This window comes from Glycine max, chromosome 7 (assembly GCF_000004515.6).
Source record: "Glycine max cultivar Williams 82 chromosome 7, Glycine_max_v4.0, whole genome shotgun sequence".
In the NCBI taxonomy this organism is placed as follows: Eukaryota; Viridiplantae; Streptophyta; class Magnoliopsida; order Fabales; family Fabaceae; genus Glycine; species Glycine max.
Window position 1 is genome coordinate 7,214,715 of NC_038243.2, and position 72,089 is coordinate 7,286,803.

Consider the following 72,089-nt stretch of genomic DNA (forward strand, 5'->3'; position numbering starts at 1 on the left):
AAGACAAGAAAAGATTAGGAATCAATTTATACACATGACAAAGTTGGAGTAGCACCTATTTAAGGGAACGATTAAAACTTGTCTAAGATTTTGTAAACATCACGTGCTTTTGCCCCTTTTTTTAATCTTTTTTATCATTGTCTTTTGTTACGAAGAAATAAACTGTATGTTTTGTTGAATATAATCTTTCCTTGTGTCAATAGTAACCATTCAAGAATTAATATGTGGATAAATGCAGACTAGCCGTGCTATCGCAACTGCACTAAATGCTGTCCAGACAGGACATTCTTATGGAGACATAATGCTTCATATGAAAGCACAAGAAGCAAAACAGGTGCTTTATTATTATTATTATTGGTTTCAGTTATAACTTCATCCTAGTTACGTGATTGCTCTTTTGCATTTTAAATTTCTTTGCCTTTTATTATATAAAATGGTCAAATTCAAACTTGCAAATCAAAAATCAGGATGGTTTGCATTTATAGATTATTTTCATGTAGAACTAACATTAATTGTGACATTGAATATCCATGGAGTTTCTCGTATTTAAACACTTTTCTGATATCTCAGTTACTGTTGTCTAATGTATGTAAGCTCTACTAAAGTGAAAACATGGCATATAAGATGTAATGTAAAAATAATGTGATAAACCACTGTCTTGTAGGGGGAACAAGACATCATAACAAGATTTTTATTTATTTATTTTGATTTTTTTTGCTTTTATCAATCCAAAAAGTATGCCTCTAATCACTTATATATGTGTCTACCTATATAACTATATTAAAGAAAGCCAACCAAAAATGGAAGAAAACCAATAATTAAGCTACGAATGGAATTTTAGTAGAAGAAGATTCATGTATTAGAAAAACAGAGACAAGTAAACAAATTTAGAGTTGTGTTTCTTTTATTTACTGCTTTCTTCTTGGAGATTGATGATTTCAATGCGTTGTGATCAGGGTGAAGCACTCTGCTCTCTTGCTATTTTTCTTTTGATGAACAAAACTATGTATATATTATATAATATTATAATTAGTACCAGAGGTACTTTCGTATTAACATCCCAACCTCACTGTCCACAAACCTGCTAAGGTAATTAAATATATATCAGTCGTCGTGATATATATTGACATTACCAAAGCTGTTTGCAACTTAGCACAGAGTGGGTAAGCCCTCAACAAAAAATCATCCATATCCCCCCCATACATGAGTCCAGCTCTCTTGCTATTGAATGACAATCTGGGTTAAACTAAAAATTTCATGTTTTATACCAAAAATATTTGTTTGCTAAATCTTAGAAAATCATTCTTGACTATGGAGACATGGCCAAGAATCTTTGAAAATTTCAAGTCATGCTTAGCATTTAAGTTTTGTTGTTGCTGATGTTTTAACTTGTTGACTTTTTCAGGAGAACCCCTCAAGTTTTATGGTTGAAATGACCAAGGTGGAATCAGTGAGTCCCTAAAAGCAAATGACCTTACCATTTCCTTTTTTTTTCTGCCATTTTCAAGTCCCTTGTAAATTATCTTTTTCTTTAACTTTTTAAGTAGGATATTTAGGTTAAACCTTTTGAAGTACATGCAAATGCCACAGTAACCCTTTGCTTATGCCAATGGATGACAGACATAAGTGACCCAGGGTGGCTGCATAATGTTTGGGCCTTCTAATCTATGGGAAATATGTAGTGAAAGGGGAGAAATATTTTATATTGTGATTTGTGGTATATTATGGTGATAGTATGACTATTAGTGTATGACAGCCTGTATCTAACTGATCTGATCTGCCCATATGGTATACGGAAGGATAAAAGAGATTTTGTGCTTTCAGTTATTTCATATCAGCAGCACGGAAGCTGTGGACTTTCTGGATAAATTCTTGGCCATGAATCCTGATCCCAGGTACTATTATCACATTCTTGTATGTTGTATAACTAGACAAACCAGTTTTGCTAAAGTACAGTGGGAAACATCAGTTAAATTGATTTTTATATTTGGTGGTAAGCAGTTGATTGTAAATTGATAATATTGATGACAATCAATGTTGAGTTTTTACTTCAGTTGATGGTGTTACCGTGCTAGTCATATTGAAATCACCTTGTTTGTGGGAAATGATTCTTTAAATACTTGTTACTTATTGTTGCTAACCTCAAATAATTCCATGCAAGACCTCTCAAATTCTTCACAGGAAATGAACTGTTGGGGTTGAAATAAATGTTAACCCAATAATAGGTTTGATTAAGTTTTGTAATTGCCCCAGTTCTTACATTTATTTATTTTCTATAAAAGATATTTTTGTCTCTTTGGGGCAAGGACAATATGATTGAGGATATCAGCTTTAAAATTGGAAGTTACCATTTATATAACATGAATTTATTTCTTTGGTTGGGCATTTATTGGGGCACTTGGTGCTGAGACATTTTCACTCAAATTGGAGGCTTGAACAAGATGTATATGTTTGGTACATGGGTGTGACTTAAGAGATTACTGCATGCATCTCAACTCCCCCTATTTACCTCAGATGCCTTAGGTGTATGGGCATGTGTTGCTCTTTCTAGCATGGGAATCTTAGATGTTTGTGCCTGTAATCCTTGAAGTTAGATATTTAAGATTACCAATTGCAGTCAAACAAGGGCATCACACATGCCTAAGAATGTAAGATGATTAACAAATAACAATTGTCATACTAACTGTAGGAATCCTTAAAACCATAGTAAATGGTACATGTGCACCAAATGCCTCCTCATAGAGTTATTGAAAAAGCCTTATTGCAAGCTAATCAGTCTCCTTTCTATGAGGATTGCTGGAAATTCTCAGTGAAAAATCTATAAATCCTTGCATTCATACACATTGGGGCCAAACCATTGGAGTATCATAATGGTTTTTGAATCCATGTTTTTGTGCAAGTCTTTCTTTCTTTCTTTCTTTTTTTTTTTTGCTTTTCCTTTCTAGCAACTGTGGCCTATACATGTGATTGTATTTGGTGAACTTTACCACTTTTATGATGGAGTCTGTATCTTGCTTACAGTGGTCGTGTTCAATATCATGACTTCTTGAGGGTTTTAAGACTTAAGGCTTGCCCACTATCTGCAAAGGTTAGTTATCAAATAGCTCAAAATTTCTTTAATATTGTGGGATTAAAATCCCTCAAGATTTGATGTTCCGATCCTTATATTTTATGTTAAATTCTCTAATTCCACATGCATGACATATTTTATAATAAGTTATTATCAGAATGCTACAATATTATTTGTATACTTGTAATTTTGAAATAAAATTTTCTGCATTCTGTTTTTCTTCCCTTTTTGCTGCATTTTTTCAGCTTAGCAAAATTTATCCTACTTCCTCTTTGCCACCGGTGTTCTTTCTGTTACCAAAACCTGAACTCCTGCATGACTTGAGTTCATTTTGCTGGCTTTTTTTGCCTGTTGATTGTCATGCTTATCATATTATATTACAGATATTTTCATTCATTGATGTGGAGAAGAGTGGGACAATTACGTTCAGACAGGTAACTATTTGCAATAATTTACCCTGTTTCTGTGCTATATTGATCAGAAGTAGCAATTGATACTACAACATTTTTACTATTTTGTTTTTTGTGCCAAAAACTGCAATACAAGGTTCAAAATGTCCTTGTTGATTACAACTCTTATGTCTTGTGCACTTGTTTGTAATTGTATGTTGCTTCCAGTTCTTGTATGGATCTGCCCATGTTATGTCCCAACCTGGGTTCGATCAAACCTTTGAAGAAGCCTTTGCTGGCTGTGGCGGTGCAGTAAAGACCTATGTTGTTGAACAAGAGGTATTATAGACTTTTGTTTTCCTATTTGCCCTTACTGTGTTGGGTTATCCCTAACATGTTCTTTTCAATTCCTTTTAAAATCAGTTACGAGATTTCATCCAACCTGCTATCCTCAATTGGAGTGAGGATGAGGTAATTTATATTTAGTAAACACTTCTTCTCTCCAGTGTTTCTGTCATTAAAATTCTTAACACTCTTGTTGTAGTCTGACTGACTTAAACTGGTTACTTGTAGGTCCATGAGTTTTTTATGTTATTTGACAATGATAATGATGGAAGAATTGACAAGAATGACTTTCTTTCATGCCTTAGAAGAAATCCTCTTCTCATAGCATTTTTTACACCTCAGCCACAGCAAAAAGAATTTGAAGGTAATGGAGTGATAGAAATAGTGTGATGGATGGATTTCACATTCAGGTCTTTTGTGGACTACAAAGAAAAGAAATGGGTAGGGATTCCTGGGGAATACATACAGTATAGGATGCAGTGGCCTCATTTTTTTTTTTTCCTTTTCTCTTTTAATTTTTTTACCTTGCTCTGATTAATTACTCGTAAAGCATAACTATTTGGTGAAGATCTGTGCCATCCATCCTGCTTCATTTGATGTTTTTTGTTAGCTAGGTCAGTTTTGCACAGCTAGATGTCAGTTACCTGGATGTTGTGATCACACCGATCCAACATTTGAGTTTTGGTTCAGGGACCATGCTGACATTTAGGGTCCATGTGGTTCATGTAAAGTTTGAACCAACGTGTCAATTTGTAACAAACATTATAACTGTATTTTTTTTCAAAGATGTGAACATGAAGAAAGTAATGTAATTTATTTGGATTTTTTAGTATCATGAAGGAATGGTTTGTTGCTTTAGAGTTCGTCATGATTTCATTTATTAATTCTTTTGTTGGTAGTTCTTAGAGGTCTCAGATAAGAAGTGGGTATATGCTGCTTCTCAGCCAGCAGCATGTTCTCTCTCTCTCACACACACATTAATATAAAGTAATATACATTATTCTAAAATTAATATATTAAGAAAGTTATATTTTTTTTCTAAAATTATTCATAATTCCATCAAGACTTCGCATGATTATGAATTTATATTCATACTAGACCTCCTTCGTAGTTTATTGTTTTGGTATTTAAAAAGTAGTGATTCGTATACAAAAACAGTGGAAATTAAAAATAATATTCGATGAAAATATAGAAATTAAAAATATATTTTATCCTTGTGAATAACAGGAATGTTTAGAATTGTGCTAATTTCAAAGGTATATAACTTATGAGTTACATTTTGAAACTATGGGGAAGATGATTAAGCATAAATTAAGAAATTTAAGACAAGGATTTAAGAGAACAAATTTGGTTTATCCCTGAAAGGTATACTATTGAAGCACTTTATCTTTTGTAGAGGTTGATGGAAAGGTACCAAAGTAAAGATGGAGAGTTACATATGATTCTTATTGACTTGAAAAAAACTTATGATGGATCAAGTGTCAAGAGAATTGTTATAGAAGACTTAGGAAAAGAAAGTTGTTAGTGTGGCTCATATTCAACTATAAAGACATGTATGAGGGACTAACTTCTAATGTGAGAACATTAAAACATGGAGAGTTACATATGATTCTTATTGACTTGAAAAAAACTTATGATGGATCAAGTGTCAACAGAATTGTTATAGAAGACTTAGGAAAAGAAAGTTGTTCATGTGGCTCATATTCAACTATAAAGACATGTATGAGGGACTAACTTCTAATGTGAGAACATTAAAAGGCAAGACTAAAGGCAAGACTAAGGATTTTCCAATAGGATAGGTTTACTTCATGGTTCAGTCTTAACTCCTTGTTTAATCTAATTATGGTTATGCTTAATAGGGGCATACAAAAGTCTAACCCCTGTTGCATTTTTTCCCAGATGATATAGTTTTGATTGATGAATCAAGGGAAGAAGTTAACTCTCAACTTGAACTTTGAAGACAAACTTTAAAAAAAAAAATTAAAGGGTATCAACTTAAGTAGAAGTAAGACATTATAATTTTAGCAAGAACTAAGAAATGTCACATGGAAGTAAAAATGAGAAAAAAAACGTCATATCCTACGTTTTTAAGTTTATATATTTGGGATCAATACTAAAAGAAAATAAAGAAATTAAAGAAAATTTCACATACAAAATACAAATGAGATGACTTAAATAATAAAAAAAAGACAACAAAAATTACATATGATTGAAAAGTGTCTATCAAACTTAAATGTCAAAGTTTTACTTTACTACTGTACATATGACTATACTCTATGGTAACAAATGTTATAGAAGGACAATAAAAAACTAAAGTGAAATATGATTATTAACTTAACAACTAGCTGGATGGATTCTATATTGTACCACTTGTTTATGTTGTCCAAGGTGCACTATCTTTAATAACCATTAGATTAATTTATTATACAACCTTTTACTTTGAACTCGCAATATCTGATATCGGAGCCATTGTCCGCCATGTGTCATCAGAGGGATTTGCAGCCACGATGCCATTTTCCCCCCTCTTTCCTGCTTCTCCCTCCTTATCAAGATCCGGATCTTTCTATCTTCCACAGAAGCTATTTGATTCTCTACATGATTCCATGCATCGAGTAAAACTATGCACGCAAAACCTGAAAGTTATAAAGTGTATGCGGAAGTTAAATATCGTAAATAATAGTATAAAAATAATACACTTTTTCTTGTTGAAGGTTATAAAAATAAGACCAAATAGAAGGAAAAAAAATTAAAAACAAAAGGCACTATATGTAACAGATGGACGAGGGACCGTAGCTTTTATGAAAATAATTGAATTCATCAACGAATTCTGGTACGTGGCCGACAAACATTTGAACAGACAACCAATATATGTAAAAACTTAATCTGGTACGTGGACATTTCTCTCTCACAAACAGTGTAATAAATTGACAGGAGTTAACAGCAAACCTAGTGAAATTATTTTTCCTAACTTTTTAGTTTTATACACTTGTATGAAATTTATAAACATTGTATCAGATACAATGGAGAAATTAACAAAGATATTACACTTAAGATATGAATAAAATAGTTAAGATAAAGAAAGATACTGGAATAAGATTTTGTTGTTGTTATTTATCTTCTGTTGTTAGAAAAAAAGAGAGGATAATTTTAAGAACTAAAATAATGTACAAAATTGTAGAAAAATACACATTTGAAAATTACAAAATTGAAAAGTTGTGAAGCAAGATGTCAAACTAATAAATAAAATACCATGAATTATCTTTTTTTTTCTATGAAGATCGGAAAAGATGAACAAGTTCTTAATAAAATTAAAGATAAATTTATAAAAATATTATAATTATAAATAAATTTAATATTAACAACTAAACTAACTAACTTTTTAAATAAACAAATTAATTAATTATGTCTTATAATTAGGATTCTTATTGGATTTACTCTGGATTTGTGTATTAACAAAAAAAAAAGTAGTCTTAGACTTAAATATTAATAAATATAATTAATTTTAATGCTGTTATTCTTAAATTATTATTTATTTAATTTTATTTTTATTTTTAATGACTCTTTTTTATGAGTAATAACAAATTCTAATAAAAAAATATTCTAAAAAATGAATTTATTTTTATTTAAGATTTAAAAAAAATATTAATTAAAATTTGAAATCGGTGTTAAATTATTATAATTATTTTTAGTTATATACTAGTCTAAAAATAAATACTTTATTATGATATCAGAAGAAATATAAATAAATAAATAAAAGGTGCGCACGAAATGAAAGGCAAAGAAATCTGAGAAAAGGTGACGGCAACAGGTATATGGGGAGTGACGCGCAACATAGATTGATGCAAAAATCTGATTCAGATGAATTCTAGAGTTTTGTGGCCGTTGGATCATTAATAGATGCATTGAAGTAGGCGGTACACACACAGAGCACGCTTTGTGGTCCATTCTTATCCGGCATTTATTTTCATGTGCGTTGTCAGTGTCCACACACGTTTCGCTCCCATAAAAAACCTATGTACTTTGACATAAATGGCATATCTCATCCTATCCTGCCACACATCAGGTCGTGTCATAACAACTGTTCATCCCACCACCACACAAATAGTCCACACCATTCACATGCCTCCTCTCTCCTTGTTAATTTTTCTCAAACTAATTCTCAGTGGTTTAACTTAGTCCTCAATGAATTTTTTTATTTTAGTTTTGAAATTTTTAAAAATTAAAATTATTTTTAGTTTTGGATTTTGAGATTGGGTTTATTTTTTAAAAAAAAAAACTTATAAATTAAAGATAAATAAAATGAGGCAATCATTTTATTTTATCTTATTCTATTATAAAATAATGATGGTTACAAAGGTAACAAGATTAGTGATGTTGATAATGACGATTAGACAATAGTAGAGGGGATGAAATAATGACAATGATGATGGTGACAGTGGTGATGATAGTGAAATGGTCATAATGACAGAGTAACTGTGAAATGACAATGACAGTATTTTAAAACTCAAATCGACTCAGTCTGTTAGATTAGTTCAATCACAACATGGAGGTCTGGTCAGGTTTAGTTGTCTATCTAATCAACCATACATTAAACTTGGTGCAACATGAATGAGTTTGTAGTTAAACTAATGGTCCACTGACCTAGGTCATATCACATCCAATGGAAGAAATGTGTTGGGTCATATTGGTTAATTAAGGTTGGACATAAAATTTTAATTTTTTTTAATGAAGATCGGATAATGCGAGTCAATTAATAACCCATTGATTCAACCATTGACCTTGTTGTGCCAAGATCAGATTTCACTTCACAAAAGAATGAGTTTCTTATATGATCAAGAATAAGCAAAATGCAGAAAAAGGGATGAACAAAAACACTTCACAGAAATGTGATTTTTTCTGGAGAAAGAAAACTCTCAGCAGTCACTTTTATTCAATCTCTGCAGAATTTTTTCTCTGGTTATAGAATCTCTCTCTAAACTAGACTATGCAGTAAAAGAAATAGAAGCACTATGTTAAGCCTAACTAACTTAACCAACTTAAAACTACCTAACAATTACATGTTATAACAGAATAACAGAGAGTAGAAAAATAACTAAGTTGGTAAAGTCTAAGAGAACCTAACTAATGGTTGTTAATGAACCAACATACAACAATTCTCCACCTTGGTTCAATAACAAAACATTAACAAAAACAGTGGCTGCAAAAATAGGATTCAATCACCCTTCAGTTGAATTAAGTCCAAACAATGGAAAAATTTGCTGCTTGGAAGAGCCTTTGTGATCATATCAGAAGGATTATGATAAGTTGAAATCTTCTTGACTATAACTGATCCTTGACCAATAACTTCTCTGACAAAATGCAGCTTAATATCAATGTGCTTTGTCCTCTGATGATGCACATAATTTTTGTATAAATCAATGACACTTTGGTTGTCACAGTGTACTGTGATCACTTCATTTTGTATCTTCAGCTCCTTTGCAATGCCTTCAAGCCACATAGATTTTTTCACAGCTTCTGTAAGAGCAATATACTCAACTTCAGTGGTTGATAAAGCCACTACCTTTTGAAAGCTAGCTTTCCAACTAATTGCAGTGCCAAAAGCAGTGAATACAAATCCTGTGAGGGATTTCCTGGAATCTAAACAGCCAGCATAATCAGAATCTACAAAACCTTTAATAGCAGTTGTTCTTTGGCTATTCCTAGCTCCACCATAAACTAGAAATCTTCCAAGTGATCCTCTGATATATCTGAGTATCCATTTCAGGGCTTGCCAATGTGCTTTGCCTGGATTTTCCATGAACCTACTTACTAGGCTCACTGCATGAGCTATGTCAGGGCGAGTACATACCATAGCATACATCAGTGACCCTAAAACATTAGCATATGAAATATCTTCCATGTAAATTATATCATCATGTGTCTTAGGTGCTTGACTTGTACTGAGCTTAAATTGTTGTGACATAGGAGTAGTTACAGGTTTGGAATTTAACATTCCAAACCTTTCAAGAACTTTTCTGAGATATAACTCCTGGGACAGATATATCAATTTCCTTTTTCTGTCTCGTTTGATTTCTATTCCCAATATTCTCTTGGCTGCTCCCAAATCCTTCATTTCAAATTCCCTGCTCAGCTCAGATTTCAATTTTTCAACCTCACTCTTGCTATTACTTGCTATCAAAATATCATCAACATATAATAGCAATATCACAAACTTAGCTTTAGAAGGAAATTTGAAGTAAACACAATTATCATAGTGACTTCTATGAAACTGTATGTGAGCCATAAATTCATTAAATCTCCTATTCCATTGCCTGGGGGATTGCTTTAAACCATGCAGAGATTTGTTTAATTTGCAAACATAATCCTCTTTACCTTTGACTTCAAACCCCTCAGGTTGTTTCATCAATATCACCTCATCAAGCTTTCCATACAAAAATGTTGTCTTCACATCCATTTTTTCTAACACAAGATCAAATTCTGCCACCATAGCCATAAGAATTCTGATTGACCTGTGTTTCACTACAAGAGAGAAAACTTCATTGAAGTCAATTCCCTCCTTTTGAGTGAATCCTCGAGCAACAAGTCTAGCTTTAAATTTGTCTGGTTCAACTCCTTGGATGCCTTCTTTCTTCTTGAAGATCCATTTGCAACTGACCACTCTAGAACTAGGTGGTTTTTTAATCAATTCCCATGTATGGTTGTCATGGAGAGACTTAATCTCTTCATTCATGGCACTTAGCCATTTTTCTTTCTCCTTACTAACTAAGACAACTTTAACAGTTTTTGGATCTTCCTCCAAAACTTCACTAGCAGCTACCAGAGCAAATGCTATTAGATCAGCATATCCATACCTCTTAGGTTGTTTTATTTCCCTTCTGATTTTATCTCGAGCTAGCACATAGTCAGCTTCTTCTTGTTCCTCTTCTTCAGATTTCACTTCATCAAGAGACCAATTAACAACTTGTGTTTCCGCATGTTTATCCTTAGTCTCCACCTCAAAATTTAATTTTTTAGAATCAGTTTCCTTACTCTGATCAATGCTGGATTGAACCATGTTGGGCTTGGTCTTGGTCTTGTAGGCCATTTAAGCTTCATTGAAGACAACATCACGACTCACTAAACACCTCTTAAAACCAGCCTCCAAACACCACAACTTATACCCTTTCACTCCCTCAGGATATCCTAGAAAAATGCACTTGACAGCTTTAGGTTCCAATTTGTCTTGCCTAATATGAGCATAAGCAACACAGCCAAATACCGTTAGCTGTTTTAGACTCGGTGGATGGCCAAACCAAATCTCCTCAGGGGTTTTAAAATTCAGAGTTGTTGAAGGACACTTGTTGATGAGATATACAACAGTCATTGCTGCTTCAGCCCAAAAAATCTTGGGTAATCTTGCACTCAACAACATACATCTCACTATCTCCAAAATGGTCCTATTGAGTCTTTCAGCTAAACCATTTTGTTGAGGGGTGCCCGCAACTGTCTTGTGCCTTGCAATGTCATTCTCTTTGCAAAACTCATTGAAAGGTTCAGAGCAAAACTCAAGACCATTATCAGTACGAAGCCTCTTGATCTTTCTGCCTATTTGGTTTTCCACAAGTGTTTTCCAACTTTTGAAGTTATCAAAAGCCTCATTTTTTGTTTTCTGAATGTAGATCCACAAATTCCTTGAGTAGTCATCCACAATGCTCAAGAAATACCTTGCTCCAGAATGAGAGAGAGTCTTGGTTGGACCCCAAAGATCAACATGAACATAATCAAGGGTACCTTTTGTTCTCTGCTGTCCAACATTGAATTTGGCTCTACAGGCTTTGCCATAGACACAATGTTCACAGAACTTTAATCTTTCCATTCTGTCCCCACATAGTAGCTTCTGTTTTGCCAATTCAATCAACCCTTTCTCACTTACATGGCCCAACCTCATGTGTCATAACGCAGTTTTTGATAAAACTCTTCCGGTTGTAGTGGCTACAGAGGCAATTACAACTTCACCATCTATAGAATAGAGGTCATTCTCCATAATTCCCCTCATGAAAATCATGGAGTCTTTAAATACATTCAATATTCCTTTTTCACCCTTGAACGCATACCCTCTTTTATCAAATTCACCAAGAGAGATTAAATTTCTCTTTAGCTCAGGTACATATCTGACCTCTGTGAGAATTCTTTCAGCCCCATCATGACACTTGAATCTTATAGACCCAATTCCTTCAATTTTGCAAGGTTTGTTATCTCTAAGGAGTACTAACCCATCTACTTGATCAGAAAATTGTTCAAACCATGATCTGTTTGGTGTCATATGCCATGAACACCTTGAATCCATTATCCATTTAGTTTTTAGATTCTTTTCAGACACCATCAGTGCCTCTGCATATTCATAACCATCATCTTGAACAATTGTAGCATTTCCTGAGTCCTTCTTCCTATTGTTACTGCCACCATTTTTGTGCCTTTCAGGACAAACTTTCCTTGTATGACCCTCCTTTTTACAGTGATAACATCTGATTTTGAAGATGTTTCCTTCACCATTCTTCTGGTTTTCTAGCTTTTGTTTCTTCTTATCAAATTTAATATCTTTCTTGAAGGTCTTGCCTCTTGCTGTCAGCCCTTCACCACTTGTAGAGGACTTCTTTTCCTTTCTTTCATTCAATTCCTTTGAATTCAGAGTAGCCTACACTTCATCAAGAGAAACAGAGTCTTTCCAAACAGTAATGTCTCTTTGAAATGATAGTAACTCTTAGGCAAAGAGCACAACAATAGCAAAGCTTGATCCTCATCATCAATGGTGACATCGATATTTTCAAGATCTAGAATCAGTTTATTAAACAAGTCCAATTGTTCTCATACTGATCTATCTTCATGCATTTTAAACGAATACAAAGACTGCTTTAGGTAAAGACGATTAACTAAAGATTTGGTCATGTACAAACCTTCAAGTTTTAACCAAACCCCAACAGCAGTTGTTTTCTTAGAGACTTGCCTCAGCACCTTGTCTCCAAGACTGAGAATAATTGCACTGTGTGCCTTCTGTAGTAGTGCTTTCTTATCCCCATTAGCCATCATTTTTTCAAGTTTGGCTTCTCAATCAAGTGCTTCCACCAGGCTCTGATTGGCCGAGCCCATTTCTTGAATCAAACTCAAAATCGCTCCACGCTCACCACACCAGTTTGTTGTGCCAAGATTAGATTTTACTTCACAAAAGAATGAGTTTCTTGTATGATCAAGAATAAGTAAAATACAGAAAAAGGGATGAACAAAAACACTTCACATAAATGTGATTTTTTCTAGAGAAAGAAAACTCTCAGCAGCCACTTTTATTCAATCTCTGTAGAATTTTTTCTCTGGTTACAGAATCTCTCTCTGAACTAGACTATGCAGTAAAAGAAATAGAAATACTATGTCAAGCCTAACTAACTTAACCAACTTAAAACTACCTACCTATTACATGTTATAATAGAATATTAGAGAACAGAAAAATAACTAAGTTGCTAAAGTCTAAGAGAACCTAACTAATTGTTGTTAATGAACCAACATACAACAAACCCAATAACCTAATGCCTTGATCAGATGACATGGATGGTGGGATAAAATAGAAATAAAGGTGTTGACGACATTGATGGTGACACTCAGAATGGTGATAGTGATGATAGTTGCGGTGTGATGATGAAATGGTGGAGACAACATCAAATGACATCGTGGCAAAATGGTAATAGTGATAATAATTAATATGTTTTTTAAAACTAAAAAATCAAATTTGCATAACTTTTTTTTTTAATTTTGATAATAAATATAAAACTATTTTAAAATTAAGTTAAAAAGTAATTCAACTCTATTTTTATTAAATATATTTTATTTTTAAAATTAAAAACCAAAAACTCATAATTAGTCCAAACAATTCTTTAGTTAGTTAATTTTCCACTTATTAAAAAATTAATTAATTTCATTTAAATGCATCAATTCCTGTCATTTATAACTTTACTTTACAACATTTTTTTTATCACTTTTCTTTAACTTTAGCCTTTTACAATTTTTATTTCGTCACAAATATATTAAAAGTAGTTTAATATAGAAACTTCAGGCTCACAACAATTGCTATAATTTTTTTTTTGGAGTGGATTGCGAACCTGATCGAGGAATATAGTATATTCTCTCGTTCATTAGTCTGAAAGGGAATTATTCGTTAGCGTTTAGTCATTTCACCATTCGATAGTCTCGGTTTCCGTACCAACAAAAATAAAGTGACTGTACCGATATATTAATTGTTTGATTTAAGAGAAATAAAGATTAATTTATCCTTTCATAAAAGATTATTTTTTCAGCATCGCCACCCATATAACTAATTTTATGTACACATTTATTATTTTAAAAACTGTGTAGTAGATAAAAAAAAAAGTAGATTGAAGGAGTAGTAAGCTGAAGTGGGTGACGAGCTAAAATCACCAGCACGATTAGAAATTTCATGAAAAAAACGAGTATTTTGGGGAGTTATTTTGAGTGAACATTTCCTCATATTTTTCTCATTTTAGAGCAGAAGTTTGAATGTGTGGGTCCCTCCCTTTTTTTTTAAAAAAAAAAATTCACTCCATCTCTTGATGTAACATCGGATTACTTAGGTAATGCTCTAAATAGTATTTTAAATTATACTGGCAATCTGTTTTCAAAATTTACAAGTTTTTAAGCAATATGAGTATCGTTTAATTGTGTGACAGCTATGTCTTTTTTTTTTCCTTTCTCTTTTGTCAAGCTTAAAAGTTCCTATAAGCGAATTAAGAAGCTTAAGATAACTAACGTAATTTATTTTACTCTTGTGAAATGTTTGATTTAGGTTATATGTTGAGTAAAATTAGTTGAAAAGCAAATTAATAATTGAAAGTTGGAAATTAATATATACAAGTTCAAAAATTATTTTATTAAATTATAAATATTTGATAAAATTAATCGTTGAAGTAGTAAAAAAATATAAAATAAAAAAAATAATAAAATCATAATTTATTTAAAAATAATAACTAAAAAATTGAATAAATATATTAAGGATTAAAAATTAGAAATTAACATTTTAAAAAATATTATTTCAAATAACGTTTAAAAAACATTAGAAGTTATTAAAAAAAATTATTTACACAACTGTCAGATAAATTTTTTAATTAATAAAAAAAATTAAAAACTAATTAAAATAAATTGTCATACATTAATGATTAAGAAGAGATGAAAAGAAATAGAGCGGTACCAAAATGCTTATACATATGTAGGATCCCATCTTAATATTATGCTTCATCTAATTTTGGATGGAAAGAGAAGCATGATATTAAAATACGACTCTACATATATACAAACTTTCACATATATGCAAGCTTCCACACTTAAGAAGTCTTAAAGTCATAATACTTAAAAAAAAACTCTATTAATAGTCTTGCATTATTACTATAAATGTTTACACATCAACCAAATTAGAAATTATTATTTTTTATATAACTTTTAAAACGTGGCTTACATTATATATCACGGTATCACCTATAAGTACCCATAAGTCAGCACTCAGCAAAAAGAACACATAATTAATTTTTGCCGATCAATCGATCTACCTAGCAAATGTTGGGTTGAACATAACCCATGTTTTTTTCAATTCACCAAGTGCTTCCTTTTTCGTTTGCAGCTTAAGAAAACGTGAACAAATGTTTGCAAGACTGAAAACTAAATACGCATTTAATTCCCCTCCAAACACCTTTCCCATCCTTTCTTCACCATGAAACTTAAAAATGTTCAGTTCTAGTTATGTTGTAGTTTTATGGAATTGTGGTTTGAAATTATATCTAAAAAAAACTTGGATATTAGTACTTCTTTTATCATTGAAGCGAGATGTTTTTTTAACAAAATATTTTTTACATACGGTTAGCAAGAATTTTGATCAACAAGTTAAAAGACTTAATTATACCATAATTTGCTGATATCTAAAAAAAAAAAAATCAAATTTATAGTATACAAATAGAATAAATTAGCTCATGGAAGATGTATTTTTGCCATACTATTTCTGAAACAATAAAATTTGTATAATATATTTTCCATATTCTGAAACAATAACGTTTTTGATAAATCATATTTTTAATCTCTCATAAACTAATTTGATGTTATTAACTAATTTGAAAAGATAAAAAATTAAAAATATACTTAAACTTACATCTAGCTGTCATTTTAAATTTATTGATTATATAATAAGTTATGTGTCTATCATATCGTTAATTACTTGATCACATAGACTAAAATAAAAATAGAGAAAAAATATATATGTAAAAAATTTTAAAATTTTTGTTTACAGACTAATAATATTTTTTTAAAAAAAAAGTTTAGAGAAAAAATATAATTAATCTTTTAAAAATTAATATAGTCAGTACTATATTTATTTAAAATTAATTCATCTATATATTTATAGATTTTAAATTAATTTAACAATTTATTGTTGTAAAAATAAATATATTTTAATAATTATTTATTTGTTTAAATGCATTTAAACAGTATGGTGAAAGGAAATGTGTGAATGCAACAGAATGGTTATAATCACATTTGATGACAAGTTGCTTAGTTTTCGAGGCATTATTGGTGAGTCTATATACGATGTTGTACGGACGAAGTTGACGTGTTTTTAACATTGTACCGTTTCCTCTACTTTTAACTGTGCAGTGCTGCTGTGCCCCCACAGTTGCTGCACCTGCACTGCACATCACAGCACCACACTACTTCCCCCTATATTTTTCTCTCGCTTTTCATGCCTCTCATTCCCTAAATAATATCAAAACAATAACTATAAATATCACAAAGGGACATATTTTATGCTGGTAGCATGAAAATAGGCGGGGAGAGTGGAAATAAAGTGGGGCCTATTAATATTTTTTAATTCTATTTCTTATTTATTTTTATTCATTTCTTTCTTTTTTATTTATTTTTCATCCCTTTTCTCTCTTTTAATTTATTTTTATTTATAAATTTTAAAAGATATTTTCTCTCTCTTTTTCCCAACAATAACATTAAATTAGGCTGTGGGGGTTACAAATTTCTGATTTTCGATTTTTCGATCAACAAAATGTTTTCGGCAAAATTCCACCACTATTCTGTTACTTCCATCGTCATTGTGACCATCGTTGCCACAATTCCACCCCACCACTCCCCATAATTTTAAAAATCGAATTGGTTATTGATTGAGTCAAGGCATTGTGTTATTACATTGACCCGCATGGTCAAGTCTTTATTAAAACAAATTTAAATTCTAAATTCAACCTTAATTGATCTGCATGACTCAATGTGTTTCCTCCCTTGGACGTGATCTGACTAGGGTTAGTGGATCATCAGTTTAATCACAAACCTGACTTGATCATATCGGGTTGCATTAAGTTCAATGCATGATTGATTCGATAGGCAACTCGACTCGTCCAAACCTTTGGTCACAATCAAACTGACTAGGTTGATCCAGGTTTTAAAACACTGTCATCATCATTCCACCGCTACTACTGTCACCATCCCCATCCACCACTACTGTCACTATTGTTGTCGCCACTATTTCACCCCACTACCATCATCACCACCACCACCATTCCATCGGCATCATCACTATTGCCACACCATTATTGTTGTCACTCCCAACCCGCTACTTTTGTCAGTCCCATTATTTCACAGCAGAATAAGATAAGATAAAATGATTAACTCATTTTATTTATCTTTAGTTTGTAGCAACTTTTTAAAAACTAAAATACCATACAATAAACAAAACTCAAAATTAAAAACTAGAATTGATTTTGATTTTTAAAAATTTTAAAACTAAAAGTGAGAAACCACCCCAAATGGAGCCCTAGAGTTTAATTCCTATGAGCTATTAGTTTAAATATGAAAAATACTAAAAATATAATTTTTAATACATAATTTTATAATTAACTAAAATTTATTGATAATCATAAAATTATGCCAATCCCACTCCTATTTAATGGTCTTTCACTTATTATTTTACATTTTTTAATAAATATTAACTAACTACGTATAGTATTAGAAATAACGTGTATATTTCTAACATTTCTTTGGAAAATTTTTATACTATCAATTAATAAAAAAAATATTTAGGTATGATTTTAAAAATAAGTATTATAAAATTAATGAACTTTGTTATCTAATTAGATTGAAATTATTATTCTTTATGCATAAAAATCTGTACACATGTTTACATAAAATAAGAGTTTAATTTACATAAACCGTCTAAAGTATAACCTAAAATTATAAAAGTCACCAAATTATCATCCTAATGCGTTCTATTTTTTACGATAGGAAAGTAATTGCATTCATATTATATTAAAATGATATTATTAAACATTTCATTAATAAATAATATTAAATGAAATTTCTTCGATAACTTAATCATAATAAAATGAGTAAAAAACTTGTGAAAAAGCATAGATCACATTTTAAAGGTCGAATAATTTTTTTTCGAATACTTTTTTATTTTTATTATGCATATACAGTACGTACAAATTAGATGACCAACCAAACAATTTGAACCCTCCACTTGCGCGAGGTGATTTGGCAAAGATAATAATATATTATTATTATTATTTTTGTTTATGAACGGTTCCATATGGACTTCACTGTGGTCCTTTAAATGCATATTTTTCCCCATGTCCTTTTATAGAAAAAATCGCAGCATCATTTTCACATATTATTTTTCCATTACGTGCTCTGATGTGGAAAATTTCTTTTTTGGTCCAGTTGGCGTCTAGTTTTACCAAAACAAGCAAGGGATGAGGTTTCAATTTCTCAATAACCATATATAAAAAATATTTTTGTTTCTTAAAATGGTGTTGGAAACACAAGGTGGATGAATAAGGAAAGCTGGTGTGTGTCTTCTGTGCTTTCTTTTCTCTCTTAGCTAAAGATAGGTCAAATCCAACGCTTTCTTCAACATACATATCTCAATTATGTAGCATTAGCATACCCTTTTTTATTCTTTCTTCTATTTCTCTGCAGTGTGTGTGCGCGCGCTCTTTCTCTTTTGGGGTCCTTGCTGCTTTCTTTGGATTCTTGGTTCTTATTTTTCTCTGTTTCCTTTTCCTTTTCTAGGCTCAAGCCTTCCTAGCTCCCTTCCTTGGCTCAAAAGATTTTCCCTTGATTTTGCCAATTTGGTGCATATCTGCTTCGTTTTGGTAACTCAACCTTTTTCCTTTACTTACTGAGAGAACTGCTTGTATTTGAAGTTGCTTTTCTTGCTGGCAAGTATCTTCCAATCTAGGATAAAAAAAATTATAAATAAAAAGATCCTTTTCCTTTTTGGGGTGTTTAGATCCTTTGTTGGGAAGAAACTTGAATTTACTCCTCACACTAATTGAACAATTGGTTCTCTTTCTTTTCATTGAAATCTGTACTTATGTAAGGATTCAGGATTTTGTTTTCTTCTGCTTTTTCACTGACTTCCCATTTCTTTGTAACCTTCATCCTTCATATATATTTTACATTTTTTTTTTTGGGGGGGGGGGGGGTTAATTAGTCTTGTGATTAATAATAGTGATTCTAATCTGTTGCATTTTTCTATCTGCTTTAGCTTTCTGTGTCTTCAAGTCTTACTTGGAAGGGTCAGATTTGCTGCAAATCTCTCCATTTCCCCATCATCAGAAGGTTTAATTTCTTGGTTTACTCTATAGCTACTTGGTGAGGACTTTCTTCTTGACCCTGTACATGTGTGTGTGTAGAAGTAATTTTTCTCTTCTTGACCCTATTTATTACACATATGTTTATGTGTGTAGAAGTGATTTTGTAGTTTGATATCTATTTTTGGGTACTGATGCATGATTTGAGTCAGCAGAAAGAAGTCAAAAAAGAGATAATGGTGAGGGGAAAGACTCAGATGAAGCGTATAGAGAATGCCACAAGCAGGCAAGTAACTTTCTCAAAGCGGCGAAATGGGTTGCTGAAGAAGGCCTTTGAGCTATCAGTTCTGTGTGATGCTGAGGTTGCTCTAATCATCTTCTCTCCAAGAGGGAAGCTCTATGAATTTGCTAGCTCCAGGTGCTCGTCACCATTCTCTTCCTTAATTATTTCAACTTTCCCTTTTCTTGTTCATAAATTTAATTGTGTTGTGTGATTATTGCTTCTGCTTATGGTAATTTTAGCATCCCCTCTCTTCATACCTGGTGTTCCTATAATTTGTGTGCTAGTAAATTTCATGCACATCTATACATGTGCATATGTATGTACTTTTGCATCTTTTACTGTCATGTAGTTGTCATAAACATGAAAACACACTGGGTAGGATCTAGTTTTATTTTCGTACCGTTTCTTTTTTATTATTATTTTGGGGTGCACTATTGTAGCTAAGCAAAGGGATTTTGTGGAACTTGAAATGATCCTTGAACTCACATGTTAGCTATAGCTAGTAGAAACCTAGAGAAAGAAGATGGAGAACTACAAATATGATATGTCAAAGAAAAAGAGACAGAAAAATGATGAGTGTTAATGCGGTATTTGTATAATTGGGATGTCTAAATATAACTACCAAGGGATTCAATAGCAAAATTGATTGTAGTGTACATTGGTTTACATCTACGTACGATGCACCTAACAATCGATCCTATCCTTGTTTAGAGCATAATTAACAAATTCTTAGATTGATGGGTGGGCTAATTAAGAGGCTGTAACTTTATATGGCTTCTTCTATTAGGATGCAGGTATTTTCTAAGTTAAAATCGAACCAAAGATGAGGTTATATATATCTTAGTAATTTTAACATATTAATAAGTACCCCACACCTCCCCAACAAATTAAACATAATGGTGACAGGCAGGAATGAACAAAGGAACCTTGTTCCCTCAGTAACGGGCGAAGAAGGAGCTTGTACATGTAGGTTAGTGATGTATCATATGTACTAAACACTGACATGTACAATGTTCATGGGATGGAGAGAGAGAGAGAGATAACGAGAGAGCAAGTTTTCTTATAGCAGCACCACATAACGATGATATGATTCCTCCAGTCATATCTCCTGATCATTAAATATTTTATTTAGGATTAAGTAGGGTTGGACTCTCTATACTTCTTTCTATCACCGAATAAAGTGAGGGAAACCTTAAAAGTGTAATTAATATGGTGCTCCAAATTAAATAAAAAGGAAAATGTAACTCTATCTGCAAGGAGCTTGTGATGCTCCATAAAATAATGTGCGGTGTGAGTGTGATCACCACAGTTTTTAGTATAACAAGGGTTCACACACTAACCTCATTCCAAGGTTTATTAGTATTATTATTACTGGGGTTATGCTAGTGTCTTGACATTATTGGTCGAGGAATCCATATAGAAAGTCTTTTTTTTAAAAAAAAAACATGATGGAGGTGCATTTATAACATTAAATACTACACTTTTCTTTTAAATATGAATAATTATAAATCCTCTTATAACATATTTCCATTAATCCCACTTACTGGATAAAGAAACTATTAAATGTTCCCAAAATATTATATGTATTACTTTTTCATTTAATTATTTTTCTTATGAAGTATTAGGAAGATTTATGTATGTATGTATGCAGTTGAAATTGAAAAATGCTCAACCTAAGATCTAATCTATTTAGCAATTAATCAAGTCCTAGACAACAACTGAGAGTCATATGTGGCTTGGTGTAGCTTTCATTAGTTATAAAACCGTGCAATATAGAATAGATATACAATATGAGTGTTATAAGAGGGTTTATAATTATTCATATATATGAGTGTGTTGAGCATAACAACTTAAGTGATATAGAATTTTTCGTTTTTACCCTTAGCATAGATATACAAGTAGATTTTCTGGCTGGAGTTAGAACTTTAATTGGAGCTTCTTCTTGTAGGAGCACTTGGAATCTGTGCTGTCTGTTTTGGAGTAATATAGTTTTGTGTACGGTTTGAACATTTCTTAATAAACTATCTTTAAGTTAAATGTATGTTTATCTCAAAAAAAAAAGTTAAGTGTTTAAAAAGCATGAAGAAATGCTACATAAAATAATTGAATTGTCAGCAAACTGACTTTGGAGAAAGAGTTAACAAACAAAAGGGAAAGAACTTAAATATGAATGTAACACTTTGTTATGCTTGATCGTACATATATATATTCATGTGGTTTTTGTGAAATTTACATATTTCTTAATACTCTTCAATTATGTTTTTTTTTTTTTTCATTTTGTTGGGAGGGGGTGGTCGTCTCTCTTAACCCTTCAAATGCTAAAAAGGAAATTGAACAAAATAAAAAACTGACGTACTGAAATAGAAAATGATATGAGAAGAGATGCATATGTTCTAAATGAGTTTATATGAATATTTCTTTTGTTCCTTCATACAGGAATAATGAGATATATCAATAGAAAATGACACTTTCTTATGCCTTGAAGTTTTTTACATCTTTTGGCATCAAGAAAAATAGGACACGTTCATAGATATTTTATAATGTTAATTATTTGATCACCATTTTTTTTTCTCTCGTAGTTGCAACTTACAAGTCATCCAAGGTTATCAAACTCAAGAGTTTATGTAGATTCGTGAGAGTTTTATAGACTCAACTCGTAGACTTGTAAGAGTCTACTTCATATAAAAATAATAACAAAATATGTATAAATAACATACTAATTAAACATTTCAATAATATAATAAAGCAAAACAGTAAATCATAAAGTTCAAAATATTTAAATAACCAAATCTAGTAATAATACATCATCACTAGACAATAACTTGTAGAGGTTATAGTAGTGGTAGATCATTCTCATCGAGGATTTGATGTTATTAGAGAACAAGGATTTGATATTATTAAAGGTGAGAATTTTATATTTGAGAATAACACGCTAAATAAAGGTATGTTGAATGCTAAACAGACAAAAAACAATAAAAAATGACTTATATTTTGGTCTAATTTTTTTAACTTTCTAACTTGTTGACTCGGTTGAGAGTCTACCGAGTTTACTTAGAGTTTATAGAATTTACCTAGAGTCTACTAAAAAAAGAGTTTACTCAAGAGTCAACTTGCAGAGGACAAATTGACTTATAAACTCGTAAGAATTAACGAGTTAATTCAAGAATTTAATAACATAAAGCCATCAATCACGAACTTTTTAAAATTAGCATGCATGGTGTTAGTATCTACTAGCATGCATGGTGTTAGTATCTACTCCAAACAAAAGCTTCTAATTAATATCACCTTGCAATGCATCTTTTGTGCAAATTAAAGTCAAGAATTGATAGGATGAGTCTCCTGATCATATAACAGCTTGATGAGATTTTATCTTCACAAATTTGGAGACCTTTAGTTTTTGTTAGAAAATTGTTAATCTTCGCCCCCTCTTTCATAATCTTAAATCATAATCTTTTTAGACTTACAATTATCACTATTTCTCTTGCAATATTGATGAGCATAAGTTGAATATTTTAGGTGACATGCGGCTAAACTTTTTTGTTCTAGTTGATGGAATTTATTGCCGAGGTATAACTTTTTACCACATTCATTTGGGACTACTGAAGAATATCTTATAATGGGTTGATATGATGAAAATAATTTTGGAGATGAGCTAGCAAATACTAATTAAGACAGTCAAGAATCGTGTGTTTGTAGGGAGATCTCTGCCATTTGATTGGACGCATCAAGTACGATGTTATTTTGCTTTTAGTTGCAATTTTTAACTTTTCAGTAAACCATTTCCTTGTTTAAAGCTTACTTTCTCTTTTATGTTGTTATGTTTTAAAATTTTGACAAAAAAAAGTTTTACAGGTACATTACTAATAAGATTCCAAACTTTTTTTTTAATGTTAACATTTTGAATTTGAGTTATATTATCTGCTTCTGTCTTTTTTAAGCGTTTTCAAAATTAACCTTATTATTAATATTATATTAAAAAGCTAAAGTGATAAAGTGATGCTTATTAAGAGTATTAGTGAAAAGAAAAGCTAACATAACATTTATTTTGAGATTTTTTTAAAATACAACACTTATTTTGAGATGGAGAAATTAATATGAAAAAAATGGAAAAAATATAAGATCTTCTCTCTAACATTAAATGAAGACTAGGGTTTCTTTAACTTGTATAAGAAAATAGTGGGTTCTGTAGATTTTCTTTTTCATTTTATGTTGATGGATGGATTTAATAAATATTTAGCTAATAGAATAACAATATTTCTATCTCAAGAAAATGATGAAGTATTTTTAATGTGTACCAAGAGTCTAGCACTATAGTCAAATTCAAAATCTTTTTCATTTTTTATTTCTTGATAAAAAATAATCATAAAACATTTTATCTTTACTTTGTTTCTTATCATCAAAAAATTGTAAGGAAATTATAAAATAAAATTTTGTTCACAATTTCTTGTATAAATGTAAACAGAAGATAAAGTAAAAATTTTAAATGAAAATAATAACATGCTCTCAAATCAAACAGACCCTTATTTTATTTTCTATTTCGGAAAATGTTTGATAAACATCCAAATGTTATCAAACATCTAGAAAAAAAAAATATAGCTATTATAAAATTTATGATATGATAGAAAGAGAGATAAAGAAAAATAAAAAAATATTGATGAAGTATTTAAAATAAAAGATAATTTATGTATTATTATTCTTTTCTTTCCATTTCATGATGTCTCCTCTGATCCAAAGATGTCTCCTCTGATCCAAAGAGCTGTTTAATTAAATGCAAAAGTTCAGCTTTAACACCTAATCCTTCCGACACAACACTGACCTTAATTTCATTACTCCTAGGCTCTCTTATAGCCAACATAGTTTCAGTTGGAATTGTCCTTCACCCTCACAAACGTGAACATCTTATCCTTTTCCTAGTTTATAACAAAGATAGTAGCAAACCAAAAGCTTCCATCACGTGATGAAAAGCAACACCATATCCAGTTATCCTGGTATACATGGTAGAAAGGAAGGTTTAGTCTTAAATGCTTGTGGTTGAAAGAGATACCCTTTCTTCAATAGGTTTTATATATAGTCTTATAGCCTTTTTTTGGGGCTCATTAATTTGACTAAGCTGGTAGGAGGAGTACTAAACCTGAAACTTTTATATATGTATCTAGGTTGTTTTCAGTAGATATAGTTTATAGTTTATTTATAGGAAAACTAAGTTGGGCATGTTACATCTATATGTTGGGTTTGAGTGCTCTTTGTATTCAATTTAGTGAATGCATTTCTTCATTTGCTAATAGAAAAAGGTAGATAATGCTTTTTTAAAGAGAGAGAGATGGCGGAGAATTGTTGGAAATAAATATGTATGTCTAAGATTCGTTCTATCATATTATCAATTTTAATAAAAAAATATTTTTTTATTTTATTATCATATTTATTGTTTTATTAAATGTTTAATTTGACAAGTTCTTGATTAAAATTAGAGATTTGTTATCATGATAAAGATTATGACAAAGAGAAACAAGTTTTTATAATTTTAATCTAAATTATATTTTATCATAAAATTATTGTGAACATGACATTAATAATCCGAATAGATCAATATATATGTAATAGTTTTTATTGGATAAAGATTAATAGATCTTATTTTTTTAAATTGTATATACAGATGATGTATATGTGAATGTCATCATTGAACTGACTTATTTGAGAATTTCTAATAATTAATATTATCTTGATATATCAATAGGAAGTTCTCAAGAAGAAATATAATAGTTTCCTTTGACTTGAAATTATTATAGTAATTAGTTATTTGTTATATTTTAATTTAGATACTTAATGCCTTAGGGCATTTGTTAAATGAATATTAGATATGATTAAATATTTATAGAATTAATGATTAATCTAGAAGAAATCCATCAATTCTAAGTAATGAGTTTGACCTTGGTCAAGATAATTGAATGAAAGAAGAAAAAAGTTTCTTAAGTCATTTATTGATTAAATGTGTTAGCTTATTAGAGTTTGACAATAATACTATACTTTAGAGTTAATCTTAAGTTATAAATGATGGAAAAAATTATTACATTATTCTTAAAGGTAAAAGATGTTAAGGAGTGTTGTTAGACGTCTACCTTAATTAGTAAATTAATTATGATTAATTTATTATCGATTTAGTATTGAACTTACATGATCACGCACAAATGAGTGTTTCAATCTTTGTAAAAAAAATAATTTATTTGATAATTAAATTAGAAAATTTAATTTAATTAAATAAATATTTTAATGAAATATTATTATATTTTTTGCTAGTACCAAGAATATAGTTAATATAAAAAAAGAATATTATTTTATAAATGTAAAAGTTGTTCATAAAATAAGAATAATATTTCATTGTTACAATCAGATTATGTGATTAATTATCATAATTAGTGATATAATTAATTGTAAATTATCTTAGTCTTAAGAATTGGATCTAGGATACCTATTGTTTGCTCTTAGTATCTCTTAGTATCTTTTCGCATATGAATGGCCCCTCTACTTTAATTTCAACTACCACCCTCGAATCTTGACCAAATTATGGTTGAATTCTTTCAAAATTATCTGTCCATATAGCATTGCAGGGTATATATGTTGTTCTCACGTGTCATGCATGTGGTGTGGTGTTGAAAATTCACACTAATTGTGTGTTTTGCAAGTCAGTGCTATGATTGTTAAGAAATGTTGATAAGCCTATTACTAACAGGACTTTATATGACAAACAATTCTTTCTACATTGCCATTTCACACTAGTAGGTGTATTATTATTAAGCTTAGTTTGGCCAATCACTTTTGTTTAGGCTTGGCTTATTTAAGGAGGAGCTGGTTTAAGCTGTATAATGTCTGAAATAATATGAAATTTGGACTTGTACACACATACATACACAAACACTGTAATTCTTTCATAATTGATTTAGTTCATTAAGTCTAATTAAAACCTAAAAAACATAACCTAATTAATCTATTTCATCACCATATATGGCTATATATGCTAGTGAATTACATTGCAATAAATAATAAAGAACTAAGTTGAGTTCTAATACTAAAATAACTTATAGCAGCATATTTCTTGGCTGCTTCTGTTAGAAATTGTTGTACACGAAACTATAAGAATAATAAAGGCAAGGATGCGAGAAGCTTCAACTAAATAAACTACAGTATACCAATATATAGCCTTATCCCACAACTAAGTGGAGTACAATACTCTAGATATATTCTTTTTAAAGTTGTGTAATTTGGTCAGGAAACCTTGAAGTAGATATGCTATGTGACTCAATTTTATCAGCAAAATTAATTTTTTAGGCCATACCTATAAGTAGACATGTCTTGTAACCAATTCTTATCAGGGAAATTAATTTATTTTACAAGACATGTCTATAAGTAGACATGTCCTATAACTTGTTTTTATCGGAAAAATTAATTTATTTTAAAGGAGAGGCTTATGATTAGGTATGTTTGTAACTCAAAATATAGCTTCAACCTGTCAACCTATGTTTCATTATAAATAAAAATAGAACATTCTTTTAATTATGCCATTTTTTAAATAAAATTCTCCTAAAAATAAGTGTCATGTGCTGTAACGCATTGAGCAGCAGTTGCAAGAAACCTACGTTAGCCAAACAATTGTGAATACTATATAAAACTTGAAATTGGTTAGAATTGAGTTGATTTCATCCGAGTTATACCACATTTAGGCTTGATATGAAGACAAATATATATTATGAACTATGATTTAGGGGTATATAGTTTTAAATATTCAGTCCTGGCTAGGTTTTTGGTTTGTAATATGACGCTAGAATAATTTCTATGAAGTACTTCAACCATCCTTGACTAGTCTAGGGTTTTTTCCTATCATGAAGAAAGGTAACATAGATGCCACAAGACACTCAAGAAAGAATTCCTTTAGTAATGCATAGAGGTTGTTATGTGTTTTCAAGCATCTTCTATATCCTTTGTTATAGTATGCATGTGTCAGTCACTTGGGGATTTAATCAAGCATGACAAGCATATATCAATTTAGAATACTCAAGTTTCAATTTTCAGTTTGAGCTAGACAAGTAACCTTTTATTTATATGTTTCATAGTAAAAATTGGTGTGGTCATGCTTTATTCTGGCATACTAAAATATGCATCGGTTGCTCTAAATATGTGCATTTTGATTTCTGCAATTGTTTAGCTCTAGATTTGGCATTGTTAACATGCACAGAATAGGGAGTTTCCTTGTGCTTTAGAGGTGTGTGCGTGCTCCGCACAGATTTTGGTGTGTTAATGTGCTAATGACAATATGCAACTTAGAATGCGTCCTTCCGCCACTGTGCTCACATTTGAATTGGTGTGTTAAAGCTCACATAATGTCTTCCAAATTCACACCAAGTCAACAACCTCCCCATTGCCCATGCAATGACTATTAATAGAGAAATAGATGAAAAACTGAAAAGAAGAAAAAAAAGTCTAAGAATTTACACAAACACGTGTATACAGCAATGGTACACCAAATCAAAATGGAACATAAAAATTCTTAAATTTCTATATATATACTTATATACAGCAATGGACACACTAATTTTTTCTTCTTAAAATGAGACACATTTATATATGGATGACGCTTTGTTGGGCAAACCTCACCTAATAAGGTTCCAAGAAGGTAACACCATATAAAATACATTATAGAGAAATAATAAAAATATAAATTTAACATGGTTCAACACTTATTGATTATACCTACTAAAACGTCTCAATAAATATTTTCACTATCTCAAGTAAGGATTACTAAATACTAACCAAACAAGTTCATGCAAATAATATTTCTGACTATAATATTGTTGGAAATGTGATTTTTGAAAAAAATGAAAATTACACCGTGAAACAAAGACCACTAGATCTAAGAAAGGGGAAAGATAAAGGGAAGGTTGATCTAGAGTTAGAGATTAAAATAAAAGCAAGTATATTTAGAGAGATTGGAACAAGAATTGATTAAAGTAACGTGTCATGACATGACATGTTGAAGTGATTTTCTCTTGGTCATTGCATTTTATAAGGACTAACACAACAAAAATTGAATATTACAAAGACTATTTCTAAAAATAATTTTAAAAGACAAATAAAAAAGTAGATATATTATTAACACTAAAAATATATTTAACCCTAATAATATTATTAGTTTGAAATTAAATAATGTATAATCGAGTATTTAGATCAATGTATGCCAACTTAGTTGAAATCATTGGTTCTAGATCGATGTTTTGCACTACTAGTTTTATAAAAAAATAAAAATCAATGTATCTGTATTTGTTCTAAAACTACCTCAGTCTTAATTACTAACTCTCAAATTTAGCCGAACTGAACTTTATTGACTCAAGACCTTCCATATCGACAACCTGATTATAATGCCACTCCACTTCTACCGGTAGCAGACTAGCTCTATCTGCCCTAATCTGTTTATTAGGCATTATAACCAACAGTAACCAAATTGCATTTGTTCTTTTTTATCGGCAAAAGAACTTCATTTAAATTCTCAATCAACAGTACTTTACCTTTTAAAGTACACTCTACACTTTTTTTGTTATAAAAAACAAGGCTTGAAAAGCTCCCATAGGTTGGCATCCCTTGCAAAAAGGATCAACAGCAACAATCCCTGAAATAACATTATAGAAGATAAACAAGATTACAAAAAGACATGGGAGGTCAAACCAAACCCATGAAAGGGATTAATCAAACCTATAATTTGGTAATCTTATCCTGTTTCTAGTAAGTTCTGTTGCAACAAAAGAGGAAGTGGAATACCACCGGCAAAAATCATCGAAGTTAGATGCTAAAGAGGCAAGCCTGTCTGCATAAAAAGTGTCTTCTCTAAAAATGTCTGACCAACTACAAAATTCATATGCTTTGTTATAGCTATACTATTGAGCCATCAAAATACACACTACACTCAAATTCTAATTTATGAACATTTTTTATGTAAGCAAATGATGAATATTAAAATGGTACAGGGGTACTAACTCTTATACATAGATGTCAGCTAGAGAGAGATACACCGATCCAAATCTAATTTATAAACATTGACAAACGTTAGAATAAAATTATTATAAGTTTATAAAAAAATTAAAGCCAAAATTTGGTGTGTAGTATATGGTAGACAAATATCATGATTGAATATCCTTTAAAATCATGGTCACTACTTCAAAACCACGGTATTACCATGATTTTTCCATAATAATTATATGTTACTTCACATTTACCTTGATTTTATAATTGATTTTGATTTACTCACCGTCAACCCAATCATGTTAAAAGGAGTTGAATGATAGGAACCTCCAATATATCAAGTGATGATGCAAAAAAGTTTGCTCTACAAAATAGTGGCAAAAGAACAATGAAAAGAAAAACTCAGATTAGATTACTAAATGTTTCAAGGACAGTTATACATATAAGCAACTGTACGGAGGACATTTAAAAGCGAATTTTAATTGTTTTTTTAAGGAAGTGTATCCGGTAAGGGAGATAAGCAAACTGTACGGAAGATATTTGAAAGTGATTTTTAATTACTGTTTTTTAGGAAGTGTACCTGGTAAGGGAGATGGAAAGACAACCTAGGTAGATCAGTGCTAATTGAGATACAAGCTCCTTGTAAGAAGTGCTAGTTTTGGTAAATCTTAAAAAATATTTAATAAAAAAATAAAAAAGAAAAATGAATAACTTTTATATAAATTGGAATCATTTATTCACCTCATCATAGGCTTAGAAGTTCTTTTATTTAATTTCTGTAGAAGTACTTATCTAAATTCTTAGAAGTGTGTTTGGTTGTGAGGAAAGAAAAAAAAAGTGAGAAAAGAAAATAAATGAAAAGAAAAGAAAGAGAAGTGAAAGAGAGTGAAAAGTGAAATTGTTAATAAAATAGTGAAAGAGAGATGAAATGAGAGAAAATAAAATAGTGTAGTAGGTAATAAAATATAAAATATAAACAAATCATTTGTTAATTACCTTTGTAACCATGTGTTTTTTCCTTTTATTATTATTTTTTAAAATTGTATTATACTACCTATATAGTAAAATTCATCCATATTCTAAAATTTAAAATAACAATTGATAATAATGAGACATTAAATTGACATAGTAAAAGTGATCTATTTTTTTTTGTTGTAAAACCAGTTGGGTTGAATCGATCCAATTGAAATCTGATACCTAATTGGTCGGGTCAATTGCCTAATCATTCTAATAGTGAAATTGATTTGATTAAGCCATCAGGTCCTGGTTAGATAGATCACCAGGCTGGATTTCACAATTATGCTTCCATCTTTCTTTGATAATCTGTTCACTTTTGGGTAGATCCCACATGTTTTGTAATAAATCTATTAATACTTTATTCTCAAACGAATGGTTGAAATGAAAATTTTCTTTGCTTTTCTTCTCAACCCCCACTTTCTTTACCTTATCTGAAAATGAACAGATCCTAAAAGTAAAGGTGTATAAGTTGATTGTTCCTCATAGAAAAATTTCAATTTATTTTCTTTCTAATGAGTTCGTGACAAGTTTATCTAAATAGGTCTTTTATTTAGTGAAAAAGAAAAATCTAAATTGGTCTTTTAGTGTGTTAGTTTTCTCTCAAAACATTGTTTGTCTCATAGTTTAAGCTTTCTATAACTTTTATGTTTGAACACCTTAGGGCATTACTAACATCAAACCAAACACTTAGTTGAACCAAACGAATATATGAGAACAAGACAAGGCTCATTCAATTCAACCTAGCTATATTAATATATTTCCTTTGAGGATCTGAAACTAATTGAGCCAAAGGTAAATTAGTTCTGAGTTTAGATTGGTCTTAGAGCTATGTGAGGATGGACACATTGTGAAAGGAATATTGAGTAAATTTCTCATAACAAAGTTATATCACTTTTAACATATAAAATTCATTTTTTATTATAATAAATCAGTTTGTCACTTCTGAATTTGCCAAAGAGATGTTTGACAATTCTTGAATGAAATACTAAATTAACTTCTAAGTTCTAACAGTACTTTTGCATTCCATGTGGAATTGCATAGCTAATTAGTAATTGATGATAGATAATATCGTTTATATGCTAAGTATCATATATGCTAATTAATTGGGAATGCTTCCCCTTATAGAGCTTGCTGGTAAAGGTTATGGGAAAAAAGTTGTTGAGGGAGACATGAAGATTAGAGCTATTATTTGGGAAGGACATGGAAGGAATGGAAATGAGATGTTTACTTTGAACTTACCATTATAATATATATCCCTCCAGAAATAAATAAAAAAAGTTAGGGCATTCATTTGCATTTTTTGAAGTTTTATGTCAATTTTCTGTCTGATCTTCATTTCGTTTCTCTTCTTTATATTAATATTACCTTTAAATTAAAACAAAGAGAAAATTTGATTTCCCCTTTTCATTTTTTATTTTCTTAGCTTGTCGTCAAACATAACCCTTGGAAGACATTGATCATGTCCTTGTCTATATATGTTCTCATTTTCTAAGTGCTGATTTACTTAATATTGGCTTTAATGATACAGCATGCAGGAGTCAATTGAACGATACCGCAGGCATACCAAGCATGTTAATCCAACTACATTCAGATCAGTTGAACAAAATATGCAGGTTAGTTATACCTCTTGTGGTTGTCAATCTTCTAAATCCCCTATCCATTATGAGTACTTACATACTTTATGATATGATTACACTCATGCTGGTGAAAACGCGTATGCTTTTAGTTTTAGCTTTTCTCAAGGTTTTTTTCTTTTCGAGTTGCTTGTTTTGGTGTAAAACTATAATGTATAAGCTTAAGCCTTTATTGTTCAAGACCAAAGTAAATAATAATTCTTCCTTTAATTTCCATAGGCTTCGGCAATAACTTAACCCCAACAAGCCTAACATTATACTAAAAATACAATATCTAAATACGGGACAATAAAAAATTTGGCAAAATATATCTCTCCTAAAATTTAAGTAAAACCAACTGTTAAATATAACCCATTCAAGAACATGTATCTAAATAATCAGAATTACCATGCAAAATTCACTTCTTAATTACATGAATGATAAACACCAAAAGGGTGATAGCAATACCAAAAAAAAATTCTATATATATCAAGGTTCTAAGACTGAATGCATAACAACAAAGGAAAACATGTTTTATGTTGGAATCCTCTCATTGATGGAGTACCATAATTTCAATGCATGGTAAAAATGAATGAAAACATCTCAACAATCAAGTTTGTTTCCAAGAGTGATATAGTGGTAAAGTTGTAATCACCCTCTTCAAGAGAGCTGTATTTCCACCATACTTATGAAAGTTTATAGATATTGTAAATCATCCTAAGGTATGATTGGATAAACTTATCTAGAAACACTTTTAGAATAAGAAAATAAAAAGAGAAAAAATAAAATAAAATGAGTTTTTCACAAGTTAAAATTAACTTTTATATATATATAAAAGTTAAAAATCAAATTTTAGAGAAGTTAATTTGAAAGAACTTTTATAAATTATCTTATATAAGTCAATTTTAACTTATGCAATTTCTTTTTTCTCTCTTAAAAATACTTTTGGAGGAGTTTATCCAATAGACCCTGGTCAAGTTAAATTGACTAATCTCCACTTGAATCAAGAGAGTCATTCTAAGGTCCTTGTAATTAATCAACTTATTTATAAGCATGTACCAAAGAAAAACAATAAAGAGAAAAAATAAAATAAACTTTTCATAAGTTGATTTAAACTTTTTTTTTTTTTTGAAGGAAGTTGATTTTAAGTTATGCGTAAACTTTTTTTAGCTAATAAAAAAACTTATTTTGTTTTTCTTTCTTATTTTCTTCTTTATAACTGTTTAGGAAGAAACATATTCAAACAAGACTTAATCCAAATTTTAATAGTGAAGACATATTATTGGATTAAGTCCTTTAATATTTTCTTTTCACATTGAGAGTGATTTTCACGTTGAAAATTCTTAGTTAGTGTCATTCTTATACTCTTACTTTCTTTATTTCTCTTATTCCCTATTTTAATTACAGGGAAAACTGTTTTGGCATTTCCTAACAATTTATATTCCCTATTCTCTTGTTCTCATCGACAATGAAACCCTATCAGAAAGAAATACAACCCGGGCAAGTTAGCAAATCTCAAGAACCTGCTACTAATTAGCAACCTATGAATTTGGAGGAAAGAATAATATGACTTGCCATAGAGATTGAATGAGGGCATGATAAATAAAATAAACAGGAGGGAGAAACACTTGACTGCACGAACATAATTCACAAAAATAATCTGCAATTATGATTCATGTTATACATGAAAAACTATGTAAGTCCAAGCTGGGAAGTAATCTCAACTCATCAAAACATATTAGGTTCATCACAATTTAAGGTTTTGTTCACCCAAAGGGATTCTTATACCAGGGATAATGTATCCCGCAGTGTCCATTCATATACTTACAGTATTTAGAAGCCTGTTACGAAATAAGGAATCATGTTTGGGATGAAGAAGCTATAACTATTGGCTTCTTAAAATCACATTAAAGATGTAGAAAATTACATTTGGAATGTAACCGAACACGCTAATAGAACCTTTACATCGGTAATTCGCAAATCCGATGACCAATATTGTAAATAAATAAACTCTATGCACATAAGCTGTTAAATCATTTCCTAACGGCACACATTATTCTAACATAGAACCATCATGGTCCTTAAAACATAACCTTTAGATGGAAAAAACAACCACCAAGTTGAATCCATCAATCTCAAGATATATCTTAAGTTTTAATCAAGTTGTTCAAAAACACAATCCAACTTTCAAAAGTTCTAACAGAGATCAGCCAAGAAATTGTATAACTTATAACAATAGTGTATCTGAAACGTAATCCTTCATGGTAAAATTATTCAGCAGACTGAATATAGATAAAAGCTATAAAACTCCAAGTTCAATGGAAAATATAAACAACTCATGTTAGCATAATTATCAATAGCCCACATAATTATATTAAATTATCCTTTCTACATTAAGACCTTTTGGAGTAATAGAAACCCATATTTTTAAAAGCTTCTTCTTCCTGTGAAAGGAATAATTAAATAAAAGGCTCACCCATTAAATTATTCACTTACAACTATATGGAGAACCAATTTCACTGCTTTTTGTAGGAGAGGCAACTGTGATGCCTATAAGTGACTATAAACATTTAAAAGAAGAAATGATTGAGTTAAATAAAATCCCCAAATTATAAGGGTTAGAATCTTTAAGGAACCAGAGAAGAAAAACAAGAAATTCACTCTTCTCTCATTATCATTTACTAATACCCACAACTGAAAATCTCTTTTTTTTTGCACTCATACACTTACCCACCAATCATTTTGCAGGTAGAAAAGCTTGAGAGATTATGAGATTTAGGATAAAGGAAGCATGAACAAAGAATAAGAGCTTACCTTAAACTTGATTACCAATAGATGCCACGGGGAAGTTGAAGAAAAATAGGGAACAAAAAGGAAGTACGAAAAACAAGGAAGGGGAGAATTTGCAACAGAGGGAGGAGAGAATGAGAGGGGGTGGTTGCTTAAAGAAAAACTTTGTCTTTTTTTCTTCTAATTTTTCAACATTTTGTTTTAATATAATTACAAAAGTACCCCACATCTTTCCCCCTTTCTCTACAGTCAGAGAGAAAGTAAAAAAAAACTCCACCCTTAATTTTTTTTATACATTAAAAATTTAATAATAAAATATAAGCTCAAAAATATCAGAACCATTAGATGTTGAATGCAGGACCCTACAGTCAAATAGCCACTGCAGGGAATCTTGGTCCTTAGGCAGCTATGTATTGATGACATTAGTTGTTTTGGTTAGATATAGAATATATATATATATATATATATATATATATATATATATATATATATATATATATATATATATATATATACATAAAAAATGCAATTTCTAGTGACATATCTCAAATGTTTTAGCAAGAATAAAAATGCAAAAAGAATAGTGTCAGTTGAAGCCGAGTGAGCTCATTTTCAAGGGTGTTTCTTACTTTCTTTGCCCTTACAAATGATAAAGAAGAGTGTGTTGTGTTTGTGTTTGATGGATTCTTTTGCCAGATTTACAGGTAGGTGAATAGTAACTATGAAGCATATATCATGATAACCATTTAGCAGATTAGTTAATAAAAAGGTTTTTGCAAATATACTTATCCTTAGAAATCATAATAGTTTAATGCCTGAAACCCCTTTCTCTCAGGCTTGAAACATCACCATTCATCACTGCTTCTTTGTTAGAATACGGTAAACTGTGAATTTTGGGAAATTTTTTTGACCTTAGTATATTGTAAATTACATAAATTCTCGCCATTCATGTCTGCATTTCAGCATTTCTAAATTAATTTTGTGTAGATTCATGATGCAAGTAGCTAGTAACAGACTTTAAGTTGATCTTTAAATGCCTTATTGTGGCCATGCAGTTTTCATCTTTATCAATCCCTGTAAATATGAATATTTTAGAAGTTAATGTTAGGGGAGTTGGTTAATTGGAGTTTGTTAATTTGCTTATCATAGACACTCGTTCAACTTAGAGTCCTGAAGTTTGAATAAACTACATATTATGTTACAGCATCTGAAGCAAGAGGCAGAAAACATGATGAAGAAGATTGACCTTCTTGAAGCTGCAAAACGGTTAATTTTTTTAATTTCTATTCATGTTGACAAATTGTTTACATTCAGTGTTTATTTCCACTCACTCACAAAGGAAGAACATGTTGCACTTGTAATTTCATTACCGCAGGAAGTTCTTGGGGGAAGGTTTGGGGGCTTGCTCCATTGAGGAACTGCAACGGATAGAACAACAGTTGGAGAGGAGTTTAAGTAATGTTAGAGCAAGAAAGGTTAGAATGACTAACATGCGTGAATGACTAACATGCATGTATCATTTTAAGATATAATATATCATTTTAAGATTTAACTCTTTCAAAGGGAGGGGAGTGCACTTTATTAATTTGAAAATCAATGGTTGATATTATAGTTAATTTTAGACTTTGTTATATGTAATATATTTTTTTTGAAGCAAGTTACATGCATATTTTATTGTATCACAAATCTCACATTTTAGAGTTGATGGTGATTATTGTACTTTTTCCTCTAAAGTGTACCCCTCACTTTAGTGGAACCAAATCTTTCATTTTACTATTAAAATTTTGAAGTTAGTAAATATATATTTGATCTCAACTTTCATTTCTTCAGGTCCAGGTTTTCAAGGAACAAATTGAACAACTAAAAGAAAAGGTAAGCTGTCTGCATTTCATGAAAATAGTTATAATTTGTTTTGACTCAGTGAAGAGGTAGAGCTCACTATATTTGTTATTGCAGCTTAGTGAAAGGAAAAACAGTTTAAGTTATGGATGTTTGTTATGGTTTGCGAAGTTATGGTCTATTCTACTGGAAAGGAGTGGAGTCATATTCAAGTTGGAGAAGTTTGATGTGCTTAGAATGTTAAACTTGACTAAAATTTGACATTGGTCTTGGATTTCTTCAAAAACAACTTTTTTCTAGTGCTTAAGGCACTAAAGGATTTAAGACCTTTAGTTTCTATAGTTACATCTATTAAAAAAAGTTTCTTTAGTTACAAAACCTTTTACTTAAAAACATTTCCTTTTACTTGTTAAACTTGATTAAAATTTTACATTTGACAACAGAATGAGAAATTAGGGACAGTCAATTATCTAAAAAATAAAAATAAGGGGGACAAAATATAAAATTCTAAAGATATACTTAAAATATTTTCAAAGTGAGAAGATACATTTGCACATACTCACTTCAACACGGTCTAACACAGGCTAAAGGCAACGCTGTAAGAGTTAAGCTAAAGGCAACGCAATAAGAGTTAATTCCCCGATATGTTTATGCTGATAAAAAAACTTTTTTGATCAAATTCAGACACTTATATATACAGTTGTGACCAATTGTCAATACGAGGTTTGTCTAAGAGATTATGATTGGCTACTTCTGTATAATTTTGAGTTTAGGATGCCATGAAAAAAATGCGTCAAGATTCAATTCCTTTTCAATCAGTTCTGAACGTTGAGAAAGCTCCCTGTAAGAATTATATAAAAAATATTCTGACTATTGTGTCTGTAATTTAATTCAGGAAAAAGCCCTACTAGATGAAAATGCCAAGCTCACTGAAAATGCCAGGCTCTCTGAGAAGGTGAAGTTACTGCTACTTGAAATTAATTCTGTGTGCCCTATAGTTCATTTGGATAATATTTTAAAGCTAGATTAATTTGAGAAAATGTTTTTATTTTTCAATTTTTAAAATAATTACAAAATACTACATTGTTTTTACTAAAATTTGTATAAGAAAATGTTAGACACAAATCTTTGAAAACTAAAATAGAATAAGATGACATTTTTTTTTATTATTAATGAAAAGATAAACTATTTTATCAAATATGCTCACCAACTCAGGTCAGCCTAGCAGGAAGGTTGAGCGTATTATGTAAAAGGTCATATGTTAAAATTTTAATGCTATTGTATAAAAAAAAAAATCTCAGTCTTCCTGATGGAAATCTTGAATTTCAATTTTTGGTATAAAAAACATGAAACAAACCCCCATAGTTTGCATATTGCTTTGCAAATCTTTCAGTTAGAATAAAAATTTAAAAATGAAATTTCCTGCAGCATGACATCCATCTACAGCCAGCAACAAAGAATCAGAATGTGAATCAACCCCAATGCAATGCAGAAAGTAGTTCAAGTTCAGATGTGGAGACCGAATTGTTCATTGGACTTCCTGATACAAGAGCAAGACACATCTCTCATCACGTCTAGTAGAAGATTACTTATTCCCTGGCTATGGAAAATAAAATAAGGGTAAGCCTAACTGTATCATCAATGTATATGTATCCTGATGCTCTAGTAAAGATAATAATAGAATAATTTTAAATCCTCTTACAGTATCTTCCTAATAATCCTTCTAATTATTAATGAAATGAAGAAAATATTAAATTTTTTCTCTGTTTTCCAAGTGTTAAATGTTTTTACATTTTCATCTAATATTTTCTTTATGAAGTATAAGAAAATTATTGGGAGGATGTTATAGGAGGATATAAATTATTCTAAATAGTAGTGGTAATTGGTGGGAGTGATTTGTTTTGCTTGATTATATCCTCAAACCCATGGTCTAATGACCCGTTGTATTGATACTTATACTTTAGACTCAGCAGTATGGTTGCCATCCGGCGGTTTAATAAATGCATGACTTTCCTTTTGTCTTGAGCTTTCTTAGTTATGGTATAAGTTTTGATATGGTATGTGACAAGTAAAATTAACAAGAGTAGTAATATTAGGACAAATAAAACTATATTAAATTTTTTTCATTTGATAATCATCATAATTAGGATATTTGACTTTTTAATTAAACTTAAAATATTGTCATAAGCTTTGGTCATTTGAACCAATTATAAGATTAATTCTTGGCCTAAAATTTACTCACTAAAATTCCTCCACACTCTCAAAAATCTGTTTCGTAAAATTTAACATGGGTTCACTTTCACAAGCACATCATGTGTTGTTAACTAATCTTCATTTAGTGGGTAATTGAATATTAAGCTGATTATAGGTTTACTTCACTTCTTTTTTGTCCCCAAATTCCAAATACAATAATGTGTGACCTCTTGGACAACCAGTTGCATGAACCTCAATACAACCCTCATGAATTACCAATGCAATTTCAATAACCTCACATTAAACTTTCATGCTGCTAAATCCTAAAGACTAATAGCTTTATATTCTTATTAATTCTAACACATTAATTTCTTGAGTTCAATCCCAAGGTTTCACTCATATTAAGTCTTTAAATTTGAAAAACTTGGTAAATATGTGCAACACTTATCTTTGAGTCTTAAATAAAATAAAAAAATAAAAATCAAATCAAATATACATTACTTCGAAATTTTAATAGTAAAATGATACATGCTTGTTAATCATTCTAACCTTTCTTGCTATTACATTACTTAAACTCCTCTCCAACTGTTGTTCTATCCGTTGCTGTTCCTCAAAGGAGCAAGCCCCCAAACCCTTCTCCCAAGAACTTCCTGAGGGAATGAAATTATAAATGCAACATTGTCTTCCATTGTAAGTGAGTGGAATTAAGCATTGAATGTAAACAATTTGTCAACATGAAACAAACTCCAAAATTTTAAACGTTTTGCAGCTTCAAGAAGGTCAATCTTCTTCATAATGTTTGCTGCTTCTTGCTTCAAATGCTGTTACGTATTAAGCAATATATTTTATTCAGACTTCAGGACAAGTGTCTATGATAAGCAAAATACAGTAAGCAAGAACAAATTATCAAACTCCAATTAACCAATTCCCTCTAACATTAACTCCTAGTCTTGACTCAATATACAATCTTTTTTATATATTTTAAAGTAGAATCTATTTTAAAAAATATATATTACATCTAAGTTGCCCTAAACCTTCATTGGTTTGGTTAGAGTTGCTGATTTATTTTAGTTGCCGCAAACCAAAACTTAATTTCAATCTAACCTATCCAAACCTAATTATATCCTAATTTTCACCTCCCCTTTAATATTCATTTGATTGACAGTTTTCACAATGCTAAAGAAGTTAAAATTTTCCAAGTATTTGTTTCTCTCCTTTAATGCCCTGTATGTCTTGTCTTTCACAGCTTGATCAAAAATAAAAGATTCACAATCATTTATATGTTTCTCCCATCATAATTTATATATGCAATACTTCAAGATCTGTTGACTAATGACCAATCAAATATGAGGAATACCTATGTCCAACCCTCACTGAAAATGAAAATAATAATTTAGTTTCTATTTATCACTGTGTGCAGTTTCTCAAGATTCCACCCACAAAGGAATCCTCTACTAGTACTGCTGTTGTACCATCTGCTTCCACCTCCATCTGAAACCCTAGTTTAATTTTAAATTTCTTAGGCAGTTCTACTTTGCAAATGATTTGCCTTAACCAACTCATTTTGGATAGGCAAGGAGGGAAATTAAAGAAAACAACCATTTAGCCATAGTTCATTATTCTATATATATATATAATATATCAAAGACAATCTTTATACTACCCTATTCACTTACCAATAGTATTATCAGTAAGACACCATGAAGTTAGCAGAGAAAAGTAACACTGTTGGTGTTTATTCATGCAGGAAACCTTTCACTAGTATTCACAGCCCTCATTCACCGAAAAAGAAAAAGTATTTACAGCCCTCTGTCCCCATTTTTTTTTTCCAATTTCATTGGATTGGGATTTCAGTTGTGAAGTTTCTTTATCACCAGATTTTTCCATGTAGGATTATTACCTTACCTTCAGTCAAGAATAAAATTTCTTCCTCAATTACCAGTTTTTCCAAAATAAGATCACAGCTCAGCAGCAGACTCAATAAAGAGTGGTGAGACTCCAAAACAGCAACCCCCATTATATCAGAACATATGTTTCTTAACAATTTCAACATAGTAGCACATATAACATAATATCTCAAGAGGTCCGGTCTTGGAGCAAATGGTGGACATAAAATCATTCTTCACAGCATTTTATGCTAAAATATTGGAAAGTATTCCACATGCTTACTGCTAATCTAGTTTCTAAAAGGCAGACTATAAGAGCTAGCATAACACGCCATTGGCAAGCCTAGGACGGATTGCTGTTAGACTTAAAATCCTAAGCACTTTTTTTTGTCTCCAACTGGATTTCTAGATAAAGCCATGAGATTAACCTTGAGGTTGGAGGTGGAAGTTAAGTAAATGCCCTTTTAAAATGACAACACTGGTGAAGTTATGAGATTATCCTTGAGGTTGAGAGTGGTAGTTAAGTAAAGCCCTTTCTTTTGTCCAAGAAAGTTTAGTTGAGTTGGATCTCAAAGACTCACCAAATTAAAACATCTATATTTCACGATTCCTAGAGCGTTTGGAGTAGTACTTACAAATTACATATCAATGAGGTCTTTACATCAACAATAGAATTCAAACTAACATTCTTATGGAATACAAGTCTATTCTTAGCCACTGACAAACCTTCATATGCAAGTAAAGCCCTTTTCAGGATGAAATATGTGAGATTCAAATTGCTAACATTACAGGTTCTTCTATTGGCTGTGAATAAATTGTGGTAGAGTACATTGACTGTGAAGAAATTGTATCCCAAACAAAATTGTTTTGATGGAGACGATCCTCATATCTTGAATTAACTTTTGGGTTGAGTTAGATTCAAACCTAAATTCTATGATAGTTCAGAGCTTATCTCAGTGATTATTGTTAAGCTGCAATAGCCACCTATTATAGTACCACTCAAAGATGTCAGGCCTGCAAATATCAACTAGGAATATAGCCAAAATGGATTATGTATCCTTAAGTTAGTGCTCTATGGTTTTGGTCTGACTAGCCAGATTGAAAAGAGGGAAATCCTATGACCATTGAAGAGTAATACTAAATATTAAATCACACTAAAGACAACAGATTTCACGATCCTAGAGTCATAGACTCCAATATAGGAGAGTTCTTTAGTTTGTCCAAATTACCAGACAAAAATACACGTGTATCCCTTATTGTACACATTTAATATGTAAATGCCCTAACTTTCTGACCTAAATTGTCAACATGACAGTTAATAATACATAGTTGCCTAAGACTGTAATCATGCACCTATTTTTAGACTGTGTTGTAACTGCTTATACTTACTGCCAATAACTGTCATAATTGCTCCTAACTCTCGGGTTTAGAACACATTGATATTTCAGAGAAGATTTTTTTATATCAGCCAAAATATATATATGTATTAAAGAGGGTAGTCCTTGTACCCAAACCCTTCTACAAGTCACTTTTTATCTATCAGAAAGAAGCCTAAATTCCAGAACAGAAACATATTTCAGAAAAGAGTAATATTAATTAGATCATACAAAATACAATAGAATTTGCTATCCCAAAGTCATGAACTGCTACATAGAAGAGTTTCCTGTCGAAATTACTCCCCTATAACACATATATTCAATAATAGGTAACTGCTGTCAACTTTTTATCTTCAAATTCTCAGATTACTTTGAAAAATGTGCTCTTCAGGTACTTGGAAGCATGAGGAGGGACAATGTCATGAAATTTTCGCACAACAGAATTATAATTACACCTATTTTAATATGTAATTATTCGTTTCTACTTTCTCAATTCCAATAAAAAAAAATGCAAGCTCCAATATATTGTAGTGAGATTTGAATTGGACTGGTCCCAAAATTGGCAGGTAAGATGATCAGGAGTGTTCAAAACTAAACTCCATCATTTGTAAACCGCAAAATCGATTCAAAAAAATTGAAAATCACTTAGATCAAAAACTGTAAAAAAAAAAAATTAAAAAAAATTGTATATTTTATGTGGTTTGATTTGATTTTCAAATCCTATTATAGAAAATCATACTGAATAAACCGCATGTAGTTACATTGATTTTTATTGAGATAATTAATAATAAATATTAAATAATTTATTATTTTTCCTGTTTTATAATCTAAGATGTAAATTTTATGTTCATATGTTAAAAAGGATTATATTAATATTATTAAAAAATAGTATTAAATATTAAGTGATCTATAAATTATTGTGTTATAAAAAGAATCGTTTTATATTAATGCTAAATAGAAGTGAAAATAATAAATATGTTAAAAAATTTAATAATAATAAAATTCATTTTTAAAATAATATAGATATATAATAATTATGTAAGTTTAGTTTGTAGATTTAAATTATGATAATAGATTTTAAAAATAAAAATCATGCAAATGAACCAAATTAAACCGCAAAAAATTCATTCGGCTTGATTTCAATTTGATATTATATTTAAATCAAATCGAAATATATTTTTATTTTGTATAAACACACCTAAAGATGATAGTGTGGCCATGTAATCAAACCAACCTAACCCAATTCGCTCCAATTCTAAACTAAGTTAAATTGTGTTAAATTGGTATTGGTTTTGTAACATGAATCCATTTAGAAAAGTATTTAAGATTAATTACATCAGTAAAATTCGACATTGAGTCCTAATGTCAACAAGTAGGTGCACACCGTTCAACTGGTCAATTCAACCAGTGATTTACTCTATTTAAATTAATAAATCTGATAAAATGAATAATGTCGTAGATAAAAATTGTGATTGTGGGAAAGATATTTGATAGTTTCAAAGCAAAACTTAAGTGGGAAAAAAGTGAAGATCGAAGTATTTTTTTTGTTTTTATGTAGTATTTATATTATTTATAAATCACTTCATTCCAAAATTACTTTTAATTAAAATCAATTTTACAAATAAAAACACTCATTCAAACACACCCTATTTTAAGATTTAGGTGTAATGATGAAAATGTCATCGTTGGATCTTCCACCATGTTTCCTATCTTACCCTACTTTGGACCTGCATTTGCTATGCAAAAAGAAAATTCACAACTCACTACTGATTATTGGAAAATGGAATCTGTAATTAATATATAAAACATACTAAATTAGGCATTCACATACATTTTATAGTCTGGAATGAAATTCCTATAGCTACCTGCATTTTCTTTAGTTTAGCGATTAATATGGTTAAAATTCCATATGTAGAAAATGAGTAATGGAGCGAGACATAAGAGATGTAGGGAATGGCAATTGGACCTAGGCCTAATGAAGTGCCCATAAAAAGCAAGTTGTTATTGGCCCCGATATTATTGATATTGGTTCCTATTGAGTAATTTTAAAATCTTTTTTATCTTTCCAAAAATATTCTTATCATCCAAACATGATTTCATTACACAATTGTATAACAGAATCATATTTTCATTGTTTATGGAAGGGGTACAAAAAAATAAACAATGAAAATACAATTCGACGGAATCTTATTTTTGTTGTTTCCTAGAGGGGTACAAAAAAAAAACAATGAAAATACGATTCAATTGTAGAATACAAAAAAATTATGTTTTCATTGTTTTTATGAAGGGAATTTATAACTATGAAATTTGAGTTTAATTGATAGTTAAATTTGAGTAAGAATGATGAAAATTTCTTTATTTTTTTGTTATTTTTAATGAAATAATGAGGAATTTAATATCATGTTAATTTTTTACCAGCAGGATTCAAAAGAAAAAAATTACAAGTACTTTTGAGGAAAAATTGATGCAAAATTTAAAGAAAAAGTTAAAGATTGGGCCAACACAAGCTTAGTGCGAAGAAGGCTCATAAAGAAGTCTAAAGGCGTGCTAAGCGCATTATCACCGCTATATTTGTTAAGCCCAGAAGGTCCACTTAGCGTGGAGTCGTGTGAATTTTAAACTACCTTAGGCCTATAAAAGTATTAGGAAGCAAATGAGAAAGATACATTGAGACTTAGAGCTCTCTATCGAATACACCAAAAGCCTAAGCTTCTCAAATAGGAAAAACCTTCCATCTCTAGCCATTCTTCTCTTTTCTTCCATTATCCATCCCTCTTTTTCTTCTATCCACATCAGCCCCTAAAGTGTAAAACCTCTCATGGCAATGAGAGGCTGAACTCCCGTGTTGGGAGCCTAACAACCAATGCCATTGTAATGTAATCTTTCCTTGCTATCTATTAAATGCAATACCAATTTTTATTATTTCTTTCCTGCACTTTATTGTCATTGTTATGGTTTGATCATCCATGCATCTGTTTAGGGATTAGGCATTGGAAAGTGTTTAATTTCTAAAGAACTAGAAAATGACATTTAAACAAATCATTGCTAGGGATATGGTGATATTGTTTAGCTTGTGTATACATCTCTAAACTTCATGTAATTTACTGTTTTATCTCTGCAAAAGGATTTGAGAGAGAATAGATACATTAAGTTCTTCATTGTGAGGGATCAGGGTTGAATATCATAGTAAATATGAGTGGAAATTGAAATAGTATTAAATAGAGAAACACATTAACATTGCATCAAGGATAGCTAGGTATGCTAGGCCTCAACATATTTAAATTCTGAAGTCATCTTTGCATTTAAACTTCTTTACTTTTCTTGTCTTTTACTTTTTAATTTCTTTCCTTTTTATCTTCTATTTCTTTCTTTCAAATTTCTCACTTACAATTTCATATCTTTTCTATCAATTGCTTGAAAATTGGGTTTGCACCAATCTAAGTACAAGCAAAGTTCCTGTGGACTTAACACTCGGACTTTCGTTTTACTTTACTACTTGTGACAATTTGATACACTTGTCAATGAGTTAACAGGGGTACCAAAAAAAAATTAACACCGAAAATATGATTCCATTGTATATTGTACAATGGAATTGTATTTCTGTTGTTTTCTAAAGGGGTACAAAAACAAATGGAAACACGATTTTGTTCTATAATGTATAACAAAATCATGTTTCCCTTTGCCTCTTCTTCTTCCTTTGTGTTTCACATCCTTGAACCTCAACCATCATCGTGTCACATGTCGTGATCACCATCATATCAACAATATCATCGTGCGACCCAAACAACACCCAGATCTATGTGCCACAACACCACCGCGCAACAAGGAAGTCGTGTGCGTGTGAAGCCTTGGAGGTTGAGGTCGCACGCGCAAGGAGGAGCCTCAGAGGTTAGTTCACACCCACAAACGGAGGTGCAATGATGGTATTGCAACAGCATGGTGGTGGCTGGGCCAAGGGGGTCGTGCGTGCAGATTTGGAGTTTGGAGCGAAGCATGACATTGTTTGAATTGTGATGGTGTTGGGCGTTGACATTGGTTCGGATTTGGGGTAGAGATAGTGTGGTGCAAGAAAGAGGAAGAGGGAGGAAGAAATGAGAGGCTTCCTCAAGTATAAGGGCCAATAGCAAAGAGTATAGAGACTAATATCAATTTCTCTATAAAAATTACCAATAAGAGTTAGATGAGTTTGGATCCACATATAGGTAATTACCTTTATAAGTTTACAAATATGGGTACAAGGTATTAAGGAGGTGTTTGGTTTGACTGTTTTCTGTTTTCATTTTCACTGGAAATAGAAAATGGTGATGAAAATGCGTTTGGTTGGATTTTTGAAAATATTTTCAGTGAAAATATTTTCTCAAACGAACCAAAAATTGGAAACAATAAAATCTCATTTTCAGTATTTTCAGTTGAAACTAGAAACTTCATTTTGGATAAAATGAAAACGTGGTGACAATGAATGTAATTTTAAGCAAATCTAGAAATACATTTCCTTTTGAAAACACATTTTATTTTTTGAAGGCAAAAAATAAGAAATCAAACCAAATATGTTTTCAGAATTCTAATCTTTTGAAAATGAAAATAATTTTTAAAAAATAAAAACAGAAAATGAAAATACAAACCAAACACACCCTAAATTATTCAACCCTACCCATAATCGTAATTATAAGTAGAATTTGAAATCTTTTTCAATGTCTCTTTTTTATATTAACTTTCCATCTTTAACATTATTATTATAACAACTTTTATATTTTATTAGTTAATAACAAAAACATATATAATGAAGAGTCATTCAAAGTACTTAAAACGAGGATAATAAAATATAAATATTCAAGCTGTAAAGACACAAATATTAAAGTTTGTTATCCACGTATATAAGAATTAATATTTTTTTAAACATTAAATATAAGAATTAAGAAGAGATATTATAATTAATGTCCTACTTAAATCCTACCAATTAATATTCCTAAAAACTTGAACAGTGCCTTAAGCTCCATGCATAGCATGCAAAGAAGTATTCACGCCAAGCAGAAATGCAGGTGAGAAATCCCTTCAGGCACCCCTGGGGCCTGAACGAATGAACCCAAAATCTCAAAAAAAAGTCATTAACCTGATCATTCAGATAATATATATGTCACAGTTAGTAAAGACGGTGACTTAAATTCTCCGACCACTATTACACATGTCATCTTTGATAATATTTTTAAAAATTACATGTGTGCTAATGAAAAAATTTTAATTATCAACAAAAAATAAATATTTTATAATATATATATATATATATATATATATATATATATATATATATATATATATATATATATATATATATATATATATGTCCGCAACGGCAATTTTTTTTTTATTTATCTTCAATTAAACACGATTAATTTTCACTTCATCTTTCATCTGCTTGATTTCTTTTTTCTTTATCAAAACGACCCTAACCCATTGTTTCTAGGATCCTCCACCTGGATGTACGGAATAACTATTGACTGCATATAGGTGCAAATGATTATCGTTTTGTAGCAGTCGATCTGGTGGTAATCTTTTTAGGCCTCCACTTGAGCAATTTTTTTAGTTTAGGTTTAATTACTCATTTAGTTCCTATAGTTTTTAAATTTATTTATTTTAGTTCCTATAGTTAATAAGTGACTTTTTTAGTCCCTGTAATTTATCATTTAATTCTCGATAGGTCCCTATCGTTAAATTTGTTTAACACTGCTAAATTATTGTTGCCGGTCATCCTTTCCCGGAGCTCCCTCTCTTCTAGGAGGCCCCCCGCCTTGCAACGGATACTGCACTTTCACTCCACCCTCACCATCGGCGCCCGCTGCAAAATCTGCGTCGTCGTCGACCTCTTGGACACATGCAAAGGAGTGAAATGGAGAGGAAGGTTTTGACAGCACAATGTACGGCGGGGTTTTCCGTTTGAGACATAGCACTCAACGGTGATGAATCTGAACCCGTGGTTGTTGCCGTCAACTATGAATCTGAACCCATGGTTGTTGTTGTCGTTGGAATCAAATAAGGACTCGAGGTTTATACGTGCAGGGGCCGTGCAAGATGCAAGGCAAATTAGGCATCAGCCTAAGGCCCAAAAAAAAAAAAATTTTTAGACCCCTGAAATTTTTTTGTTACTAACTATTAACAAATTTTAACTGATCAAAATAAAATAATTTAGAATCTCTCTCTTCCCTAAAAATTAGTCAATCAATATCATCTTTTTAAAAATTAACCAATATCACAATTAATGTCATTTAAAGTATTTTATTTATCCCAAAAAAGTAAATCCCTATTAACTTTCCTTTAACCCATCCCAATTTCGTGACTAACGTATCTCACTCTCCAGACTCCATTATTCACGTTTTTTCATCTCCTCATCTTCTGTTCATAAAAAAAATCTATTATTCTCCTTCCCTTGAATGAAACCTATTGTCTATTGATCAAACTTTGTCTTCGCGGCTCAACCTTTCTGGATTTGACATCGTCTAGATTCTGAACGCCTATAAACCGCATACATCCCGGCGTCCCCCGTACGGAGTCTTTCATCTCCATCCCGGTGAATTGGTGGAACGATTCATTTCACGGGCATGACTCTGGGTACGCAGCAATACAACACGTATCACGTAGCACTCTTGCGTTTGACACAATATCTAAACAACAAAATCTTTGTCTGTTTCCAATTCCAGGTTCTATCGTTCTATTCATTGATCATCATTTTCTATATTTATTTTAGAGTTTATTTTAGAGTTTAGTTTATTTATATTTCTTTAATATTTAGTTAATTTTTTTATTTTGATTATTTACAAAAGAAAATGTCAAATAGAAAGTATGAATCTGGTTATGAAAAATTGAAGAAAAAATGAAAAGTTGAAAAGCTAATTGAATCTCAACGTGGTGCCCTTGATAAATTTGTTATTATTCATAAAAATGACGCAGAAGCAAGTTCAATAGGTGAAAATGTGATAGAACAATCACTGATAGATCATACTGACAACGAGGAAAATGTTATAGAACAACCACCTATAGATAATACTGACAACGATGTAGAACAACCACCTAGAGATGATACTGACAATGGTGAAAACGTGATAGAACAACCACCTATAAATAATACTGGCAACACAAATAGTCATAATTTCAATCAAGAACTAGAAAAAAATATTTTATAAATAAGAGTAGAAGGGAATGTTGAGCATAATAACACTTCTAGTGAAGTATCTACAAATATTTATGACCCAGGACTATGGAAAAATATTGATGGAAAATTTAGAGATTTAATGATAGAAAAGGGTCCTATCAAACATGACAAGTTTCAATATCCAAAAGATGAAAATAATAGATATTTCTATTCATCATGTTATCAACGAACACTATCAAATAGAGAAAAACATGATAGAAGATGGCTAGTTTATTCTAAAGATTTAGACAAAGTGTATTGTTTTTGCTGTAAGTTATTTGGTTCAACAAATGTTAGTCAACTAGCAAATGAAGGGACTAAAGATTGGAAGAATCTTGGTTCCAAACTTAAGTGTCATGATACAAATCATGAACATATAATTAATATGACCAAGTGGATTGAACTAGAAAAGAGATTGACGACAAAACAAACAATTGATAAGCATATACAAGAACAAATTAACAAAGAAAAGGAACATTGGGAAAATGTTCTACTTAAGATTATAGCTATAGTCAAATATCTTTCTAAAAATATTTTTTTTTTGGAACAAATGAAAAGATATATGAAAAAGGTAATGGTAATTTTTTGAATTTGATTGAGATGCTTGTGGAATTTGATCCAATTATGCAAGAACATGTTAGGCGCATAAAAAGTAATGAAACTCATAATCATTTCTTGAGTAATACCATACAAAACGAGTTTATAGAAACGACAGTCTTCCAACTTAAAAAGTCAATCATAAAGAAAGTTAAAGATGCAAAATATTTTTCTGTTATTCTTGATTGTACTCCTAATGTAAGTCATCAAGAATAAATGACTCTTATCTTGAGATGCGTTGATACTTCTAAATCTCCAATTAAAATCGAGGAGTATTTTTTAGAATTTTTAAAAGTTGATGACACATCAGGAAAAGGTCTTTTTAATGAGCATGTTAATGTTTTAAAAAAATAAGGCCTTAATATTGATGATATAAGGGGACAAGGTTATCATAATGGTTCCAACATGAAGGGTAAAAATCAAGGAGTGCAAAGAAGATTATTAGACATAAATCCTAGAGCATTTTATACATCGTGTGGGTGTCATAACTTGAACTTAGTTTTATGTGATATGGCTAGTTTGTCTCCTAGAGCTATTTCTTTTTTTGGAGTTCTACAACGTATTTATTTTTTGTTTGCTTCATCTACTAAACGGTGGAAAATTTTGCAAGATAATGTATCTAAATTTTACAATATCCCTCCCCCATACCTTCACATAGCGAAGAGCCTCCGGGCAATGGGGTACGAAGTTTTTTTAGTTTAATGTATCTAAATTTTCTGTTAAATCATTATCTCAAACTCGTTGGGAAAGTAGAATAGAAAGTGTCAAAGCTATTAAGTTTCAAGCTCCAAAGGTAAGAGATGCTTTGACTGAATTATCAAAAAATTGTGAAGATCCTAAATTAAAAAGTGAAGCCATGTCTTTAGCAACTCATGAACTTGAAGATTTTGAATTTTTATTAGGAATGAATATTTGGTATGATATTTTGTTTGCTGTCAATTCTGTTAGCAAGATTCTACAATCAAAAGATATGCATATAGATGTTGCTATAGATCATTTAAAAGGTCTTATCACTTATTTAAAACATTATAGGGAAAATGGGTTTGCATTGACTTTAGAATCCATAGAAAAATGGCTATCGAAATGGATATAGAGCCAAAATTTTGTGAAAAACGTAAAATTCATAAAAAACCTCATTTTGATGAAAATATTAGTAATGAGATCACACATTCATCTGAAGAATCTTTTCGTATTGAGTATTTTTATACATATTAGATCAATCAATTAATTCTATTGAGACACGATTTGAACAATTTTTACAATATGAGACTATTTTTGGTTTTTTATTTGATTCCAAAAAAATTAAAGCTTTAGATGAGGATGAATTGAAAAAATATTGTATTAATCTTGAAAAGTTTTTAAGGTTCAATGAATACTCTGATATTGATGGTCTTGATTTATTTTCAGAATTGAAAGTACTAAGAGAAGTGTTAAGAGAAGAAATTAGCACACCAATAGAAGTATTGAGTTATATTAAAACTTTAGATTCTTTTCCAAATGTTTACATTGCATATAGAATTTTATGGACAATCCCTCTAACAGTTGCTACTGCTGAAAGAAGTTTTTCAAAATTAAAATTGCTTAAATCATATCTAAAATCAACAATGTTACAAGATAGATTGAATGAGTTAGCTATTTTATCTATTGAAAGTGAAGTGTTAGAATTGCTTGATTATAAAACTCTGATAAATGATTTTGCAGCTAAAAAAGCTAGAAGATTAATATAAAAATTGATATTTTATATAATATACTAAGTCTCTTTAAAATTCTTGTAAAAAAAGACCCCTTTAACATTTTCGCCTTAGGTCCCAAAATGTCTGTACACGGCCCTGTATACGTGGTTGAGGGGTGGTTGAAACCATTGTTGACGGCGTTGGAAGAATAGATCTATGGCGAAAATGAGATGGAGGGGAGCGGTGATGGGGATGAAAAGAAACAAAACATTTGTCATCATCATTGAGTGCTATGTCTCAAACGAAAAATCTCGCCGTACACCGTGCCGTCAAAACCTTCCTCTCCATTTCTCATCTTTGTATGTGTGGGAGAGGTTGATGGCGACGTCGATTTTGCAATAGGCGCCGACGGTGAGGGTGGGGGTGCAAGTGCAGTATCCGTTGCAAGGCGGGGGCCTCCCGGAAGAGAGGGAGCTCCGAGAAAGGACGACCGACAATAATAATTTAACGGTGTTAAACAATTTTAACGGTGGAGACCTATTGAGAATTAAATGGTAAATTATAAGGACTAAAAAAACCACAAGGACTAAAATGAATAAGTTTGAAAACTATAGGGACTAAATGGATAATTAAACATTTTTTTATTACTTCATAAATCGGAAGGAACAAATTAAGAAAGAAATAAATAATAATTTTTTACTGTTTATTTAAAGAAAAGAAAAAAAAACAAGGGCAGGAATTTTTTTGTGGGGTATACAAAAAATTTCCCACATAATTGGTGTAAAATAAAGGAAGAGATGATATAACGTTTTTATTTTTTGTTTTTTTGAGATCCATTATTTTTATAACAAAAAATAAAAAAAATGTTAAAAGGTAATGAAGTAAAAACTTTAGTGTTTTTGCGTTAAATTTAATTATTTTATTTAGTATCAAAATATTTATTATATAATTTGTTTAGTTATTTCCTCTTTCTTTCGTTCATTAAAATAATTGGACAAATTCTTTTTCACCTCTCTTTTCTTCTTTTTATTTCTATTAATTCAAATATATATATAGTTTTCTTTTACTTTTATTCTTCGTATTTCTTTTTCCTCTTCTAATCTATATCCTTCCTAAGTTCTAAGTAATCCTAGATCGTTTGAAGAATAAGATTTTCTACAGTTAAATTTTAACTGCAAAAATCTGAACCTTTAAAATATTCCTTTTCCCATTGAAATAAAGCATATTTTGTTTTTTTTTTTACTTACGAACTCTTGAAATTATAATTGCATGAATTACATGCAGTTTAATCATGGGCTAATTTATTTAAACTTAAAAGAAAAAGTAATTTTAAAGTTTTTTTTATAAAAAAAGATAGGATTTACTTCTTAAAAAACGATAAAAAAAATTTTTAAAGAAAAAACTATTTATTTTGTTAAAAATACACTTTTGTGGGTACTAAGATTAATTTCTTTTAAATTTGAAATGAGAAACTGGTGAATTATTAAGGTCCATACTAAATTTCATAAGATTAATACACTATTTGTTTTGTAACAGGCAAGTGAAGAACCTCAAGAAGTTGGTTTTTGTAAAAAATAAAAACTTGAAATGAAGAATAGTAGTGACCTTAGAAACACCGGAGAACCAATCATCACTATAGGTCCATACCTAACTCAGAACAAAACCACATTTGTTTCATTTTCCTTTTGTGGGTACTAAGATTAATTTCTTTTTTTTTTTAAAAAAAAAAACTAAAGTTGATAAAGAGCTAGCCAAATTCTCCCATCAAAGTCATTTTCTAGATATATGATAGAATCGGGCAAATTGCCCTAAAGGGGCTTCTTTTAGAAACTATTTTTCATAATGGGTCTGTTTCTAAACAAATACCAACATGGTATTGTTTTTCTACCTAAAATCCACGCAAAGACATGCAAATCGTCAGCCCCATTGACGAGTTTTCTTTGGCTACGACACATGGCGTTTGCAGTGGTCTCGCCACTGCCATTGGCGATTTGGCCATGCAAAGGGGTCTAGCCAGTTTGACTGGCGATTTGGCCATGCTTTAAGACTGGGAATCGCCAACACCACTGGCAACTTGTGCTTGGATGGTATCGCCAACACCACTGACGATTTGAGTTCGTTTTATAAATCCCTCCCCCCTAAACACACGACGCACATTCAGTTAAACGCAAGAAGCACATTGACTTGGTGAGAAGCTTTCCCAGAATGTGTTCTTCCAATTTTCTTCCACTTCCAGTTTTCTCAAAAGTTGGTAAGTTATTTAATATTTTTTTATATTTTATTTGCTTAGTTGTTAGTGTTCTGATAATTAAATTAGTTGTTTTAGATATTATAAAATTTGTATATAATCGAATAGTTTTAGGTATTGTAAATTATTAGTATAAGTTATTAGTTTTGTATGTTACCTTAATTTTAGTTCTTAATTTTAAATGGTAAATTAGGTTTAGTTGTTTGTGTTCTGATAATTAAATTAGTTGTTTTAGATATTATAAAATTTGTATATAATCGAATAGTTTTAGGTATCGTAAATTATTAGTGTAAGTTATTAGTTTTGTATGTTACCTTAGTTTTAGTTCTTAGTTTTAAATGGTAAATTATGTTTAATTTTAGTTTGATATACTACGTTCCTTTTAGTTATTGTAATTTATTACTTTGATATCCTATGTTAATTAGTATCAATTGTTAGTTTTATATACTATGTTAGTTAGTTTTAGTTCTTAGTTTTATATATTACATTAGTATTAGTTTTAATTGTAAGTTATTATTTAAATATATTTAAATTTTGTATGCTACGTTAGTTATATGATACCTTAGTTTGTATTAATTTTGTATATATATTATTTTAATTTTTGGCTACAAATATATATATATATATATATATATATATATATATATATATATATATATATATATATATATATATATATATATATATTATGTTATTTATTTAAACTTGTGTTTGTATGTAATTTAATTTATTTATAGAATATATTTAAATAATATTTTATATTTAAATTATGTTATATATTTAAATTTTGTGCGTGGGGGGTATCTAAAATAGTTTTAGTTGTAGGTAGTGTATGTTATTATTTAAATATATTTAAATTTTGCTATGTTATATATATATATATATATATATATATATATATATATATATATATATATATATATATATATATATATATTTTTTTTTTTAATTTTATTAGTTGTATAATACATTTTGTTATTTAAATATATATTCTGTTATTTATTCAAATTTTAATTATGTGGTATGCATATTTCATTAATTTTTTGTAAATGTAGTTAATTTTTTTTGTTTACAAATAATGTACAAATTTTATTGTCAATTTATTATATTATATTATATTTTGCAGTATCAATGACATATTCGTCATGTTCATCAAATATACAAATTAAGTCTGGTCCAATTGATGGTGATGTTTTATGGATGCAAACTAAGCATGTTTCAAAACATATTTGGGATAGGGAAGAAGACAGAAAATTACACATCAGACGAGTTGTTCCCACGTATCAAGGGCAATAACAAATACCAGAGAAAATTATTCCTCTACTTCGGCAATATGGTTTTTATTGGATTATGAAGATGAAATACTTAAAATAAATGCGTCACTGATTAGTGCCTTGATTGAAAGATGGAGACCCGAAACACATGTGTTTCACATGAGACGTGGAGAGTGTACTATTACTCTTCAAGATGTGTATGTTTTGTTAGGTCTCCGTATGGATGGGGCACCATTAATTGGTCCACCAAATCTTGATTTGGCTGATTTTTGTGAAGAATTGTTAGGAGTCAGACCACAAGAAGGTGAACTTCAAGGTAGTGTGGTTAAATTAAGTTGGTTGGCTCACCATTTCAAATAACCATGACGGTAACGTACAACAACTACAATGGTTTACCCGTGCATGGATCCTTAGATTCATAGGAGGTGTCCTATTTGTTGACAAAGGCAGTAGCAAAGTTTTCCTAAGGTACTTGCAATTTTTACGTGACTTTGGACAGTGCAGCACGTATGCATGGGGACCTGCCGTGCTTGCTTATTTATATAGAGAGATGTGCAGCGCCGCCGATTACATCTTAATCCAAATGTGGGCATGGGAACGATGCACAACTTTGTCTCCAAAGAGGACTCCTTCCGTAATAGAAAATAAACCACTCGGACACAGGTTAGTCGTTTAGAAAATTTGATTTCATTTAAAGATAATTATGTGTAACGTGCCGGCAATAATGATTTCATAATTTTTTGTAGGTGGTTGCGACGTGGAAATCAACATATTGGCAATGATGATCTGATAGTTTTTTGTCGCAAGTTGGATATCATGAAACGACATGAGGTAAAAACATCGTAATGTATTGGTTAAATAATAAATAATATGTCATGTTTCAGTAAAAATTAATAACTGTGTTGTTATATGCAGTTTCTGTGTGAGCCTTGCACAACAAATGTTATGTCAGCATTGCCTCCAATTTGTTTGGTTGGAAGTGTAGCGTGGTGTGCGGTGATGCCACTCATTTGTTTCCATGTTGTTGAGTGGCACCAACCCGATAGAATTTTGAGACAATTTGGAATGCAACAACCTATTCTCGGGTCCTTCGTAACCCCTGAATATTCATGGCATAATACTAAAAGGCAAACAAGATGAAAATTAGGGGCAACTGTTCACCCTAATGATCATTCAATGGAACAATCAAGCTGATTTTAGGGTCGACGGTTATCCTTGACAAGAGGGCCTATTGAGCTTTAACTCGAACTACATGGTCTGGTATAGGCGAAAAATAAAGATGTTTGTTGACCCAAAAAATGCAAACACATCTACATTGGTATTTTATTGTTTTTTTGAATATTTAACTTCAATTTTTTTTAAATCATGGCCATTAATTTGCTCACCCTAATAATTGCAGGCTGAAGTTGCGGAGACATTACAATACATGGTGTCTCCTCAGGAGAGGAATACATGGACAATTGATGATCTCGTGCCTTATATGGAGAAAATAATAATTTTATCGGAAGATCAATAGAGAATCACTGAGTCTGTGTCACATGGTCCAACATCAGAGCATCAATTTCCAACACAAGAGTTTCATATTCTCCAGTCAAGTGTTGAAACTTAAGGCATAGGCAGGCGAAGGGTGGTTGTTGAAGCGGAAGAATATTCCCAATAAATGATGAAGCGAGGCCATGGAATGTATTACACGTTCACCAACATTTTTTCAATATACGACATAGATGTCACTACTACAAAGTAGGCTTTCTACATCGGTTATAGAAGTCTTTCTACATCGGTTTTGACGCGTCATCATAGGCGGCGATGTAAAAAGTCCGTCATCCTACTACAACGGTTGAAGGACCGTCTTAGAAAGGGTTGGGTTCGAAAACGGGTTTCAGCCGAAACCCGATGTATTCTACATTGGTTATTAGGATAACTGATGTAGAATTCTACATCGGTTATCCTAATAACCGATGTAGAATGGTCATGATGCTACATCGGGTTTGGCGACAAACATCGTAGAAGGCCACCCCTTGGTAAAGCATTCTACATCGGTTTTCGTAGTAACCGATGTAGAAATGTCAAGATACTACATCGGTTTTTCGAATAACCGATTTAGAATTATTTTTTTTAATTTTTTTGCTTTTTTCTACTCTAAAATCACTATCCTTCCCAAAAACTTACAAGGCCCCCTCATGTTATCATAATATAGTAATATGTATATGTTCTTGTATTAATGTGGCAATTAGAATATACAAATGACATGGACTAAACCAATACATGGACTTCAAAATTAAGAACGAACTAAATTGGAATATTAGCAGCATTTAGCTTACTAGCGATAAAATGTTCCACTAACTAAAACTACAGGCCTGTTTCATTATCAATCAAAAGATGAAAAACACATACCTCACAATTTTTTTCTTAAAGAAAAATTTAAATTCAATATGTATACTCCAGACAAGTTCAAAGATCATATTATGGCTTGCCACATCATAATAATGAGATAAATTGTGACTCATGACCATATATAATGCTCCATCAAATGCAACAAATCCAATACTATGATCAGAACGAAATTTGATTAAAACCTTATCATCATCCAAAATGTTTTCTTAGAAAATTGCAAAGCATTATGCACTGATCTTTCTTTAGGGTTGATTTTTTCCTTGACCACAACCCGTTCACTATTGAGCTATGATGTAGCCATCTCTAGAAAAGGCAAAGGTAAATTAGGATTGAACCTGCCAATTGTTAAATAAATTAAATATTAGTGTTTTTTTAGAAAATAATAAGTTAAACTATTTATTTAGTCCCTAGCCTGTAATTGTTTTCATTTTAAGTTTTAGTTTGTAGATGAGAAAACTATAAATTTTAGTCCTTTCACATGCATAAAAGTTCAGTTTTTATTCTTAATGTTTTCATTTTAAGTTTTAGTTTGTACATGAGAAAACTATAAATTTTAGTCCATACACATGCATAGAAGTTCAGTTTTTATTCTTAATACCAAAAAAAGACTTTCTAGCTATGTAAAATTGCTATAAAAACTTTTTGTCGGTGATAAACCACTACAGACAAACTATGTAGAGAGTAGAGACTAAAACACATAATTTTTTGCTCAACTAAAACTTAAAAATAAAAATAAACATACGTACAGATCATGTAAATAGTTTAAACTAAATAATATTTTCACGTTTTCTATATTTTTATTCTTATGGTAAGCGGTAAATATATGTTATTTTTTTTCATATATAGAAATGTTAGAAGTAAGAAGTTCCTATGCAATTTAACGAATGACTTTAATATACTCTGAAGTTGCAATTAACAAAGTTTCTTAACTTTAATATACTCTGAAGTCTCCCCTGTTCCACAATGTTGCCAGCTTGAGAAAGAGCTTCCTGGCTCTTGCCAGAGAGCTTAGCCAAGGTGACAGTGTGAATGCCTCCAATCACAGCTATCATAGGGACAACAGCAAGAGTCACCAAAGCCAATTGCCACACAGCAGTGAAACCCACAACAAAGCCAGAAACAAAGGTGGCCATGTAGTGAATGAAATTCCCCAACTGCACAAGAACCATAAAAAAATGAAAATTGAGAAAAACTAGTCCAAATCTAGTAACAGAAACAAAAAAAAAAGGAACTTGTTGAATTTGGCACTGCACCTTCTCACTAATGGCATCCTGGACCATGATAGCATCGGTGTTGATGACAAAAACTATGTCGGATGTCCGAACCTCGGTGTCGAAGAATTGAATGTCCTGGTTCAATACAGCCTCTAGATAAAATGCATACTGCAAAAAAAAATAAAAATAAAATATCACACAAATGTTAATTTATTCTGCAAAGTTTTTTTAAGCTTTTTATTTTTTTATTATCAGAAAATATCTCATCGTGGTTGATTGCCGCTCCCCGCTCCATATCCAACACGAAATCTCTGCAACAACAACAACTACAGTAATAACTTCAAACCCATCAAAATCAAAATCCAAAGCCAGACAAACACAAACAAAGAATCAGTGAGACAATTGAATTGAATTGCAACTCAATTCACTGACCTGCCCATGAAGAAGCCCATATAGCAGCCCCCACCACCAGGAAGTAAAATGCATACTGCAAAAAAAAATAAAAATAAAATATCACACAAATGTTAATTTATTCTGCAAAGTTTTTTTAAGCTTTTTATTTTTTTATTATCAGAAAATATTAATTTGTTAATTTTGTTAGAAATGTCAGTTTGCCCTTTACCATAAGTCAAGTTTTCTAAGTTCAATGGCATCCTGCTTACCCCAACAGTCATATATACATTCAATGTGAATCATAGAAAGTAACCAATTAAGTTTTCTAATCACATACAGACGTACTGAAAACAGAATGAGACAAAATCAGTCAAGTCTTGTCAAGCTCTCTCTCTCCTCATTATATATATATATATATATATATATATATATATATATATATATTGTTTGATTGTAATAAAAGCTAAGCTAGTGAGTGAGCAGTTTTTTCCTCACAAAATCAAAGCTTCAAGTATCATCAAAATCAAAATATTTAGATGATGATAACAAAAAAGGTAATTGCATCAGCTATTTAAATAATACAACAAAATCAAACCTGTCAAGTCATCAGCAGGCACATAGATAACTTGGACAGAGGTTTTTAGACACAACTAACATTCATAGATTAGAGAAAGACATTTGAAAAAGCATCATTGAAGGCATGCATATAAGAGTGGAACACAAAACAATCACAAAATTAATATGTTGTTTATAAAAATATCCAATTAATGGAACCAGTACCTTTTTATCTTTAGTTTTCTTAGTTAAATTATGATCATCCTTCCTTCTCTTGCTATTTTCTTTCTTCTACAAGAAAATGGAGAAAAAAATGCCATTATAATAACATATCTCAGAATATAAGTATAAAAGCAATCCCAAAAATAACAGTAAGCTTCTTTATTTCTCTTTGCATAATTAAGGTTGGTGGGGAGTGATTAATCTCTTTAGGAACTTATCAAAAAATGTCATTATAATAAGACATCTCAGAAACTAAGTATAAAGCAATCCCAGAAATAACAGTAAGCTTCTTTTTTTCTTTTTGTATTATTAAGGGTGGTGGGGAGTGATTAGTCTCTTTGAGAAGTTATCAAAAAAAGTGTGTTACACCATTCTAATGGAGGAACCAATCACCATTTACCCTTTTCATTCACAAAGCAAAATTATGATCTAGCACAATTTTTATATTTTTAGTTAATTGATGACAGTTATAACAACAGCAAACCTTTTCACTAAGAACATCTTGAATTACGAGGCTGTCGCTGGAGACGCTAGTGATGATCTCTGAGGTGCTCGTGACATATATGCAAATCAAAGTACTCCACATCTTGTCTGAGTACTGCTTTCAGATACCTGCATCTCATTCTCGCCGCTTGTCTTTCGCTTGTTCTTGTCCAACAATAACCCTCTGAACCAGAATATATAATAATAATAATAATAATAATAATAATAATAATAATATAATTATTATTATTATTAATTAAAGAAATAAAAAAGATGATACAACAATATCATTACTTTAATTTGCATGGCGTGAATTGAAAGAGAAAAGGAAAAGGAAAAGGAAAAATGATTGCATAATCGAAACTCACCGAGGAAGCAAACCCCAAAAGAGGCACCAGCCAAATATAACCAAGCCACTGCATTCTGCATAACCAATAAAGCCAAGAAAGTTAACAAAGTTATCAGTAAGCTTCTCTTTCGTGTTAAGTTCTTTCCATGTGATGAAAAATTATTAGATAGCTTCAGATCACCGTGTATCTATGGTTTCAATTAATTTCCACATGACATAGAGATTAATTAAGATTATATGATGATAGAACTATATAATAATTTCTTGTGTGCATAAAGAGAGATATGAAAAATTGAACCTTATTGATGTTATGGATGAAAGTGTTTCCATCCATGTTAGAGGAAATTCCAATGTTATTCATCATGCGGCTACTGATATACAACACTAGAGGAGTGGCCAAGCCTTCCCCAACTGCCCCAATAGTACCTAAAACCATAAGAAACAAATCTTTGCCATCGGCATGCATGAAAATGGACCTAAACCCAAGAGACCCATTTTTCTTGTTTGTTTTTCTCTCCTGGCCAACCATAGCTACCACACTTTTCTGATCCCTGCCCATTTTTAGACACACCCTTTTTCTTGAGAAACAAACAACAGTGAGATTCGGAGACCCACTTTCTTCAAACTAATAGAGCATGTTTTTCTTTTTTCGCTGCCTTCTTGGCTTGCTTCCAAAACCAACTTTTGTTTCATGGCCTTGAACTAAGTTGTTGCGACATTCTGATGAATTTATAGGAATCAGTGTGGGCAAAAGTGTGGTGGGGCAAAACTCATTGGGACCAGAATAGCTAGGGTCAGGGTTATTGGGGGAATTCTTAATAGCATGTGGAGAGGTTTAGTGTGCTGTTGAGGATGGAGGAACATGTGATGTGAGGAGGGGAATTTGCTCCTGTTTGACTTTATAATCATCACACTGCAAAAGCATCGGGACATTTTTCATAGCCATATATATATACTGCTACTACTTTTATAAAAGCATTTTCTCATCTTATACCACTTTCAAAATTATTTCCCAAGATATGCCACTTTTACTGCTTTTGCTGACACAATTCTTCTTCTTCTTTTTTTTTAAATAAAGGATTGGTGAATTTTGGGCCCTTTTTTCCGTATATTTTTATTATTTATTAACTAACATTTGATCTGACCTTTGTTATCGAAAGAAATCCTTAAGTATAAGCTTAAGAAGAACCCATCAGGGGTTGCCCAGAGAAAATTGGCATTTTAAAGCGAAATATTCTTAATACTGTATTGTCTTTAAATTATTCATAAAGTACAAATATAATTTGTTTATATATAACATTTATAAAAAATTGTTTAGATTTTTTATTTTGCTTTTCAAGATGTGGAGTATATTATTTTCCAATGATCGGTTTACCTAACTTATTAAATCATGTTTGCTTATTTAATAAGATTTAACAAAAAAATCTCTTTTGACTTAATGCTAAAGTTCTAATCATTCTCCATGTGTGAATGAAAGAAAAAGTCTATTTACAGTATGTAATTTCTAAAGCGTGTAATACGGAGATGCTATTTCATGAAAAGCAGTAGAGAAGTATAGAAATCTACATAATGCTGCAGCCATGAGACTAACCTCCACAAGCCAATCAACCAGAATTCGACGCATGCTAGGATTAATATCTTTCTGCAACTTCTCCATGTAGTTGGTCAATGGTTTCCTTTGAAGCTAGAGTGATTTCACCAAAACTCATCGTCAATATTTTTTGTAGTGAAAGTAACCTCTTTTCTCAGCATTATAAGAGTATTACATTGTAAAGTTCTTTTGTGCAGCAATATTAATATTATAATAATACTATTATGTTACAAAACAAAATTAGCTCTCCGCCATCCAAGAACACTTGCTATTTTGCTACCAGTGAATGTTATATTCTGAAAGAACTTTGTTATAAATGCAATCAGACTGTGAAAATAACAGAAAAGGCATAAATAAGATCCTTGAACTTGAAAAAACAGAAAATAACATTTTGCATTCTCCAACTTTTAATCATAAGAAATAAGCAATTCAGTTCAATTAGTTAATAAAAAACAAGCAACTAATATATTTTTGAGAAAGCAGAGCATGTCTGCTAAAAAGTTCAACAACCTCAATGTTAAAGCCTATGTATCAAGTAGCATTTAGTGCTTTGTATGTTCAATCAGAGAGTTACATAAATTTCATTTGCCAATTAGTAATTTAGTATGTCATACTATATGCCTAAAGTCTGTTGCATACTAGTAACATGAGTTATTGAAAAACCTCTGTTTGGAGAGTTCTGGAGTTCATCAGATTTCATAGAGTTTTGCGTTGAAAGTGTGGTGTCTGCTGATACACCTTCTCTTACGGTGTCATTTGATTCAACCATCTTTATTGGATAATTCTTTAGCTAACTTTGGTCCAACATCGTCATGTGAGGATGAAACGTCAGTGGAAACACTTGAGGCAGCAAGCTTGGTGTTTTTCTTTGTACAAACTCCTTTGGCCTACATAATGGATAGTCAACCAGCATCACTAACTACACTAATGATATCTCAGACTTAGGTGTAGATGAATAACAACTTTTTAAAATTATAAAAATCATTTTGTGATGAGAAAAATCAAGATAACGTTAGCTTTCCCCAAGTGTCCCCTAAATATGATACACCAGAATTTTAACAGCCAATCAGCTATGCAATTCCCCAAATGGTTGGCAAAAGAAGAAAAAGAAGCACCGTAGTTGATTTACCTGGTTCAGAAAATGATATCCTGCATGTAAAGTTTGAACCACTGACCTCCTGAAAGGGTTTCAGAATAGAATCATCATAACCATTGTTAGTAGCTGCTGTATTTATATCTGCTATCAACTTCTCTGTGAAACCCCTCTCGGCAAAAAAGGCAGAACAGAAAACACTATATAGCCCAGATAGAGGAAGGTGTCATGATATTTCAATCCCACAAAGTCATATCTGAAAATTGAAATAGAAAAACTTTCCTTTTTTATAAAATGTTGTTTTGCTGAACATCTTTTAAAATAGTAAAAAAATAATAATGTTGAGAAGTGTGTGTGAGTCACTGTAAACCCCCCGGTACCAATGTTCAACTCCTCCCTATGAACAAAAAAAATTGATCTAACCCAATCCTTTGAATATCAAAGCATGAGAGGCCTACCAACAAGTTGAAACAAGATTACAAGCATGAGATCTACATCAAGGCATACATATGAAAAATAATGTTGAAACAAGATTACAAGCATGAACAGATCTTAAAATGAGTAATAAGTAATAACTAATAAGCACCAAAACAGCAGCAGCTATAGAACCCCTTTTCTGCACTTCAACCTCAAATTATGTGTCACTCAAAATGCATACATGCAAAACATAGAATCAATGAAATTAACTTCAGGGTTCAGATAGTTAATTAAATAAAATTTGACAAAACAAACATTCTAGCCAGACATTTGCTACTTCAAATACAACTCCCAGTTATACTTTAATTTAATTTAATTAAATAAAACGCACAGTCTGTTAGTTTAAAAACACTGAATCAAAAAGGGATAATGGCATACCCCTTATCCCTTTTTTTATCAATATCACAAACATTTACCTGAACTATCTCATCAAAATTTGATGCACACACACTGGAACCTTGTCTTTAGGAAGGATCCGAATCTGTGCACCACTCTCAGCTGTCATTCTCTTTATCACACTACCACCCTTTCCTAAAACGCATCCAACTTGAGCAGTAAGAATAAGCAGCCTAAAAAAAAAGGAAGAAGATTTATTACTTTCTTCATCCCCTTCAGTTGTCTCCTCTACTCCCTCAACCATCCAGTCACTACTCCCTCGAAATCTCTGGCAGTTTCCATCATGTTATGAAGGGTTCATAACTACTAGTAGCCAATAAAAATCCAGTCACTACTGATCCAAAATTAGTGTCAGGCCAACCTTTCCCACTTAAAACCTTTTGCAAACATGTCACAACAGCGCAAATTGCTTCTTCCTAAGCTCCAACAACCTCGAACCAGCCGTGTTCTCGGCGTCCAAAGCGGAAATTTCATTCTCCAACTCTAAAATAACCTTCATAGTCTCGGACCTCGGGGCTGCATGGCAATCAACTTCCTAATAGCCTCGCACTCCTCTTTGTGCCTTCTCTCAACCTTGCTCTCCTTAAGCTGCTTATTGAGATCCTCAATGTCATCCTGCGCCTGCAGGATTTGGTGATTCATTTCCTCCTTCAACTCGTTGAATATCCTTCTCCCTAATGTTGGCCTCCACAATCGCCTTGCTCTTCAGAAAAAGAATCTCGAATGTCATTAGCTCCTGCAGAAAGGCTCTGGCGAGCTTCTCGCAGTCGTTGTAGTTGTTGTCTTTGTCCTTGTCGACTTCGGAGACGAACGAGGTGAACTTCTTCTGAAGCTTCTTCAAAGGAGGGTCGCCCCTGGTGGTGGTGGTGCGCGTGAGAAGCCTGTGCTTCATGATTACATCATCTTCGGAGGGACTGAAGGCGTAGTTCGCCGCCACGGAATCGCCACGCGTCGAAACCTTCCTCATCTTTCCCAGCATCTCGATCACTGATGCAAGGCAAAAAGGGGGGAAAGTAGTGTAACGAGTAAGGAGGTCAGAATGGTGGTTGCTGCTGGGGCGGACGGCGCAGGAGCCGTGGCGGGGGAGGGAGCGGGTCCAAGGTGGCGAGGTGGGAGCTGAACTTGGAGCGAGTGAGCGAATGTGTATGAGAGCATCAGAGTGAGAGCGAGGGTCAGCTAAGAAAGTTCGAGAGATGTCAAGGTTGAGTGGAGGCCAGCAGGGAGAGGAAGGTTTAAGAACTAGGGTTCAATACGCGTTTTGTTTTTTTTTTCCTGAATTACGACGGGTTTTTACTAAAACACGATGTGAATTTAATTACATATAACATTCTAAGGCGGTTTTCAATAACCGTCTTAGAATGTGTGTCGTAAAATACTCTAATTCTTACAATAATTACAAAAATGTCATCGTACCACTTTCTAAGCCGGTTCCTATACAACCGTCGTAGAATGGGTGTCGTAGAAAGCTATTTTTGTAGTAGTGTGTATCAGTATCCTTTTGAAGGTTATCACACTGATACTTCTGCAAGCGAACACTCGGTGGTGTTGCGAAAACACATCCTCATTTTTCATGACTGATTATGACCCCTTCACAGCAACATGTGCCTCAAGTGTGCCAACACCTAACGCCCCATTAGGTACGCAATGGAATGTACTCGGAGCAATACTTGATATGGGTGACTTATTAGGTGTTGATTTGCGTGACCAATTTTTTGCTGAGGCTGATGAAGTAGAAGCGGGGAGACATCGGGGAATAAGAAATCATGATCGCCAAGCGGGAAGATGGGATCGACCATATGGCATATCCTCACGTCATCACGGATATCATAATGATTGATTTTCATGTCTCTGTTTAAATATGTTGTTGTATGTTTCTCATTTGAATTTGACACTTAATCTATCGTATGCAGTTTATTAAGGCTTACTAATGGATACAGTTTATGTCGCGCATCAAACTATAATAATAAATAATGTTTAATAAAAAACTAAAGTAGACAAACGAAAATAACTAATGTTACTAAGTAACGATTTCATTGAAGACCACAAACTAAATACATTCTTAGAAGGACAGCTTCATTAAAAATTGACTTAGATCATCATTGCCAAAATAACCGGCATGTTAGTAACTAACGATTTCATTGAAGACCACAAACTAAATACATTCAAGAGAACTTCAACCAATACAAGTCACTCGCCTAACATACATAAATCAATTAAATGAACAACTCCCACGATCAGATTGCATTGGACATCGACACCTGTTGTGCCCTTCTGCTCCACATCTACTACATTTTTGTCGGTGCTCAAATGGTTCGAGCCAATCCATCTCATTCCTTATCCTTGTTGATTTTGGCCGACCTTTCGCACGAATTGTAGTTGGGTCAGGGATAAGTGTCCATGCGTCATCAGAAGGAGGAATTGCCGCTTCATTCCTAAGAGGCCACCATTGTGCGGAGTAAGCTTTTAAGATGTGCTCATTTGTGTAAACAACATCTATATATTGGTAGTAGTTCATGCTCACGTAATCACAAGCTGCAATAATGTGTGAACATGGATAGTGAAGCGCAGAATACTTTCCACATTGACAATAATGGTCATTCAAGTTAACTGTCCACTTTTGTCCGCCACGTTGCGTTATAGGATTGAAGGTCTCCTCTACTTCAAACCTTGTGGAGTGGATATCATACACACGAACGATGTGCGAACAAGCTTGTTCTTGATTTTTTATTAGTTCTTTAACAAGCTTAGAACAATACATTTGTCCTTCATTTAATTGTCTTTGGGCTTGGCGACCACGATCAACAAAGTACTTTCGACACCTATTATATGTTGATTTCACCAACGCTGTTATCGGTATGTTGCGACAATCCTTCAACACCTTATTTATACATTCAGAGAGGTTGGTTGTCATGTGGCCATATCGACGTCCTTCTTTATCATAAGCCATGGTCCATTTTTCCTTTGAAATGTGATCAATCCATGTTGCTATGGCTGGACTCAGTTGACGAAATTTTTCTAAATTTTGATAAAAAAATATGCTTGCAAGGAGTGTAACCTGCATGAAATTAGTTAGCAACAATAATTTTAAGTATACATGAAACTTAAATTAACGCCACCATGATAGATGAAATCTTACCCAATTTCTTCAACATTTCTTTTTGTTTGGTATTATTGAATTTGCGATTGAAATTGCTTACTATGTGTTGAATGCAGTAAACATGATAACCGTGGGGAGGTTGCCAATCAAGTGCTTCGTTAGCCACAACAAACTTTATACTCGCGTGACGATCAGATATGAGACAAATATCATTTTTATCTGTGACGTGTTCACGCAAGTGTGCCAAAAACCATGGCCACGCTGTTAACGTTTCACCTTCGACCACGGCGAATGTTAGAGGAAGGACACCACCATTTCCATCTTGTGATGTGACCATTAAGAGGGTCCCACGGTATTTTCCATATAAATGTGTGTCGTCAACTTGTATGATTGGCTTACAATACTTGAAAGCCTCTTTACATTGACCAAAAGTCCAAAACACTCTATGAAACTGACGGTGTTCGGACTAACCGTATTCCCAACAATAAAATCGTCATGTAGTATTTGAAAATACGATCCAGGAGAATGATTTTGCATGTGTGTTAGCCACGACAAAAGTTTCGCATATGACTCTTCCCAATCGCCATATTCAATTGCAATGGCTTTTTGTTTCACCAACCAAGCTTTTTTGTATGACACCTTATAGGCAAATTCACTGTTTATCCTCTCTTGAATCAAAGAAATTTTTATTGATGAATCTTCTCTAATCATGCCTGTTAATAAAATAACAAAATTTAAATGACAATTAATGCAAAAGTAGCATAATATGAACATAAAAAACGTACCTACTACACAAGTGACAATTGAATCTGAATCAAGCTTCTCGTGATCTTGTGTCATAGTCATATTCAGACATGTGTGTGGTCCACCCCATTGTGTGACTTTCCATGAATCAGTTTTTTTAGATAAAATTGTCCACATATAGAAAGGGCAAGGACACTCTGCGCTTTTATTCAAGCAACAAATGACATACTTGTTCGATTTACTTTCAACAACTTTGAAACTTTGATGCACCTTCATAACATATTATTTCAGTGCATTTTTTACCGCATCTTTACTATCAAAATCCATGCCAACATATAATTATTGCACAACATTAAAACTCAATGACATCTCCAAACCACAAATGTCCTCCTCATTAGGATGACTTCAATTGATATTGTTATAATGCAAAGCATCATTCCAAAATGAATTTTGAATTCCTTGTACACCTAATAGTTAAAAAAAAAATCAGGTCAATATGACAATCATACTTATTTACCATTAAATACAATTGTCATAAAATGATAAATGTATTCACCTATTTTGTTATTTAATAAATTATACCTTCTACTGGGTGAACAATTCTTACTGGTTGAATCATGTCGGTGACTTCATCGTCTGTATCAGATATACCGTCAACACTATCATCTTCGTCTAAAGACTCTTCAACGTATGAGTTAGACACAAGATCATCATCATCATCATCTTCATCACCATGTAAATTGCTCACATTTCTTGGCGATTGCGCCTCATTATTAGATAAATTATTTTCACATGATGTAAGAGAATTTGCAGAATGAAACATAGAACCACCAGCCACATCCTTTTCTGTGTACAATTCCAGAACTGACATTTGATCTTGCTGTTGAAAACTTTCGAGCATGGCTTCAACATCTTCGTCATCACAAATTTGCAAAGTAACATATTTTCCAAAAACTAAAAATCTACAACTGATAACATAAATAATTTCATTATTTTCTAACTTTACCTTATCTCCTATCTTTTTTCAAAGCATTGAAACTAATTTCACGTTTAATCTGAATTGCTTTTTTATTGCCTTCAAATATTACACCATCATTCTCTTCATATACCCTTCCATTGAAATACAACACTGTTATAACTGAATTCATGATATACATACAAAAACAATATTTTAAATAATTAATCATAATAATAATAAATTCAAAATAAAAAATCTAATCACAAAAAGCCTCTTTACTGGAACTTCACATTAAAACTTTATTCTAAAGAAAAATTATTAACTTCAAATAAATATGATGACAGAGACTTAAAAAACTTGAACGATTTCAAGGTAGTAATTTTAAAGGCAAAATAAACCATCAACGAAGTTACTATTATAAATAATTAATCTTAACAATAATAACTTAAAAATAAAAAAGGTAATTAATTAAATATGATGCCAGAAACTTAAAAGTAAAAAGTAAAAATTTAAAAAGGTAGAACAAAGCAACGCTTTCAAAGTAGACATTTTAATTACATTATAAAGCATCAACCAAGTTATTATTATAAAGGCACATGAACAAAGCATCAACAGCAAGCTAATCTAATTAAAAAAATACTACACACTTTATATTGAAAAATTTTTCCGCACTCAAAATACTTACTTCAAATAAATATGATGCCAAATTTTTTTTTATTTTAGACACGGTTGAAGTTGAAGGCTCATAAATTTTTAACACACGAACAAACCCATGAACACCAAGCTAATCTAATTAAAAAAAATACTACAACTTCATAATAAAAAAATTTTCCGCACTCAAAATACTTACTTCAAATAAATATGATGCCACAATTTTTTTAATTTTAAACACACTTGAAAGTACAAGGCTCATCAATTTTTAACACACTAACAAAGCATCAACACCAACCTAATCTAATTAAAAAATTACTACAAACTTCATATTCAAAATTTTTTCCCGACTCAAAATATTTTTTTCAAATAAATATGATGACACAATTTTTTTAAAAACAGACTTTTACTTTAACCCTCACAAATTTTTAACACGAACAAAGCATCAAATACAAAGCTAATTTAATTAAAAAAAAAATTATAATAAAAACTTCACACTCAAACTTTATTCCGGCCTAAAAAAAATTACTTCACAAAATAAATTTCATGCCACACACAATTGTTTGATTGCGAACTTCAAACCTTTAAGGTTCACCAATTTCAAAAAACGCAGAGCAAACAATTTAAAAAACGCAAGCAATTTTAAAAATGCACAACAAAGTATGACAGAAGCTGGAATTTAAAGCTGCATGATCTTGTCAGCACCACTGGCTATATCTTTGATCTCGCCAGTAGCACTGGCTATATCCTTGATCTCACCAGTAGCTCTGGCTATACCCATCGTCTGAAAAAGCTGTCTGTTGGGATCTGAAAAAGCAGTGCCAAAATCTAAAAAGCATTGTGCCTTAGCTACACAACCTGTGCAAATCGCCAGTCAAACTGGCTACTCCCGTTGCAGGCCAAATTGTTAATTTGAGTGGCGAGACCAAGCCACGTGTCGCATCCGGGGCAAACTCGCCAATGGGGCTGACGATTTCTTTGGAGTTGCATGCATTTTACGTAGCAAAAGAGACTCATGCTGGAATTTGTTTTAAAATAGCACTATTTGAGGTTTGAGGAATAAGTTTGTAAAAGCAGCCCCTTTAAGACAATTTGCCACAGAATGGAACCCTACAATCTGATTGTGCAAGTTACTTCATTTTCTTCCATATTAACTTAACAGTGATACTGATTAGTACGAAAATCTCTCACACGAATGCACACAAATTCAAAACTAACCAATGACGTAATTTCTTAAAAACATTCAGGTAGTAAAGAGAATAAAACCTACACCAATCAGTTACTGGCTCATAAGATTCGTATGGATTCGTTGAATAACATTTCGTACCTAATATCATTTTCCTTAGCCTAATTAGTAATGCTTAATTAGTAATCAAAAACTAGGATTGAAATAGAAACCAAAACAAAACACAAATAAAAAAAGTCCAAAAACAAAATTTAATCAAAACTCAAGATATTCATGGTTGACAATGACACAGCTCCAATCAGCCAAATTACAGACATGGATGAAATCAAAGAAAAGAGCAACAAGGCATACCAAAAGAGGAACTTGTAACCAGCAGCATGAAGGGTCACTACATCAGCAGCATCATGTAGATTTTGCAGAAGGCCACATTGTGGGAAACTCAAATTCTTGAAACTTTAGCTTAATTTCTCGATCTGTAGGAGCTACACATTGCTACCATTATATATCAGTGACAAATATGAGTAACTTCACAAAAAACACACACTTTTCCGGAAATTCCTTATTTGCCTCAACATATTATGGAGTGAAAATGGCAAGTTAATGTACAAACTGTGGTACAGTGCATTCAACAAGAGGGAGAAATGTTAGGTGAGTTTGTTAGATGGAATATTGAAGGGTGGTATGATGTTTTATTGGAGTGAAGTTGGTGATGAGTTGAATTTCAAAGGGAAGAAAATGAAACCAAGTACAAAACCGACTATTAAATGGAGCACGGTATCTGAATTGAAGCAGAGGATAGGAGAGTTATGGCTTGTCAGTTGTGACAGAGGTTTGAGAAGCTAAGAAGAAAACCAAGTACGCTAAAGTTTTCATGTGTCAGAAGTG

General features: G+C 31.5%; 2 protein-coding genes, 1 long non-coding RNA gene and 1 pseudogene across 26 annotated transcripts in view; 2 read left to right on the forward strand and 2 right to left on the reverse strand.

The window, feature by feature from the left end:
- Positions 1-4,639, forward strand: part of LOC100818109 (lysophospholipid acyltransferase LPEAT2) — an 8,483-nt gene extending 3,844 nt beyond the window's left edge. The window contains exons 7-14 of the mRNA XM_003528843.5: positions 239-334; positions 1,406-1,450; positions 1,825-1,895; positions 3,022-3,088; positions 3,454-3,504; positions 3,688-3,798; positions 3,883-3,930; positions 4,033-4,639. Of these exons, the coding sequence (XP_003528891.1) occupies positions 239-334; positions 1,406-1,450; positions 1,825-1,895; positions 3,022-3,088; positions 3,454-3,504; positions 3,688-3,798; positions 3,883-3,930; positions 4,033-4,194 (651 nt within the window). The 3' untranslated portion in view covers positions 4,195-4,639. The remainder of the gene's footprint in view (positions 1-238; positions 335-1,405; positions 1,451-1,824; positions 1,896-3,021; positions 3,089-3,453; positions 3,505-3,687; positions 3,799-3,882; positions 3,931-4,032) is intronic.
- A 13,829-nt stretch (positions 4,640-18,468) lies between these two features.
- On the forward strand, positions 18,469-43,148 carry LOC100807963 (MADS-box protein SOC1). 24 transcript variants are annotated; one of them, XM_041016923.1, is made up of 11 exons: positions 18,469-18,675; positions 18,901-18,983; positions 19,379-19,485; positions 19,640-19,842; positions 32,258-32,342; positions 36,337-36,398; positions 36,508-36,607; positions 36,963-37,004; positions 37,867-37,926; positions 38,400-38,591; positions 42,818-43,104. In XM_041016923.1, exons 4-10 carry the CDS (start codon positions 19,661-19,663, stop codon positions 38,547-38,549), a joined length of 681 nt encoding a protein of 226 aa, XP_040872857.1. In that variant the 5' UTR covers positions 18,469-18,675; positions 18,901-18,983; positions 19,379-19,485; positions 19,640-19,660; the 3' UTR covers positions 38,550-38,591; positions 42,818-43,104. The 24 variants fall into 24 exon arrangements, with proteins under 24 accessions (XP_040872857.1, XP_040872856.1, XP_006583359.1 ...); XM_006583296.4 differs by having other exon boundaries at positions 18,539-18,719; positions 42,818-43,148; XM_041016926.1 differs by lacking the exon at positions 18,469-18,675 and adding an exon at positions 18,691-18,760 and having other exon boundaries at positions 19,637-19,842.
- On the reverse strand, positions 26,170-32,244 carry LOC106799433 (uncharacterized). Its single transcript, XR_005892149.1, has 3 exons — positions 29,446-32,244; positions 29,262-29,362; positions 26,170-28,158 (listed from the first exon to the last, which is right to left on the reverse strand). It is a non-coding gene; the product is annotated as an uncharacterized lncRNA (long non-coding RNA).
- A 17,515-nt stretch (positions 43,149-60,663) lies between the features above and the next one.
- On the reverse strand, positions 60,664-65,842 carry LOC100818648 (THO complex subunit 7A-like; annotated as a pseudogene).
- Positions 65,843-72,089: the final 6,247 nt, after the last annotated feature.

Coding starts and splice junctions, on each gene's coding strand:
- LOC100807963 (XM_041016911.1), top strand. CDS start 19,619: ATGCATGATTTGAGTCAGCAGAAAGAAGTCAAAAAAGAGATAATGGTG. Junction 36,399..36,507: donor CTTCTTGAAGCTGCAAAACG/GTTAATTTTTTT, acceptor TCATTACCGCAG/GAAGTTCTTGGGGGAAGGTT. Junction 37,927..38,399: donor ATGCCAGGCTCTCTGAGAAG/GTGAAGTTACTG, acceptor AATTTCCTGCAG/CATGACATCCATCTACAGCC.